This window comes from Humulus lupulus, chromosome 8 (assembly GCF_963169125.1).
Source record: "Humulus lupulus chromosome 8, drHumLupu1.1, whole genome shotgun sequence".
In the NCBI taxonomy this organism is placed as follows: domain Eukaryota; kingdom Viridiplantae; phylum Streptophyta; class Magnoliopsida; order Rosales; family Cannabaceae; genus Humulus; species Humulus lupulus.
Genome location: NC_084800.1, coordinates 95,092,660 through 95,164,748, shown reverse-complemented (window position 1 = coordinate 95,164,748; position 72,089 = coordinate 95,092,660). Strand labels below are relative to the sequence as shown.

Genomic DNA, 72,089 nt, shown 5'->3' with positions numbered 1-72,089 from the left:
AAAAATAGGGTTGTTTACACATGGTTTCAACTAAACCCATAAAAGTAGGGATTTATAACCATATTCTGGAACGTCCCAAATTACCGCTTAGAGCCTTGATTAAGGGGTCAGGATGGAATTTTTTTAAAATTATAGTTATATGTGATGTGTATGCATGTAATTATGTGGGTCACATGATAATATGACTAGATATGCATGTTTAGGTGTATTAATATGCATGTGGGCCCGATTCTTATTAGAATGGCAACTTTCATAATATGGCATGTTATGGGTATATTTGGCATATATGTGATATATGTGTGAGACCACATTATTATGTGGAAATATTTGGGTTACTCGGCACGAGACGATCCTAGGAAGCAAGTTAGCGGGAAAGTCACAACGGGACCTAATACCCGACTCGAGGTGAGTCAAGGGGTATTTTGGGTATCTAGTACATTACCGGGTTATCGGGTAACGAGAAATAATATTCGATGATAGATTTGAAGTTAGTGAGATTAGGAGGGAGTTTTGGGAGTTTTGACCATTTTGCCCTCACTGACATTTTTGGGTACCCCGAGCCTTCAGGATTCGCTTAGAGTTACTTGAACTCTAAGTAACCTCCCATAACCGAACAACACAAGGAAAAACAGAGGAACACACTCTCTTTCTCGTTCACTCTCCCTCTCTCTTGGTTCTTTGGGAATTTTCGTGAATTAAGGAGAATCAAGGCAAGTTTAGGCTCGGGATTGCTTGGGGAAAAGCTTAGCATCGCTTAAGATAGCCAAGGTAACGATTTCTAGCTTTAATTCCCTGAATTTTCTCTGGTTTTAGTTGAGTTTCAAAGTTTAGAAACTCAATTCTGGATTTTTAGATTTGAGGAGGTTTATGGTCAAGTTGTTGCATGGGTTTTGATGATACTAGACTGCTGAATCATTTGGGAACTTTATTTTTGGGATTGGGCTATGTTTGAATAGATTTTTGGTGAGTTTTGGTTTGAAGAAACGAAGGAAAATTATGGGCTTTCATGGTGAGCCACGGCCCTGTTCATAGGCCGTCGTGGCTCCCATGAACAAGAAGGAGGAGGAGGTGTCGAACCTCCATTTGAGCCGCGGCGCAAGTAGAGGCGCGTCGCAGTGTGTGTCGAAGCAAAGGAGAGCCCTTGGCTCTCTGACCTGGGGCGGGCCGCGACTCCTTTGTTTTTAGTCACGGTGTTTAAGGGGTTTTGAGCCCCGGGAGGGTTTTTGAGTGCAGGAACTCAACCCTAAGGACCCAGGATCGATCCTACTACCTAGTATAGTAGAATTCGACGTCCCAGACACTAGGACTCAGTCTGGAAGCCTTTATTTGTTCGTTATTAATGGGATCCTATATTATGGTCGTGACTAGGTTATCGCTAGGGGCTCGGAACTAGGATCGTGCTCAATGGTCGTCTTTAATATACACTACACTCAAACCTGAGGTAAGAAAACTGCACCCGGTCTGTATTTAGGGCGTGGCCCGCTTATAGTACAGAGTTAATGTTATGTTTGTTGGGATTATATGGCTTTACTCTTTACAAATCAACAATGAATTATGATAATAATGTAATACTCGAAACCCTAGATGTTGATCAAGATTCAAATTCAAAGTATGAAGGAAATTCTTGATAATCAAATAAATATGTTCGTGATATGAATGTTAATCTTGAATATGATGAACTAAATGATTAAATGATGATAAGATGAATTTAGATACATTAAATCATTAATACTAACAATGAATAACATAATAGAATTACAAAATACAAGATTAGGGTTACAGAGATACAACCTTTTTGTATTGAGCAACTTGAATCTTCAACTTGGGGAACTTCTAAGGCTTATACACAACATGAATAATCTCTATTCCAAGCCTTCCCAATTGCTTGAAGCTTAAACTAAGTAGAATGAAATTTGGGATTGAACAAGCCTTGAAACTCATGCAAGTCAAGCAAGCTTGATGAGTTTCTTGGATAAAACTTTGGTCTTAGAGAGCTAGAGAGAGAATGAGTTTTAGAGAGAGAGTTGGAAAGTATGATCAAGGCTTTTCAACTCTAATAACCCATATATATAGTGTAGGCATCATCATTAGTCTAACCAATAGGATTAGAGCATTTAAAACACATCATTTGGAGCATTTTACGTAACCTGTACGACCCTAAAAGACCGCCCAGGCAATGCATCGTCACTTAGGGGGCGACGTATCGCCACCCTCTCTGACTTTGGACCACTCCAATAGTCCTAAAATTGCTCCAAATGCTACCAAACTTTTTGGGAATGTTTGGATACCTCATTGTATCACTTTAGACCCATAAAAGTCACTTTTAGCTGCCTTCTACACAATCTCATGTTTTCACTTCTCTTTAAGTGAAAACCTTTAAATGTTTTGCACCTTAACGTGTAAACATCTTAACCATTATATTTAACCAATCTCAACATTCCCCCACTTGGTTAAATATAATCATCTCTTCTTACCTTAATAGTTTTGGTGCATTTTATAAAGTATCTTTCGATTTGAACTTTATCTTAGTGAAAGTATTGCAAATATCGAAGTCACTGGTGTCTTAAAGATTGAACCAAGTACTCCTTAATGATAAAACTGGTAACACCACACACACCTCCATTTTACTATTCATTTTCCCACTTTTCTCGCTTAGCACTCATATGGCCATGTGCTCATCCAGTTCATGAACTTTCGGGGAGAAACTCCAACTCCCATGAGAGGCGGCACCACCTCTAAGTTCTTACAGCATCTTTGCTACCTTTAGAGATGCTTGTTGCACACAATTGAACTTCATTAAAAGCCTTAGGCTTAACCCTCACTCGGTAGCAACCAACACTAACCATCCTTGGATGGAACTCATGGTTTTGTTAGTGTTGAAACAATTCACCCAATAACTTGTTCTTACCCATTGAACTCTTGCCCTTGATGTTCACAAGTTTGGAGTTGGGTTGTCATCATTGGTGAATATATTATTCTAGGAGTTTTAGTCCCATCCCTTTTGAAGTAGAACTTACTAACCTCTTTGCAAGAAGTTTTGTAAATGGATCCGCTAAGTTCTCACTTGTCTTGACATATGAGATCGATATGATTCCTCCACGAATCAATTGTCTCACATACTCATGTCTTAGACTTATATGTATAGACTTCCCATTATATATGCAATTATATGCTCTAGCCAATGTGGCTTGACTATCACGAAGTATCGAGATTGTCGATACCTCATCCTTGGAAATTAGGATCTCCAACATGAGATCCCTAAGCCACTCAGCCTCTTTGATGGTTGCCGCTAGAGCTATAAATTCGATCCCCATGGTTGAGTGTGAAATGCATGTTTGTTTCTTAGAACCCCAAGAAACCGCTCCTCCTCCGAGCATAAACATCCAACCACTTGTGGAGAGATTATCTCCTACACTTGATATCCAACTCGCATCGGAATATCCTTCAAGTATTTTCGGAAACTTTGAATATTGGAGGCCTAGCTGCTTGGTCCTTTTAAGGTACCCTAGAACTCTCTCAATCACTTTCCAATGTTTCATACTTGGATCGCTAGTAAACCTACTTGGTTTACTAACCGCATATGCAATATCCGCCCTTATACAATGAGTGGCATACATTAGACTCCCTAATGCACTTGCATACTCAAGTTGAGCCACTGCTCTACCATTATTCTTTTCAAGCTTTATGCTTGAATCAAATGGTGTATTTGCCTCTTTGATTTTGAGATGACTAAACTTGTCAAGCACTTTCTCAACATAGCGTTCTTGACTTAAGGCATAACCCCCACTATTTCTTCTTACTTTTATACCCAAGATGGTATCAACCTCTCCAAGGTCTTTCATCTTGAAAGTGGAAGATAGAAACCTCTTCGTTTCCATTATGCCTTTCATATCATTACTCAAAATCAACATATCATCAACATATAGACACACCAAGATGACATAGTCATCACAAGTCTTAGAGTATAAGCACTTGTCCGCATTATTATGTCTAAACCCATCCGAAATTATGGCTTTATCAAATTTCTCATTCCATTTTTTCGGTGTTTGCTTTAAACCATATAATGATTTAACAAGTCTGCACACTTTATGTTCATTTCCCCTTAGAACAAAACCCTCATGTTGTTCCATATAAATCTCCTCATCAAGATCTCCATTTAGAAATGTCGTTTTGACATCCATTTGATGAACATAAAGGTTATATATTGATGATAAGGCAAATAAAACTATTTTTGTGGTTGTCCAAGCAACCGGTGCATACGTGTCAAAGTAATCAATTCATTCCTTTTGTTTAACCCTTTTAGCTACTCATCTAGCTTTGAAGGATTGTATGTGCAATCGGTGTGATATTTCCTCTGAAATACCCACTTGCACCTAATTGGTTTTGAACCTTGTGAAAGGCCTACCAATTCCTATGTGTGGTTTTACATAATTGAATCTATCTCACCATTTATTGCCTACTTCGAAAAACATAGTCTCTCAAAGACATTGCTTCTTGGTAGGTTTTGGGATCATCCTCAACTTGAAGAATCATAAGAAATTTCCATGTGACTTCTTCAAGTCTACCGTAGAGTATCTCTACTTGAGAACATTTCTCAATTGATTCCAACTCTTTAAGCCTTTGGCTTCTCCGATGCAATATAGGTTACTCATCAACCTTTGGATCTTTCTCTTTAAGAGATTCTCCAACACTTGTGGGTTCTTGAGAGTTGATATCACAATATAACATATTCTCAAATAACTCTCATTCTCTTTATTCAATTATCACATTAGACTCCAAGTCTAATAACCTATAGGCCTTGCTATTTGAGGCATAGCCAACAAATGCACATTTTACGGCCCTTGGACCCAACTTGATCCTTTTAGGCTCTGTGCTCTTGCAATAAGCAAGGCACCCCCATACTTTAAGATAGCCTAGGTTAGGTTTATTTCCTCTCCATAACTCATATGGAGACACATTGTTCTTTTTCATAGGAATTCAATTCAATATATGACACGCTGCAAGCAAGGCTTCACCCCACAAATTATAACACAAATTAGTATGTAAAAGCATAGAGTTAATCATCTCAAGATAAGTCATATTCTTTCTTTCAGCTATTCCATTTTATTGTGGAGTGTATGGTGCAGTGCATTCATGTATAATGACATGTTGTTCACAAAACACATTGAAACCATTTGAAAAGTATTCACCACCTCTATCACTTCTAAGAGTCTTTATTTTCCTTTCCAATTGATTTTCTACTTCAGCTTTATAGATTTTAAATGCATTAAATATCTCATCCTTATTCTTAAGTAAATACACATAAATATACCTAGAGCAATCATTTATAAAAGTTATGAAGTATCTATTTCCTCCTCTAATCAACATGCCATTCAATTCACATAACTCACTATGTATTAAATCTAGCAAGTTTGAGCATCTATCAACACTTAGAAATGTTTCTTTACCATTTTAGATTTAACACATAACTCACATTTATCATGCTCATTCACATCACAATTAATTAATCCACATTTAACAACTATTTTAATTGTGTTATAACCTATATGAGCAAGTCTATTATGCCACACAGTAATAGAATTAGAATTAATTACATTGCAAGATTTAGATGTCATATCATTATTGTCACTATCAAGAGCACAAAGTTTGATCATTCCATCACATGCATAACCCTTTCCCACAAAAGTGCCCAACTTAGTCAAAGTAAGTTTATCGAATTCAAACTCCATTTTGATGCCGGATTTACTCAATAGACTTCCACTCATAATATTTCTAGTCATATCGGGAACATAGAAAACATTAATTAGGGTCACTTTCTTTCTATTAGTGAAGAATACATCAATGCAACCTCTTCCAAGTACCTTGGATCTCTTTTCATTTCCCATTTGGACTTCAAGTCTCACCTTTGCACTTTCAAAGGTTTTGAAACGAGTTTTATCATAGGTTGCATGAATGGTGACATAAGTATCATACCACCATCCTTGCACATTTCCTTGGGTTGCAATGATCTCAACATCAAATGCATTGGCCTTGGTATCTTTACTTAGGTTTGCAATGATCTCAACATCAAGTGCATTGACCTTAGTATCTTCACTTTCTTTTGCAATGATCTCGTCATCAATTGCATTGATATGTTCACATTCTCTTAAGGTTGCATTAGTCTCATCACTACATGCATGAACCATGTCAATTCTCTTTAGGGTTATCATACATTCCTCATTGAATGCATTAAATTCAATTAAGGTCACAAATATTCATCATCAATTGTATTGACCTCAATCTCATTATGGTTAATTTTACAATTTCCATATCTCACATGATGATCAATAAATTTACAAACAAAACAAGTACAACAATAACCCTTGAATTGTTTATTGTCATTCACCATTGTACCCTTAATATAAACAATAATCTCAAACTCACAAAAATATGGCAGCAAACACATTTAATTCAAATTCTTGAAATATACACATTTAGAAATAAGGTACTTGATGATACCAATCTCCTTAAGCATTTAATCCCATTGAGTTGTCTCATCCTTTATTTATGAAGACTTTGAATCCATATCAACATTCATGTAGAGCATTTCCATAGAACTTTCTTTGATCTTTCATGGTTATGTGTCTATTAGACTATTGTGTCCCACATGGAATAAGTGTAAGAATATTGAACCATTAATAAGAACATGTGTAACTCCACTAATCACCAATTGGTTTTTAGATGGAGTCTAATGGTTCTTGTCATGGTATCAAGAGCCAATTCCCTAGCGAACATTCGATCCACACCGATCCAAAAGAGTGAGTCAAGCCGCACGAGATTCGTATAGTGCGAAAAGACACTTGAGATCCAAAAAAATAAGCGAGCTGAAAAAAATGGGCCACTTGTGATCAGGTGATTCAAGATTGGTGAACAAAAAATCGCCACCATCTTGACGGGAGATATTAGACTATTGTGTCTCACATGGAATAAGTGTAAGAATATTGAACCATTAATAAGAACATGTGTAACTCCACTAATCACCAATTGGTTTTTAGATGGAGTCTCATGGTTCTTGTCAGTGTCCAACACAACCAAATCTTGAAACAAGGATTTGAAGGTTGTAGAAGATGAACAAATTTCCTTCATTGTTGATTATGCAAAACACAAAATGAAAATAATTAGAAATAGAGATTTTGATTGTTGGTAATATATGGCTTTACTCTTTGCAAATCAACAATGAATTATGATAATAATGTAATATTCCAAACGCTAGATGTTGATCAAGATTCAAATTCAAAGTATGAAAGAAATTCTTGATAATCAAATAAACATGTTCATGATATGAATGTTAATCTTGAATATGATGAACTAAATGATTTGATGATAAGATGAATTTGATATATTACATCATCAATACTAACAATGAATAACATAATAGAATTACAAAATACAAAATTAGGGTTAGAGAGATACAACATTTTTGTATTGAGCAACTTGAATCTTCAACTTGGGGAACTTCTATGGCTTATACACAATATGAACATTGTTGTCCAAAATCTCTATTCCAAGCCTTCCCAAATGCTTGAAGCTTCAACTAAGTAGAATGAGATATGGGATTGAACAAGCCTTGAAACTCATGCAAGTCAAGCAAGCTTGATGAGTTTCTTGGAGAAAACTTGGTCTTAAAGAGCTAGAAAGAGAATGAGTTTTAGAGAGAGAGAGAGTTGGAAAGTGTGATCAAAGCTGTTTAATTCCAATAACCCATATATATAGTCTAGGCATCATCATTAGTCTAACCAATAGGATTAGAGAATTTAAAACACATCATTTGGAGCATTTTACATAAACTATACGACCCTAAAAGATCGCCCAGGCGATGCCTCGCCACTTAAGAGGCGACGTATCGCCACCCTCTCTGACTTTGGACCAATCCAATGCTCCTAAAATTTCTCCAAATGCTACCAAAATTTTTGGGAATGTTTGCATACCTCATTGTATCACTTTAGACCCATAAAAGTAACTTTTAGATGCCTTCTACACAATCTCATGTTTTCACTTCTCTTTAAGTGAAAATAGATAAGTGTTTTTCACCTTAACGTGTAAACATCTTAACTATTATATTTAACCAATCTCAACAATGTTGAGAATGTTTTATTACACATATTGAATGTGTTGTGTTTACCTATGTTATGCGTTGAGTTGTGTATCTGATTGGGGAAGCTCAACTTATAAGCTGAAGGCCTATCTATGTTACCTGATGAAGGGCTTGGCATAATAGTCAAGAGTACAGTCAATTTTAAAGGACTCGACTTATCAATCAGATGTTGAGACTCGACTTATCAGTCGAAGGTTAAGACTCAACTTATCAGTCAAAGGTTGGGACTCGACTCATCAGTCAAAGTTTGAGACTCGACTTATCAGTTGAATGTTAAGACTCGACTTACCATTCGAAGGGTAAGATTCGACTTATCAGTCCAATGTTAAGACTCGACTTATCAATCGAATGTTAAGACTTGACTTATCAGTCTAAGGGTAAGACTCAGCTTATTAGTTGACGGTTAAAGGCATGACTTATCAGTCGAAGATTGAAAGACTCAACTTATAGTTAAAGGTTAAATGACTAGGTTTATGAGTCGAGAGTTTAAAGGCTCGTCTTAGAAGTTGAGGGCGGTAATAGCGTACTGAACGCTGACCGATAGGGTTAAGCCAACCCGGAAGCGAGATACACGCTTGAACACCCCTAAGGAAGTCTAGAATGTGAAGCATTAGACCTGCTTGGCCAGCTCAAAGGCTGGTTATGTGAGACATGGGCACTAAAGCCCTAGTTTGACTATATAGTCACTTATATGAGTTGACTGCATGCATGAGTAGGGTTATTACTGCTGGCATGCTAGTTATGATTCTATGATCTGATACTGCTTATAAGCACGATTATGTTTTCTTGCTGAGCCTTGGCTCACAGGTGCTAAATGGTGCAAGTAAAAGAAAGGAAAAGCTAGGCCAGCCATGAGTTGGAGAGCTTCAGGGGTAGAGTGCACATATGTGGTTTGCTCGTTTGCCACGACCAATGCTATCAGTTGGAACTAGATTTGGACCCTGAATTTGCTGCCTAGGTCAGATTTTGTATTCGTTTTTGGGTTTGTAATCGTTTTTAACTACGATGGGAACCCGTGTTAGGAAGTCAAACGCTTTTAATAAAATGGTTGACTTTTGACTGAAGTTTTTAGTACCTAAACCTGTGGTTAGTTTTAATTACACGATTTAAACTCAGATGACCCGTTTAGCGAGCTAAGCACTATTTAAACTACACAGTGTAACGGTCCTTGATTAGGAGGACATTACATATACGCATTGTTGATCCAACACACTTTCGAGCTTACATTATTTTTCGAGCTCAACATAATACTAACATCGCCTCCTCATTGGTCAATTCGTCGATATTGTCCTTCAGAAGGAACCTCTGCTTTCGATCCCATATGGCATGCTCGAGTGCTAGTGATGTGACACTTGTATATATTTTCAATATCAATACAAGTAATTATACTGAATACTTTCAATGTTTTCGATATCTTCACTTGGAAGCCTACATTTTGAGACTACTATTTTATTCTCAAAATTTAGGTGTAACAACTACCTAATAACTTAAGAACATATACATATAAATATTTATTTATATAATTTGGCTTCTTCAAAAAAAATCATTTATTTAAATAAAATATATATTTTTTCAATCTTTTATACAATATTAGTGAATATGCAAAAAAAAAAAAATCAAATAAATAAATAGAGAGTATTATTGTATTATTAAAAGTAATTGTGACTAAAAATTTATTTAAATATGCATTTTGTATTATTTGGTAAAATGTATGAGTGTTACAAAATACGTAGATATAATTTGATGTATAAACAATATATGAAGAATATAAGTGAATATTTAAGCAAAATAGTGGTAAATAAAATAGTATATATCCTTCTATATTGATGCTTTTGTTACCCATGAGTCTAGTCTTGATTGATGTTTTACTTGCTTTTATGGTGACCCAGATCCGAGCCATCGCATAAATTCTTGGGAGCTTCTACATCGACTCAGTTATATTGCTAATGAACCTTGGGTTTGTGGGGGCGACTTCAACGAGATCATGAGCTTGGCTGATAAGGAAGGTGGTGGAGAGAAACTCGCTTACTTAATGAGAGATTTCAGATAAGCGGTAGATGATTGTGCTTTACAAGAAGTGTAGTTTGAAGGCGACAGGTTCACTTAGTGTAATGGAAGGCAAAATAATCTCATTTTTTAAATGTTAGATATAGTTTTCTGTAATCCTAGCTGGAAGAATATATTTTCAGTTTCTTTGGTGAAGCATTTAAAAATGTGGAATTCTGATCATCGACCTTTATTATTTATGTTCAATGAGGTTCCTCATCAACAAGGGTGTGGGCGCAAATGGCACTAGAAGCAAGTGACTGAATTAAAAAAAAATAGAATAGAGTTATTATCCTGTTCTAACACTAGACAAGATTGGATGCTTATCAAGAAGATAGAGAAGAGCCTTAATGTTTTACTAGACAAAAATAAGGTTTTTTGGAAGAAAACAAGTTGTGCTACTTGGTTGCAACATGAAGATAAGAACATTTGATATTTTCATCAAAAAAGCTTCGAAACGAAGGAGGAATAATGCAATTCAAGGTTTATTTGATGACAAACTGATTTGGAGGGATTCGATTGAAGCAGTGGAATAGATTACAGGTTCTTATTTTCGCAACTTATTCCAATCGAAAGTCTAGCATATGGCTATGAAAAAATTAATTCAGTGTTGTGTTCCTCATCGTTTAAGTAACAGAGATAATGAGTTACTGCTTGCATCTTTTTTGGCTAAGGAGGTTCCAAATAGATCCTTGGAAAGCTCCAGGTGCTGATGGTCTCCCAGGATTTTTTTATAGACTGACTTGGGATATAGTGGGAGATTCGGTCACTAAAGTATCTCTGGATGTTTTGAATAATGATGTTGACTACAGACCTATTAATGAAACTCCTCTCTGTTCTTAAAAAATAGAAGCCTCTTCAAGTTGTGGACTACCACTCTATTAGTTTATGTAATGTTGTTTACAAGGTGATTTCTAAATGTCTAGCGAATCAAATGAAAAGTAGTCTATCGATTGCCTTCTCTGAGAATCAAAGTGCTTTCATAGGAGGTCGGTTATATAAGATAATGCCATCATTGAGTTTGAAAGTTTACATTGTATGAAGAAAGGGAGATTTGGGAATGGAAGGAAAATGGCTCTCAAGCTAGATATGTCCAAAGCTTACGATAGAGTAGAATGGAAGTTTATATAAGCAATGATGAGTTTCTTGGGTTATGAGGATCGATCAATAAGGAAGGTTTGGAATTGTATAAGCACGATTTCTTACTCGGTGCTGATTAATGGTGAGCTAAGAGGTCATATTACAAGATTATGCAACACTGTTTGGGCAGTGTATTAATCTTGAAAAATTTGAGCTTTGCATGGGGAAGAAGATTTTGAAGGATGAAGGAGGTCTTATTGCTACTGCCCTTGGAGTTCAATTAGTGGAATGACATGCCCAATACTTAGGCTTACCAAATTTTGTGGGGAAAAAGGAAAAAGACATATTTTCCTGTATTAAGAATAAGACTTGGCAAAGGCTCCAATGGTAGAAATCTAGCCTTTTTTCAAAAGCGGGTAGAGAAATGCTTATTAAGGTTGTTTTGCAAGCCATTCCTTACTATATTATGAGTTGTTTTAAGTTTCCCAAGAGTCTTATTAAAGAGCTTCACACTATGGTTGCTCGCTTTTGGTGGGGATCCAATCAAGGTAAGAAGAAATTGCATTGGGGTACTTGGGAAAAGCTCTGTTAACCTAAGAAGGATGGAAGAATTGGCTTCAAAAGATTAGAGGAATTTAATAGGGCTATGTTAGCCAAATAAGAATGGAAATTCATTATAATAATTCTTCTTTGTTGGCTCATGTTATGAAGGAAAGTTATTATATTTTCTTACTGCTAAAACAAGTTGTTTTAGTTCCTATATTTGGCATGGCATTCTTTGGAGAAGGGAGCTTATCTTAAGGGGCAGCAGCTAGCAAATTTGGTCTGGAAAAAAAGTGAGGATTAATGAGGATAAGTGGCTACCTAAACCTTATACCTTCTCTATTTTCACTAAAGCTCTTGTCCAAGAAGAAACTCGAGTTTGTGAGCTAAAAAAGGCTAATGGCAGCTGGAATGAAGAATTGGTTGAAATTTTTTTCCATGAAGATGATGTTGATTGGATCCTTGGCATAGCTCCAACCTTATCTACAAAATATGATGATATAGTTTGGGATTATTCTAAGAATGGTAGTTATGATGTTAAGAGTGGACCAAGTGGCTTATAGGATTCGAGATGATCCTTCCTGCTTTAATGTTACTATTATGGAATATTGGTGGAAGTTTGTGTGGTTGAAGAAGGTTCCTCCTAAAATTAGAAAATTTTGGTGGAAAGTTAGCAAAGGTTGGCTGCCGGTACTTGAGTAGAAGAGGTATGTAACTTTATCCCACTTTTTGTTGGTGTAATTCCTCCATTGAAACTATTACTCATGCATTATGGACTTGTGGCAAAGTCAAATCAATCTGGAAGATAGCCAAGTTGAGGGATTATTTTCCAATTGGAGAGAATGACCCTATTTTGTTTAGTTCTCACATAAAAGCAGTGTGCCCCAAAGAGGACTTTCTGAAATTTATTGTATTCTCTTAGGTGGTTTGTTATAGAAGAAATAAAAAGAGTCTTAATCTTTATGTCTCTAAGGATGGCGATGTTTTTGATTGGGCTATGGACTTGCTTTTTAGTGCTAAAATTCTTAAAGTGGCTAAGGCGAGTCGAATTCCTACAGCTACTGCTAAATGGTTAGCTCCTCCGCCTAGTAAGTGTCTTCTTAATTGTGCGGTTGTTGTTCCTTCTTCTTCCAAAGGTTGTGGCATAAGGGGGATCATTAGAAATCATTTAGGTGGCTGCTAAGATAGAGTATAAGTGTAGCGTCCCATATTTGCTAATAAGGCTTAGGGCCTTGATTAGCATGCTAGGATGGCAATGATTGATTTAATTACGTTAATATATGAAATTTGATGATTATGTGATTAGAAATGCATGTTTAGGTAAATTAAATATGCATGTGAGCTCCACTTGGCTATTAGGGGCATATCTGTAATTTTAGCCCGTTAAGGGCATAAATGTAATATTTGTGTATATTGTGTTTAATACCACGAGTGAGTGGTGATATATTTGTGAGGCACGATCCGAGATGGTCCTAGGGAGCAATTTAGTTAAATAGTCACAACAGGATCAAATACCCGGCTCGGGAGGAGCCTAGGGGTATTTTGGGAATGTTATATGTGTTCGGGAATTACTGGGTAATGGGTAGTAATTTAGCAATGATTTGGTCATGTCAGTATTAAACGGGGGTTTATAGGAACACTCGAGGACTTAGCGGGATGTGGTAAATGACGAATTGCCCCTAGTGGCACTTAAGGGTTTAGATAAGCTTAAGGGCAGTTTGGACTTTTTGGCTAAGGTTAGATATACACTTAGGCAGCTGATGGTTCGAGAAACCACTGGAACTAAGGAGTAGCACAAACAACAACTCTCAACCTTTTTCTCTCTCTCGGCTCACTCCTTCTCTCATTGAAGCTTAGAGGTTTTTGAAGAAAATTATCCAAAGATTAAGGATTCAAGGGTAGAATTTGGGAGGCTAGAAGCTTGAAGATTTGGGAAATCAACTTAGGGTTTGAGATATCACTAACGTAAGAATTGATGCGGATTGTTTCTGTTAGAATTCTTGCTATAACTTTAAGTATGCATGGAAGGTAGATTTCAGATTGGTTTTATGTTTTGATGAGTATATGATTTGTTTATGAGATTGTTATGAAGTCTAAGTTGTGTGGAAGGGAAGTATTGGCCTGATTCTAAACTTAATTTATGTTTGGGGTATGAAATTGGGGTTTAGGCTCGAGGAAAAATGCAGGAAGAATGTTGATTTTCTAGGTTTAGGGGCTTGGGCCACGACCTTGTTCTTCAGGCGCCGCAGCTCGTGTGTGTCGAAGAGGCTGGAAAGCCTCTATTTGCCTAAGTGCACCGCGACACAAGGTGTAGCACGCTGCAGCCCGCGTCCCTCAGCAAAGAGGCATTTTTTCTCTGACTTGAGCACGTCGCGGCCCTTAAGGGGCTGTGTCGTGACTCAAATGCAAAGTAATGGCTGTTTGAAGGTTTTTAGCTCGGGAACTCAAATGTTAAGGCTCGGGAAGGATTTTACTACACGAATTGGTAGAATCCAAGGTCCCGGAGGCTAGATTTATATTCTGAAGTTATTCATTGGTTTAGAACTTGATGGATGGTTATTATGAATACGTTGTGACTAGGTTTTCAACGAGGCTTGGGCTAGAGGATTGTGCTCGGGATTACGGTGCTCAGATAGCTTAGGACACAGGTAAGGAAACTGTTGTACCCGTAGAGCAGAGCGTGGCCCTATTGTTTGTATTCCAGGGTGTAGCCCTAATGATTGTATTGCAGGGCATGACCCTAATGTTAATATTCAGTATGTGTTTAAAATTCTGTTGATATTGTGCTATGTGATGCATATTTGTGAGTAAACGGCAAAGGCTGGGAGCAGTGAAGGCAGAGAACGGCAGGAAGCCGAATATGGCAAAGGGTCAGGATCGGCATTGAGCACGCTAAGTTTAGGCCGTTAGTGCAAGACCCTCCTAGGGTGTTGGAGCCACCCTCTCGGTGAAGACCGCGATCCCAGGGCTTGGTAAAGCACCTGGGACGGCGTTGGCTGCTATGTGTTTAGCATGTTGGTTGTTTTGTTATATACCGTGGATTGTTATGCATATGTTATATGTTTTGTGTTGAGTTTTCTTGCTAGGCTTCGACTCACGGGTACTCTATGGTGCAAGTAAGGGTAAAAGAAAGGTTGACCAATCATGATTACGAAGAGCGTGGAGTGATGGGTACATGTTCGGTCTACCTCGCTGCCACAGCCAGGGTTATTTTGGGAAAATGCATTGTAATTATTTGTTTTGCCACCTAGGTCGACCCTAATTGTTTTTTTTGTATTGTAAAGTATTTTCTAAACAGTATTTTGGGATCCCAAATGTTTAACTCTTTACGATTTCAAGGAATAACCATATTTTTCTATTAAATGTCTTAATATGACTTTTATTTCTGTTTAGCTACACTTTTGACCTAAAACCTCGATTAGCGAGCTAATGGTACTGTTAACCGAGGTTTTCGGTTTCTATATTAATAAATATTATTTAAGGGTAATAATAATAGAAGTAGAAGATTAACACGGGGTTATTACGTGGTTGGGGCGTTAATGAGCCTTAGTCCACGAGTCTGTAGTATTAGAGCTTGGAAAATCTTTTACAATGGAGTTTCTCTCTGTATTTTGACAGAGTAACTATATCTTAGTTAAAGAGAGATCCTTCTTTCCAGTGTTCTATAGCCTGTATTTATAGGCTTATGGGAACACTGGGTCTGGGCCGGGTATGATCCGGGCCCATCAGAGATACGGATATTCTTGGCCTTTCTAGTGGAAGCCCAATATAAAAGATACAACTTACATGAATTCCAGACCAGCTAAGGCCCAATAAGTTGACTCAAGAGCTATATCTCGCCCGACAAAATGGTGCTTTTGGTCTGGACACTTCGAGTTACGAGGCAGATTCAGGAGACAAGACCAGTTAGAGTACTTGGCAACGCAGACCTGAAACAACAGTGTGCAATCCCGAGGTGGCCTTTTCTGCAGGTGAAAAGTGGGGACAACGCCCACGCGGAGTGGGGCGGCTTCAGGGTCCTGGACGCTTGGCCCCTCCAACCGGGGACGACATGATCCGGGTTCGTTTACCTTTGTCCCTCTTCATTTACCACAGGCTCGGACCGTACCAGGGGCCGGGACCAGGACGCACATGTCGTGGGGGGTTTGAACGGTCTGCACGTCTCCCGGATGACAGGACCCGGATGACCATGCCATACCCCCCTAATGGGCCCAGAAATGCGCCCCGGGCCCGTACCCCCCCTCTTGGACACTCCCGTACCAAGAGGCCTTGGGCCGGGCCCGCAAGATGAACAGCCCCTGACCATGGGCCCGGACGAATGTCCCGGGTCCATGCAGGAAACGGGGATAACATTTACCCCCCAAGCCTTCACCTAGGCCTGCCAGGAGGAGGTTTGCATCGTCCCCAGGACGCTCGCACGGTTGCCTTCCCAGTTCCTGCTTGGGATCGCGGGTCCATGATAGGGGGCTGTGGTATTGGTCGTATGCCTGGTCCGGACCGCTTACCAATGTCCGGGGACGTTTACCTTTGTCCCGCTTCGTGGCAAGGGTACACGTGTTACCAGGCGATTGCTGCACAGGTCTTGAAAGGTCGCCTAGCCCTCCCAAAGGTCGCTAGGCCTAGGCTAGTGTGTCAGCACACGTCACAAAGCGTCCCATCCGCACGGGGGTCCATCATTAATATCCTTGGGATGAGGTGGACCGTAGGATGGGGCAACCTTTGGCATCTGCCCCACCTGGGCCGTTAGATCCGAGATGGCGAGGATCCAGTCTAAGGGGGCTCATAAATATCCCTGCGCGACTCCCGACCGACCGATGGGGAGACACCTGTCCATTGGATCTGAGGCTAGGATTTGGGGCCATTATAAATACCCCGCGAAAGCCAATTTGGCATTTTTACACTCTCGAACCTGTTTAAGAACCGATAAGCTCTGCTCGAGCCTTGCATGTCCGACATCGCCGACAGCATACACCACCTTCTGCTGACTTTGTACCGCCGCCTGTTCCCCAGAACCCCAACTTCTGCCCTTCTACCTGAAGACGCGTCTTGGGCCTATCCTATCGACGAGCTGCTAAACCGGCTACACCATTTCAAGAACGAAGTTCTGTCGTCCTTACATTCGGACAACCATCACCTTCTAAGGCCAACAACTTACAGTAAGTCCCCTTGACCCTCTTGACGACTATATGAACTTATGATGTTCTTTTAATTCGTGTGTTTAGGCTTTGTACTTAGGAGTTGTTAGGAAGGCCGCCTGGTTCGGGTTGCTCTGTATCCAGATGCTTCCCAGACAGAGGGCGGGTCTTAGTAGTTTCTTCTTTCCCGATCAGGGTCCCGGGGCTCTGCGGTGTCCCGGACCTGATCCAAAGGGGCTCCAAGCAGTCCTTAGGAGACCCCCCGTACCTTGACCGACTTTCTTGGGTTTAGGTACTGACTGCTTGGCTTTCTTTCTTTGTTCCCAGAGCTTCAGCTATGGCAACGGGCATTACGCTCCATTCTGAAGAAGAGGTCAATAGGGCCCCTGTCGTCGTTCCTGGATCCCAGACGCCCAAGGGCAACAGGTGGGAAATGGATGTGATGCCCAACCTGTTTCAGAATTACCGGATGATGCTGCTCCTGGAGCAGCGTCTGGGCATCGAATCAACTCCTGGACTCTTTCACAACCGCATGGCCAGGATCGAGGAGCGGGCACATACGTCCGTGGAAGGATTCGGAGCCTGGAGCACTGGTCACATCAGCACGGGAGCTACGCTCCCGCTTCACGACTATTTCGTGTGGTTCTTAACGTACGTGGGAATCGCACCGTTCCAGCTTCTGCCTCAAGCGTACCGGCTACTCACTGGGTGGCGGGTGTTTTGCATCGCGAAGGAGGTCGCGGAGCCTACCCCTGTAGAGATCCTGTACTTCTACAAGCTGGAGTCGCAGGTCAACATCAAGGACAAGGCCTTGGACAACTTTTATAGGCTGAAGCCGCGGAGTGGCTATCTCGCTCCTACCAGCTCCTGGAGGCATCCCCCGGACGTCAGGCATTACTGGTTCCTGACGTCCGGGTTCCTTGTGGACAAGAACCCCACACTGCTGCTGGACTTCCAGCGAGTGGGTAAGTATTTTCCCGGTCCTCTCTTTTATTCCTTATCCTTTTTCGTTGTCTCTTATCATATCTTTCGGGTGGCAGGGCCTTTCGCTCAAACTCCCCTTACCGAGTTCATTATGGAAAGGAGGGGGTTTTACTCCGGGTTGAGTGTGGAGGATCTGGATGTGGGTGGCTACGTCACGGACGACAATCTCCGAATGGTCGGGATGCTCGCGGCCACCCAAACCATTGTTATCCCGAACCTTCGGGGCATCCCCTGCGAGAAGAACGTCGACGTCCGGGAGCAGTTGGCCCTGGACCACATTGCCAGTGTGGAGAGAGTGGCGTGAGCCGACGCGGCCCAGCGCAAGAAGGACCAGGCCCCGACAGAGGCGACCACCTCAAGGGCGTTAGAGGAGCTCTTCGAAGATGCCCTACCAAACATTGGGACTCCCGGGGCTAGCGTATCGGGGCGAGGTAACTCCCCTTTAATCTTAACTTACGCTCCCTGAGTCGGGGACTTAGCTAGGGATAGGCTAGTACCCTCGGGCCCCACGTTTGGGGCCGATGGGGAGATGAGACCTTCAATTCCTATCCCCGTAGGCTCGGAGGTCCTCATGTTCTTATCCGGGTTCATCCAGTACGAGGGTTTCTTGAACCCGGACGACATAGGGGATCGGGTCCATTCATTTGCTTTAGAGGAATTGAGTCGCGCCCAGGGCATAGATGAGGGTTCGTCCCGGGTCATTTTTAGCTTTGACATGCATGTTTTTGTTTCTGTTTGGTTTATCATCCTAACTCCCTTTTCTGTACTTGTGCAGGGGATTCTGATATGTCAACCCCTTCCAGCGAAATGAGGCGGCTCATCAAGGACAGGGCGGCCAAGAAGGTGGCCAGGAAGAACAGCGAGGTGACGGGCCCGAAGCCCAACCTCACCAAGGAACTGTCCGGGACGGAGCTTCGTCCCGGTGAGGGAGTCCTGGCCGCGGTCCCCCTCCAAGCCGTGGAGCCTGCTACAATCTCTGCCTCCACCCAGCACCCCATAATTGACTTGGGGGCGGGCGCAGCGGTCAGCCGAAGCTCGGGGAAGAGGGGCCCGGACGCTGGCGTCATAGAGGGCAACACTGGGAAAAGGCCCCGGATGAGGCGAACTGGCTCGGCTGAAGAGTCACATGGTGAGAGTCGGCTGGCCACGAAGGAAATCCCTACATTGCCCCTTCTCCCCATATGCCCGACTCTTCTCGAGGAGGGGGAGTCCGCCTTGCGGGATGAGCAGTCCCGGCTAATTAACCGGACCTGGGAAAACGGTCGCAGTTGGAGGGACGAAACTTACAAAGCCCTGATGACCCGTCGTCAGGTTGAATTCGCGGAGCATCCTGCCGAGTTCAGCGCTCCTCAGCCAATCGTGGATCGGGCAGCCGCTGAAGCGGGCTTCCGCCCTAAACTCGGACAGGACACGGCCCCCCTGGCGGCTGACCTGCTAGACCAGGTGGGGAACACCATGTCCAACCTCCAGCTCAAGAGGTATGCCACGATAGCCAACCCGGACGTACTGTTCATCTCCCAGGCTCTCCGCCCCCAGGCCACCGTGGTAACTTTTACTTGTCATCTTATACTCCTTCCCTTACTTGTTAATGAGGATTTTATTTTCTAACTTTTCTTTGCTCCAGGTTGACATGTTGTCCCATCGGAGTGCCGATCTAGTGGCCGAGCTGGCCATGAAGATGGAGATGGCCAAGTTGGAGCTAGAGGCGGCCGTGAATCAAAGGGAGACCGCCAAGGAGGCCCTTGGCCGGGAGATGGCCCGTGCCAAGACGGAGCGCGAGGAGCTCGACCGCGCCAAGGGCGGATTGGAAGAGGAGTTATCCCGGAAATCAAAGGAGGCCGATGAGCGGGCAACACTCTTGGAGGTGGCCGTGGCCCAGTCCGTCCTGGATAAGGAGGAGATCTAGGCCTTAAAGGTCCGGGCTGCGAACTGGGCGACTCCCTCCTTGGGGAGAAGGTGGCGCACGAAATATCCCGCCGCGAAAAGGAGGAGGTCGAGGGCTTGCTGGATGTCACTTTTGATGAGGCCATTTACATGGCCTGGTGCAAGGACAAGAACATGAACCTCCTTGTCTTCCCTGATCCAGAGTCGAAGCGGACTGAGTTCGAGGCCAAGGAGAAGGAGGACGCGGACCTCCGGGCGGACGAGTTGTAGGCCCGAATCCCGGCCTTGTCCCCTTTTCTTTTTATTTTTTATTAGTACTTTTGGCTTGTAATTAAGTTCAAAACACTGCTACCTTCTTTGGTTTTTATATAGGCTTCCTTTCGTTATTTCGAGTAGAAATTTCATTTTGTTGCCGCGATTAATTGATTGTGAGGGTTTAGTTTCGGTTCCAACGGCCTAGACTAGACCCAACGACTTAACTCACTGAGTTTTTAATCCTGGCATCAACTCCAGGGCCATCGGGGCTTAGTTTAACTTGGAGCTTTGTTCTCCTTTTATCAGCTTTAGGCCATGGCTTTGCCCTGGGGCAAACTGGATGCTTCTATCTCCCGGACATCAATTGTCCGGAATGGACGTGCCTTGGGCTCGATCCTTTCTATTTTATGCCCCCAGACATCGTCGTCCGGGATGAGACTGGCCTCCGGCTCGGTCCTCTTTATTTTATACCTCCGGACATCGTTCGTCCGGGGTGGGACCGGCCTTGGGCTCGGTCCTCTTTATTTTATACCCCCGGGCATCATTCGTTCGGGGTGGGACCAGCCTTGGGCTCAGTCCTCTTTGTTTTATACTCCCAGACGTCGTTCGTCTGGGGTGGGACCGGCCTTGGGCTTGGTCCTCTTTATTTTATACCCTCGGACATCGTTCGTCCGGGATGGGACCGGCCTCCGGCTCGGTCCTCTTTATTTTATACCCCCGAACATCGTTCGTCTAGGGTGGGACCGGCCTTGGGCTCGGTGCTCTTTATTTTATACCCCCGGACATCGTTCATCCGGGATAGGACCGTGGGGTTTGCATAGCTCGGACCTTGGTGGTCCGAGCCGGGACTAGCCTAAGCTTGCGCCCCGCCAGGTGTTTGCTTATACCCGGGATACCCCCCCGCAAGTGAGCGGATACGGGTCTAGGGTCACTTGAGAAAGATTAGCATAATTTTACAACATTTCTTTATGATGTTTTGCACACGCCATTTTCATTGTTTGAAAAAGGTTCGCCCTAAGGCGTACATTGTTTACAACGAAAATATTAAACTAGGAAACGCTCTCTGACTACTGATAGTATTTATGAAGATGCTCCGCATTCCAAGCTCGCGAGACTTCCGAGCCATCGAGCCGCTTTAACCAGTATGTCCCGGGGCACACCTCGTGTTGGATCTCATACGGCCCCTCCCAATTTGGGCCCAGAACCCCCACTCCTGGATCTTGAGTAGCAGGGAATACTCTTCGCAAGACCAAGTCGCCGGTTCCAAACTTACGGCTCTTGACTTTGGAGTTGAAGTGCCGCGCGATCTTGCCTCGGTACATCTTCAGCTGCACCTGCGACTCTTCCCAGATCTCTTCGATGAGATCTAGTGACTCTTGGAGTAAGGCGTGGTTCTGGACGGGGTCATATGTGTCTCGTCAGTGGGACCGGACGGTCGTTTCGATCGGGATGACGGCTTCGCATCCGTAGACCATAGAGTAGGGGGTGTGTCCGGTTGACATCCTCTCGGTCGTCCAGTAAGCCCATAGCACGCGGGGCAGTTCCTCGGGCCATTTGCTATTACAGGCCTGGAGCTTTTTCTTCAGCATCCCCTTCAGGATTTTGTTCACGGCTTCTGCCTGCCCGTTTGCCTGGGGCCTGGCAACCGCGGAAAAGCTCTTCACTATACCGTACCTTTCGCAAAAATCCGTGAAGTGGGCGCTGTCGAACTGCTTCCCGTTGTCGAACACGATTTTGTAGGGGAGGCCATACCGACACACTATGTTATTGATGATGAAATCTAAGGCCTTTTTGGAAGTGATTGTGTTCATGGGCTCCGCCTCAACCCACTTCATGTAATAGTCCACGACCACGATGGCATACTTTACCCCTCCTTTCCTGGTCGGGAGAGATCCGACGAGATCGATCCCCCACACTGCGAAGGGCCAGGGGCTATTCATCAAGGTTATCTCTGTCGGGGGGGCCCGTGGGACCTTCGCGTACCTCTGGCACTATTCACACGTGCGGACGTAGTCAATACAGTATTTCTTCATGGTTGACCAGAAGTATCCTCGTTTGAGTCACGTAGGCCACCATTCTCTCTCCTTTAGTCTGATATTCCTCCGAGATTTGTCTGACAACTAGCTAGGAATCCCTATAGATTTTCAGGTTCGCTACCTCTACCTCCCGAGCCAAATGCAGCCCTGGTAGGACAGCTTCATGCTCTGCTTCGTTATTTAACGCCTTGAATTGGAAACGGAGGGCATTTTGTAACTGGTGCCCCTGCGGTGATACCAAGATGATCCTGGCCCCGGCCCTGTTCTCATTCGAGGCTCCGTCCACGAAGACTTTCCATAAGGGCGCCACAGGGGCCTCGTGAATATTGTCTTCCGAAGGCACCCCGGAACATTCAACGATGAAATCAGCCAGGGCCTGTCCCTTGATGGACACCCTAGGGACGTAGGATATATCGAACTGGCTCAGCTCCATGGCCCACTTCAGGAGTCTTCCTGATGACTCGGGCTTCTGTAACACCTGCCGCAGGGGATGGTTGGTTAGGACCTTTATGGCGTGGGCCTGAAAGTAAGGTCGACGCTTTCGGGATGCCATCAGCAGGAAGAAAGTCAGCTTTTCGATCAATGGGTACCGAGACTCAGTGTCCAGCAATCGCTTGCTTACATAATATACCGGGAGCTGTGCCCTTTCTTCCTCTCGTACCAACGCGGCGCTGATCGCGTGCTCAGTCACGACCAAGTATAGATACAGGGGCTCCCCTTCTACCGGTTTTGCCAGGATTTGGGCTTGGGCCAAGTGTTCTTTCAGCTTATGAAAGGCCTCTTCGCATTCAGGTGACCATTCGAAACGCTGGCTTCCCCGAAGGACGTTGAAGAATGGGACGCACTTATCCGTGGCTTTGGAAACGAAGCGGCTCAAGGCGGCTACTCGCCCCGTCAGGCTTTGTACATCCTTGTGCTTCCGGGGAGAGGCCATGTCAACCAGTGCCTTGATCTTATCTGGATTGGCTTCTATTCCCCGGAAACTCACTATGAAGCCCAGGAATTTCCCGGAGGCCACGCCAAAAGCATTTTTTGGGATTCAGCTTCATCCCGTACTTCTGGATGACTGCGAAAGCCTCCGCCAGGTCATCCGAATGGTTCTGGGATGTCTTGGACTTGACCAGCATATCATCGATGTATACCTCCATGTTTCGCCCTAACTGGGCCCGAAACATTCGATTGACGAGCCTTTGGTAAGTTGCTCCGGCATTCTTCAGTCCGAAAGGCATGACTATGTAGCAGTAGATTCCCTTGTCAGTTTGGAAACTGGTGTGCTCTTGATCTTCCACGTGCATAGAGATTTGATTGTAGCTGGAGTAAGCATCCATGAAGCTCAAGATCTCGTACCCGAACGTAGCATCCACCATTTGGTCGATCCGGGGGAGTGGGAAACAGTCCTTCGGACAGGCTTTGTTGAGGTCCATGAAGTCGATGCATGTTCTCCACGTCCCGTTCGATTTCGGCACCAAGACGGGATTGGCCAGCCACACGGGGTACACAGCCTCACGTATGAAGTTGATGGAAGACAGCTTCTCAACCTCCAGCTTAAGGGCCTCGTCCCTCTCCGTCCCCAAAGGCCTGCATTTCTGGCGGACCAGGGTCGAGTTTGGGTCAATACTTAACGCGTGGCAAATGATATTGCGGTCGATCCCAGTCATGTCTAAGTGAGACCAGGCCAGGATATCCTGGTTTCGCTTAACTTGGGTGATGATGGCGGCCCGAACGTCTGCCGGCAGACTTTTTCTGACTTGGATGATCCGGGTCGGATTGGTTTTGCTGATGCACACCTCTTCTATCTCGTCCATTGGTTCCAGGACGCGGTCATTCCCTATCCGCGGGTCCAAGTCATCTTTTTTCTGGACCACCCTCACAGCAGGCAGGAGGGGAATGGGTTCGACGAAGCCTCAACGGGCTCTTCCCAGATCATGTATATGGGTCGGGCTGACACATGGTAGCACTTCCGGGCGCTCTTCTGGTCTCCCCGGACAGTCCCTACCCCTCCGATGTCGCATGGGAACTTCATGCAAAGATGGCGGATGAAGGTGATGGCTCCGAACTCGACCAATGCGGGCTGGCCAAAGATGACGTTGTAAGCGGTGGGGCAGTCCACCACTACAAAGGTGCAGAACTTGAACGAGTGCTGCAATTCACTACCAAGCGTAACCGGCAACTGGATCTTTCCCATGGGGAGAAGTGCATCTCCGTTGAAGACGTAAATCTGGGACGGGCACGATGCCAGATCCACTTCAATCAAGCCAATGGTGGTGAAAGCGGGCTTGAACAACAGGTTGACGGAGCTCCCGTCGTCCACCAACACGCGGGACACCAACTTGTTGGAGATTTGAGCATCTATGACCAGCGGGTCGTGGTGCGGAAAGTGGACATTGCGGGCGTCGTCCTCCGTGAAGGTGATGGGGAGGTTTATCAACTTAGGGCGCTAAGCCGGAGTGTGGACAAAGGCGCACACCTCCTGATCGTGGTCTAGCTCGCTTAGGTAGCGCTTTTGGTCATTCCTGGATGGCCCTCCTAGGTGAGGTCCGCCCGAGATGGTGGCCACAAGTCCGTCAACTCGAGGGGGTGCTGCCCCGGAGGGGTAAGGCAGGGGCCGGGAACCTGCGCGACGGGGGCCCCCTGAGGGGCCTGTGCCGGGGGTCCCTGTGCGTACCCTCCCTTGGGGGGGTATGCCCGAGTCGTTCCCGGGACCGCGGGTTGTCCGGGGCTTGCTGACAGGCCCGGGACTCCCACGGGCATCCTTACCCACTGGTGGAGGTGCCCCAGCTTGATGAGATTTTCAATCTCATCCTTGAGCTGCCGGCATTCATCGGTGGTGTGGCCCACATCCTTGTGATAGGCGCACCTTTTGCTGGTGTCTCTCGGATTCCTTCCTCCTTTGAACATGGGGCTAGGCTTCCGGTAGTGAACCGCCCTTTCTGTTGCCAGATAGATGTTCTCCCTGGTGTCCACCAGGTTGGTGTATTCTGAATATTGGGGCTCGTAGCCCCTCTTCCCCTTCTTGACCGGCTCGGGCCAGTTCTGGCCTTTGCCCGATCGCTTCCCCCGGGAGGGGTTCACGCTCGCCTCAGTCACTCCTGTCTGTGACTGCTGGGCCTCGACAGAGGCCATGCTGTGTCCTGCCGGCGCAACGCCATAACCGGAGAAGTGGGTTGATTGGGCCGGGGCGTACCCTGAAGTGGCTGGGCCGTACACCGTAGGGGTGTAGTTGACCCCGGCCGCGACGGCCGGTCCTGAGGCAATGGGGGGCGCGGTGTAGGACTGCGCCGGGAACCGTCCCCCATGTCCCGAGAATGTCTGGGGGACGGGATGCGGAGCCGGGGGCCACCCGAAGGCCTGGATCTGGGCTTCCTCGCAGTTGATGAATCCTTGGGCCTTCCTGATGAACTCTTCCAGGGTAGCAGCCTTGCTACGCTGCATGTCATCCCAAAGGGGGGACCTGGCCTTTATCTCGGACTGCAGTGCCACCAGGCACTATCCGTCGTCCACTTTCGTCTTCGAGGCTTCTTCAGTAAAGCGTTAGATGTAGGCCCTCATTGTCTCCGCGGGGAGTTGCTTAATATTTGCGAGAGCACTGATCTGCATATCCATCCTCATGGCAGCCACGAACTGCTTGCGAAACGCTGACTGCAGCCCGGACCAGGATTGGATAGATCCTAGCTTAAGTCTCTTCCACCATTCTTCGGTGGGACCGCCCAAAGTGATCGAGAAGCAGAGGCACTTGCCGTCATCACTGACGTGCGCCACTGTCATGAGCCAGTTGTATCGGGACAAATGGTATCTGGGGTCGGTGTTTCCAGTATAGGCGGTGAGGCTTGGCATCTTGAACCCCTTGGGGAGTATGGCGTCCAGAATGTGCCTTGCGCAGGGCTCTTTATCCTCTTCGTCGGAGTCGGTGTCCGCGCCTTCTTGCTTGCAGACCAAGCGATCCGTGACCTTTTTCAACGCGGCCATTTGCTCCATGAGCTGCCTGGCCATGCCATCTTCTAGGGGGATTCTCTCGTTCCTCCTGTCGTTGATGTTGTTCCTGAGGTCGCCACCTCGGGGGAGGATATTTCCCTTCCGGGCCCGCTCCTTCCGAGCGTTTAATCCATCGCGTAAGTCTATTCGGGAAGTGTCGTCCCCTGAACTGAGGGCATGACGTTCCTCGCGGCGAGGCCGTTCCCGAAGGTTCTTGTTAACCGAGGCACTTGGGTGCAAAGATTTTTCCCGCCCGTCTCGCCCTGAGGCGTGCCGGGGCTGTGCGTTCTGCAGCCGTGTCCCCTGCGGATCGATCGGGTGGCCTCATCCTGGGACGGGGCGTACCTTCTCTTTCCTAGGGAGCGGCCGGGAGCGGGTCTCAGCTTTTGTGACGGGGGGGGGGGGGGGGGTCTTTTCTCGGGTCTTTCCACCGGCCTTCTTTTTCTCCCTGTCCGGGTTTCCTGGAGCTGGCTCAGGAAAAGGCTCTGGGGGAGGGGCCGGGCTGGCTCCTTCGGGGACCCCGGCTCGCTCTTATGGAGCAGGCTGCTGCGCTTCTGGAAGTGGGCCAGTTGCATGATTGGCTGCCGGACCCTGCGCGGCTATGAGTGCCTGCAGGGCTTGGAGAGACTCTTGCATCCGTCGATGCGCCTCCGCGTACGCAGCGATCCTGGCTTCCTGATCTAGGACTTGTTGCCTTAGCCTGGTCACCTCCAATTCTGGCTGGTCGAGCTCTCCTTCGGGGGTCTCGGGATCCGCAGCTTCGTCGTGGTACTCCCCCTCATTTTCCTCTTCATAATATTCCCCCTCGTTTTCCTCTTCGTATTCCGTCCCACCCTCGTAGTCTTGTGACTCGTCATGGTGAGATGTTTAAGGAGGCGCGTTCTTGGGCAGATCCTGAGGGAGATGCTGTGAAGGCAGCGGGTCTCTGTTGCCCTGCTCTGGATTGCTAGGGTCGAAGGTTCTGTGTCGTGTGTTCACTATTGTAGTAAAGGCCTGACGTTAGCACTAGCTTCCTTCAGCTCTCAATGAAAGCACCAAACTGTTAACCGAGGTTTTTGGTTTCTATATTAATAAATATTATTTAAGGGTAATAATAATAGAAGTAGAAGATTAACACGAGGTTATTACGTGGTTGGGGCGTTAATGAGCCTTAGTCCACGAGTCTGTAGTACTAGAGCTTGGAAAACCATTTACAATGGAGTTTCTCTCTGTATTTTGACAGAGTAACTGTATCTTAGTTGAAGAGAGATCCTTCTTTCCAGTGTTCTATAGCCTGTATTTATAGGCTTATGGGAACACTGGGTCTGGGCCGGGTATGACCCGGGCCCATCAGAGATACGGATATTCTTGGCCTTTCTAGTGGAAGCCCAATATAAAAGATACAACCTACATGAATTCCAGACCAGCTAAGGCCCAATAAGTTGACTCAAGAGCTATATCTCGCCCGACAAAATGGTGCTTTTGGTCTGGACACTACGAGTTACGAGGCAGATTCAGGAGACAAGACCAATTAGAGTACTTGGCAGCGCAGACCTGAAACAACGGCGTGCAATCCCGAGGTGGCCTTTTCCGCAGGTGAAAAGTGGGGACAACGCCCACGCAGAGTGGGGCGGCTTCAGGGTCCTGGACGCTTGGCCCCTCCAACCGGGGACGATGTGATCCAGGTTCGTTTACCTTTGTCCCTCTTCATTTACCACAACCCCAGACCGTACCAGGGGTCGGGACCAGGACGCGCATGTTGTGGGGGGTTCGAACGGTCTGCACGTCTCCCGGATGACAGGACCTGGATGACCATGCCGGACCCCCCTAATGGGCCCAGAAATGCGCCCCGGGCCCGTAGCCCCTCTCTTGGACACTCCCGTACCAATAGGCCTTGGGCCGGGCCCGCAAGATGAACAACCCCTGACCATGGACCCCGACGAATGTCCCGGGTCCATGCAGGAAACGGGGATAACAGGTACATTTTTAACCCACATAGTAACGACTCTAAAGAAGTAGGGTGTTACAACTTTGTATCAGAGCGAGCTAAGGTTTATGGTTCCTGGAGATCAATCGAGCATGTACGCTTGCTGCCAGTGACAAGCTCGACTCAGGGTTGGTTGGCATTTAATGAATTATATGCTTGATTGCTTGTTAAAGTGCCATTTTTGCCTGAATATTTAAATAGAGCATAACGAATGAGTTTATATATGCATGATGCTAGGGCATGGCCCCCTTGATTGGTGTATGTTATCTGTGATATGTGGATTTGTTGGTTGTGATTGGTTGAAAAAATTGGGAGATGGTTTTGGATGTTGTTATCATGCCTGATGTGCGGCATCATTGATTGCAGGCATATTGCAGTAATGCCTCAGCGATCAATCAGACTCTACGACAATAGGGTCAAGGATGACAACCAGGGTCAGGACTTTTCACCTGCCCCACAAAATTGGCAACAATTATTTGTTGAGATGGAAGCTAGACTTCACCGAATAGAAGAAGAGCTTCGACAGTTGAGGCAACAGTGCATTGGGTTACAGGTTCCACAGGCTGTGGCACCAGTGCCATCCCAGCCTGCTGTGGAGAATAGATGGGAACCTTTGTATGAAAAGTTCAGGAAGCAGCATCCTCTCACCTTCGAGGGTGGTCCAGACCCACTGTGGGTAGAGTAGTGGATGAACATGATCTCCTCCATCCTAGATTTTATGAGGGTGGAAGGAAATGAGAGAGTAGCTTGCGCTAGCTACATGTTGAGAGATGATGCCCGCATCTGGTGGGATGTTGTGTCGGAAAGAAGGAATACTACAGTCATGACCTGGGAAGAGTTCAGGAACATATTCAATGAGAAGTATTACAGTGTTGTAGTCTGAGCTGGGAAGGTAGATGAGTTTACGAACCTGGCTTAGAATTGGATGACAGTTACTGAGTGTGCTTTGAAGTTTAACCGGTTAGCGAAGTTTGCGCCGGATTTGGTGCCGATTGAGATGGCACGAAAAGATCGGTTTGTGCAGGGATTGAATGTAATGATCGTCCATGATGCCAAGATAACTTTGGATCCAGGGACTACCACTTATGCACAGGTAGTGGACAAGGCCCTTACAACTGAAGGGGCCGAGGATCAAACTTGGGAGAAGGGTGCTGCTATGTGCGATGCTCGAAGGACGGTGCCTCCTTTTACTGGATCTAGCCAGGGTAGTGGCCCCAGTGAGCAGAAGAGAAAGGCCCCAGACTCTTTCGTTCCCCTTGGCTTGGATAGGAGGGGAGGGGGTGCTTTCAGTGGTCGTCAAGGCGGGGGAGACAACTATAGGAGTTTCCCAGTGTGTCCTCGGTGCAGACGAAGACATCAGGGAGAGTGCAGGATCAGGGCCTACTTTACTTATGGGAGCTTCAGTCATTTGAGGAAGGACTACCCATAAGCCAGGAAGGAAGAACCGAAATAAAACTACAATATCACTCCTACTAGAGTATTTACCTTGACCTAGACGGAGGCTGAGGGTAGCCCCTCAGTCGTGATTAGTCAGTTTTCTAGTGCTGGTTCTTCTTTTACTGCATTAATTGACTCAAGGTCTACTCATTCATTTGTTTCTGGTAGAATGATAGATCAGCTGTGTAGACCTAGTGATTTTTATGCTAGGGGATTTCAGACTTTGTTGCCGACTAGAGAACTGGTAGTTTCTAGGAGATGGATTAGAGCATTGCCAGTAGAGATAGACAATAGGGAGTTGTCTGTGGATCCGATTGATCTAGCAGTGGATGAATTTGATATGATCCTAGGGATGGATTGATTATCGAAGTATGGGGAAACGATTGACTGCAAGCACAGAATGGTGACTTTTGAACTGAAAATGGAGGTACCCTTTGTATTCATGGGGACAGTGAGTGGACCGTGAGTACCTATGATTTCAGCACTGAAGGCTAGAGACCTGATGTAGAAGGGTTGCAAAAGATTCCTAGCAAACATTGTGGATACCTCTAGAGTTGTGTCGGTTGGACCAGGTGAGACCAAACTAGTATGTGAATTTCCTGATTTTTTCCCCGCAGATTTGCCAAGGTTGCCGCCACCCCGAGAGATCGAGTTTTTCATAGAGTTGGCGCCAGGGGCGAAGCCAGTATCTAGAACACCTTATAGAATGGCTCCAACAGAGTTGAAGGAACTAAAAATTCAGTAACAAGAGATACTGGACTTAGGATTCATCAGACCGATTTTTTCGCCATGGGTTGCTCTAGTGTTGTTCGTCAAGAAGAATGATGGATCCTTAAGGATGTGTATTGACTATAGAGAGTTGAGCAAGTTGACCATTAAGAACAAGTACCCATTACCTAGGATTGATGACTTGTTTGATCAGCTACAAGGGAAGATAGTGTTATCTAAGATTAATCTCCGGTCAGGCTACCACCAGTTAAGGATTAAAGAGGAGGACATACCAAAGACCGCTTTCTGCATGAGGTCTGGACACTATGAATTCTTGGTTGTGTCCTTTGGATTAACCAACGCCCCAACAGCCTTCATGGACATGATGAATATAGTCTTCAAGGACTATTTGGACAAGTTTGTGATTGTATTCATTGACGACATACTAATGTACTCTCAGTCAGAGACAGAGCACGAGCAGCATCTACGCCTGGTATTACAGTGGTTGAAGGAGCATAGGTTATATGCTATGTTCAGCAAGTGTGAGTTTTGGCTACCCCAAGTAACATTTCTGGGTCATATTGTCAATAAGGAGGGGATTCTAGTTGACCCGAGTAAGATTGAGGCGGTGAGGGATCGGCCCAGGCCGAGTAATGTACCAGAGGTTAGGATCTTTTTGGGAATGGCAGGGTACTATCAGTGATTCGTTGAGGGATTCTCCAGGATAGCCACACCATTGACCAAATTGACGCATTAGAAGACTAGGTATGTATGGACAGACAGGCGTGAGAACAGTTTCAAGGAATTGAAGCGGTGACTGATCACCGCTCCAATATTTATTCTGCCGTCAGACAATGAGAAGTTTGTAGTCTACTGCGATGCTTCTAGACAGGGTTTGGGGTGTGTACTGATGCAAGCCGGAAAGGTAATAGCCTACGCGTCGAGGCAGTTGAAGAATACGAGCAAAGGTATCCTACACATGATTTGGAATTGGCGGTGGTGGTATTTGCACTTAAGGTTTGGAGACATTATATATATGGCAAGAAGTGTGAAATATACACCGACCATAAGAGTTTGAAGTACTTCTTTACTCAAAAGGATCTGAATATGCGCCAGAGACGTTGGCTGGAATTAGTAAAGGATTACGATTGTAATATTCTGTACCATCCTAGGAAAGCCATGTGGTGGCCGACGCGCTGAGTCAGAAGGGCCCAAGAAAATTGTTCAGTTCGAGGCAGATATCAGATAAGTTAGCTGAAGAGATGACTAGAGCGGGTATAGAGTTGGTAGTTGGTCAGTTAGCTAACATCACTCTTCAGTCTACGCTCCTTGAGAGGATCAAGGAGGCAAAAAGGGAGGATCCCCAGTTGAGAGAGCACAAAGAGGGCATCTTAGCTAGAGCGGCTGAACACTATTCTATTTCGGAGATGGGATTACTGAAGTACAATGACTGGATTTGCATTCCGATGGATTCTGGTATCCAGCGGGAGATTTTAGATGAGTCTCATTCCACTCCCTATTCTTTACATCTGGGTATGACGAAGATGTACCAAGATTTGAGAACTCTGTATTGGTGGCCAGGAATGAAGAGGGATGTGGTGGATTATGTGGCCAAGTGTTTGACTTGTCAGTAGGTAAAGGATGAACATCAGAGGCCAGTAGGGTTGTTGCAGCCTCTAGGGATTCCGAAGTGGAAATGGGATGATATCACCATGGACTTTGTGGTTGGATTATCAAAGACTGTGGGACAACATGATTTGGTGTGGGTGATTGTGGATAGGTATACCAAATCCGCCCACTTTTTGCCTGTTAGGACAACTTATACTGTGGAGCAGTATGCTGATTGTATGTGAAAGTGTTGTGGAGAAACAGTAAAGTGGAAGAGGTGACTTGGGAACTTGAGACAAATATGCGGAATTGGTATCCCGAGTTATTCAAGTAATTTCGATGATGAAATTTCTGTAAAGAGAGGATAGTTTTAGCGTCCCAAATTTGCTAATAAGGCTTAGGGCCTTAATTAGCGTGCCGGGAGGGCAATAATAGATTTAATTACGTTAATATATGAATCTGATGATTATGTGATTAGAAATGCATGTGTTATGTGAATTAAATATACATGTGGGCCCCATTTGGACATTAGGGGCATATCTATAATTTTAACCCATTGAGGGCATAAATGTAATATTTGTGTATATTGTGTTTGATACCATGAGTGAGTGGTGATATATTTATGATGAACGATCTGAGATAGTCCTAAGGGGCATTTTTTAGTTAAATAGTCACAACGGGGTCAAATACCCAGCTCGGGAGAAGCTTAGGGGTATTTTGGGAATGTTATATGTGTTCGGGAATTACCGGGTAACGGGTAGTAATTTAGCAATGATTTGGTCATGTCGGGATTAAACAGGGATTTGTAGGAACACTCGATGACTTAGCGGGATGTGGTAAATGACGAATTTCCCCTAGTGGCACTTAAGGGTTTAGATAAGCTTAAGGGCGGTTTGGACTTTTTGGCTAAGGTTAGATATACGCTTAGGCAGCTGATGGTTTGAAAAACCACTGGAACTAAAGAGTAGGACAAACAACAACTCTCAACCTTTTTCTCTCTCTCGGCTCACTCCTTCCCTCATTGAAGCTTAGAGGTTTTTGAAGAAAATTATCCAGAGATTAAGGATTCAAGGCTGGAATTTGGGAGGCTAGAAGCTTGAAGATTTGGGAAATCAGCTCAGGGTTTGAGATATCACTGACGTAAGAATTGACGCTAGTTGTTTCTGTTAGAATTCTTGCTATAACTTTAAGTATGCATGGAAGGTAGAATTCAGATTGGGTTTATGTTTTGATGAGTATATGATTTGTTCCTGAGATTGTTATGAAGTCTGAGTTGTGTGGAAGCGAAGTCTAGGCCTGATTCTGAGCTTAATTGATGTTTGGGGTATGAAATTGGGGTTTAGGTTCGATGAAAAACGCATGTTGATTTTCTGGGTGTGGGGGCTTGGGCTGCAACCTTGTTCTTCAGGCGCTGCAGCCCGTGTATGTCGAAGAGGTTGAAAAGCCTCTATTTGCCTAGGCGTGCCACGTCCCTCAGCAGAGAGGCATTTTGCCTCTGACTTGGTCGCGACCCTTAAGGGGCTGGGTCGCGGCTCAAATGCAAAGTAATGGTTGTTTGAAGGTTTTTAGCTCGGGAACTCAAATGTTAAGGCTCGATAAGGATTTTACTACCTAGATTGGTAGAATCCAAGGTCTCGAAGGCTAGAATTATATTTCGAAGTTATTCATTGGTTTAGAACTTGATATATGGTTATTATGAATACGTTGTGACTAGGTTTTCAATGTGACTCGGGTTAGAGGATTGTGCTCGGGATTGCGGTGCTCAAATAGCTCGGGACACATGTAAGGAAACGGTTGTAGCCGTAGAGCAAGGCGTGGCCCTATTATTTGTATTGCAGGGCATAGCCCTAATGAATGTATTGCAAAGTGTGGCCCTAATGTTTACATTCAGTATGTGTTAAATATATGTTGATATTGTGCTGTGTGATCCATATTTGTGAGTGAACGACAAAGACTGGGAACGGCGAAGGCCGAGAACGGCAGGAAGCCGAATACGGCAAGGGGTCGGAATTGGCGTTGAGCACGCTGAGTGTAGGTCGTTAGGGCGAGAACCTCCTAGGGTGCTAGAGCCACCCTCTCGGTGAAGACCGCGAACCCAGGGTCTGGTAAAGCACCTGGGACGGCGTTAGTCGCTATGTGTTTAGCATGTTGGCTGTTTTGTTATATACCGTGGATTGTTATGCATATGTTATATGTTTTGTGTTGAGTTTTCTTGCTGGCATTTGGCTTACGGGTGCTCTATGGTGTAGGTAATGGTAAAGGAAAGGTTGACCAACCATGAGTACAGAGAGCGTGGAGCGACGGGCACATGTTCGGTCTACGTGGCTGCCACGGCCAGGGTTATTTTGGGAAAATGCATTGTAATTATTCGTTTTGTCGCCTAGGTCGACCCTAATTGTATTTTTGTGCTGTAAACTATTTTCTAAATAGTATTTTGGGATCCCAAATGTTTAACTCTTTACGATTTCAATGAATAACCACATTTTTATATTAAATGTCTTAAAACGACTTTTATTTTAGTTTAGCTACACTTTTAACCTAAAACCTCGATTAGCGAGATAATGACACATTTTTAACCCACATAGTAATGACTCTAAGGAAGTAGGGCATTACAATAAGAAAGGCAATTTTTTGGCTGCTATGGCTGATTGTCTGGCGCTCAAGATGAGATTAGCTCTTATGTTTGATATTCAAGCTCATGATTTCTGGGTTACACTAGCTGTCTTGAAGTGATCAATGGCTCAAATAGCAAAGCTTCTATCAGAGTGGACTGGTAAGTGATTGTATTACCTACAATCTGAACTATTTTCAAATTATCTTAGGAAGCATTACATCTAAAAATAAAATTAATTATTAAATATAATAAATTAATTCTTAAATTACTTAGTTTCATATGTACAAGTATTAATTATTTTTAAAATAATAAATCTATATTAGATTATGAATAATAATTGGCATACTCTCTGTAACGCCCTGGTTAGCCAAGACAGTCACACTGTGTACTTTAAATAGTACTTAACTCGCTAAACGAGTCATTGGTCATAAACAAGAATCTAAGTGTTATTAATGGGCTAGGGTGAAAATCTCGGTCAAAAGTAATGGATATATTTTATTTAAAACATTAAACTGTACATGGGATCCCATAAAAGTGTTTACAAAGTTCTTTACAATCCAAAATGGTCATTACAGTTCAAAAGTTGCAATCAGCCTACCTAAGCGGCAAAAATAGGGTTAAACCCTAGTTCCCCTAAGAAACACATTGCCGTGGTGGTCAAGCGATCGCATATATACACATCGCCACCTAAGCTCTCCACTCAAGGTGGGTAAGCTTTTCTTTCCCTTTACTTACACCATATAGCACCCGTGAGCCAAAGCTCAGTAAGAAAACTTATTAGTGCATGTATATGAATAATAATAAATAAATGATCATGTAATCATTCTGGGGCTTCAGCCCTAATCAAATGATGACTAGCAAGTCAATCTTGGGGTCCTGCGCCCTGAATAGATGACTAATGAGTCATTCTGGGGTCCTGCACCCTAAGACATGTGACTATCAAGTCACCTGAACCTTTTTGGCCCTAGCTCTGAGTAACTAGTCATAGACTAGCCAAGCGCTTTAGTTTTCTTCGACTAATAGGCCGGTCAAGCATTTAATGCTCATGTTGATTAGATCTAATCATTCCAGCCTGCGGTCAGAACGCTAATGTCGTTCTTGACTCATAAGTCAATTCCATACGGTCAGCACTCAGTACTATTGTCGATCATGACTGATAAGTCAGAGCTTCCCGACTAGTACTAAACACCATTTTCGTTTCTAACTAATAAGTCAGCGCCATTCACAAGTGAGCAATGCTGTCAGGCATCTACAATGCAACCAATGTCCATATATAGAGCACTCAATATGTCTCATCAATAATCATGTATGTCACACACTAGGTGTAGTTTTCTTACCTCAATCTTAAGCGTAAAATAAATAAAGAACGACCATTGAGAACAATTTTGTCCTTAGGCCCTTAGCGGTCACCTAATCATAATCAAATATGAAATCCCATTAATAAAATGAGTAATAAAGGGTTCATGGACTAAAACCCAGCTTCCAGGACCTTGAATCCTACTAAAATGGTTAGTAGATTCGATCCCAAGCCTTGAGATTCGAAAACCCGCGCTTAAAACTAGTTAAAACCCAACCTGGCCCAAGAAAATTAGGCGGGCCGCGACCTGCCCCCCAAGGGCCGCGGCGCGCCCCCAAGACAGAGAGCCCCTTGTTTGGGTACGAGGGGCAGGCTGCGACTTGACCTTGAGGGTCGCGACGCGCCTGCCAGACAAAGCCCAGGGGAGGCTATGGGGTTCATTCAAGTCGCAACTTGCATGAACTCGGTCGCGACTTGACCTTGCGAATCCAGCTCCCTTGCATTTTCTTCAATCCAAACCTCAACCAAAACTCATCAAACCAATCCCAATATCACAATCAATCATCACCACAACATTATCACTAGTTTAACAACAAAACCCAAACTTGGAAACACCCAAAGCATCACCAAACATCTAAATCACAGTCAAACTCTAAAGCTAAAAGAATAACCTTAAAAACAAAGTAAAAACCTTGAGATTCAAGCTGAAAACCTTACCTCAATTACGAATTAAATCCTTTCCAGTTGCTGTAACACAACCCTAAACTCTAAGCCTTAATCCTTAAGCTTGAATTCCCTAGCTTAACCTCAAAAATTCCAACCCGAGAGAGAGAGAGAGTAGAGAACTTTGTTTTGCCTGCCTATGAAATCTACAGCATTCCTTGGCTGAACTTATCCCATGGTCAAAATGACCAAATTGCCCCTAGGGCCATTATAATTTCTCAAAGCCACCCAAGGGTATAATTGTCATTTCCCACCTATCCCGTTAATCATAATTAACGTCCTTCAATTCCCGTTACTTCCAATATCCTCAAATAATTATTAAACCATATCATATTACTCGCTCATTCCCGGTAATGTACTAAGCATCAAATTACCCATAGGCTCACCTCGACCCGGTAATTAACCCCTTATGACCAAACCGCTAACTTGATTTCTAGGATCGTCTCATGTCGAATAGCTCAAACATATCCACATAACAATGTGGTCTCACTCATATATCATATACATGCACATAAATATACAATTATGTCATTAACAGGCCAAAATTATGAAAATATTTTTCTAATAAGAAGTGGGCCCACATGCATGCAATTATCATTATATAATAATAATATAATTTACATAATCATGCATATAATCATATAATCCCATGTTAAATCACTTATGACCCTCCTGACCCCTTAATCCAGGCACTAAACCATATCAGAGAATTTGAGACATTACACTTTCAATGTACACACTCTAATTAAACACTGCACTATGTATTTAATTTTAATTACAAAATTAAAAATAATATGATTTTCACTTAAAAATATATAATTAAAATCAAATACAGGTCATAATGTAGAATTAGTATTCCCAATTGCCTACTATAGGGTTAGTCCTACACAAAATTAAGCATTGTTTTTTTGTCATCGAAAATGCACAAAATTAAGCATTGTTTTTTTATCATCGAAAATGCTTGAAAAAATCACTTTATTTATTTTTACATATCATCGAAAATTCGAAATGCATAAAAAATTATAATAATAAAAATTAAGGAAGAATTAGTCAGCAGCAATATCTTAACTGATTGAGAAGGGTGAAGAAGATAGCGGAAAACAAGTCTACTATTTTGAAAACTAAAGTGGAGACTCGCTACTTATTCGAATTCCCCACTCTTTTGGACTATGTTGAGAGATTTTGTGAAAAACTACAAAAGAGTAGGGAGCTCATATCCAATATTCCAGATATTTCCACACATGGCAACCCACCATTACCATCAAGCCACGAGCCTGCCACGCTCCCATATCCAGTATTCAATCTCTACCATCCAGCTGTCACTTCATCCAACGGTCCACCACCTTCCTCTACCACCTTTTATAGACTTTTCCTCCCTCCTCTCTATCCTCACCTCTGTACACCACACGCCCTCCATTTCCAACCCTGAATTTTCCCCTGTTTGCCTCTCTCGCTCGACACCCTTCATTTCCGACCATGCTTCTCAAGGCTTCTCCGGCTTCTTCTCTTTTGGGTTCTCATGGGGAAGCTCTGGTTCCCCTATTTTCCTCTGCCTCTCCTTCTTCTTCGCCGCGTTCGTATTCGTTTTCTCCTCTCAATTGCCCCAACTCTCTGCACTCGACTCTCCGTTACTCTTCAGCCAAAAATGGAGGTGGGTTCTCCGTCTCGGCCTCAAAGGGTGCCAACAGTCGCCCTCTTACCGGCGTGGTGTTCGAGCCCTTTGAAGAGGTCAAGAAGGAGCTCGATCTTGTCCCCGCTGGGGATCAAGTCTCTCTTGCTCGACAGAAATATGCCGATGATTCTGAGGCCGCCATTAACGAGCAGATCAAGTAGGTTCCCTCTTTCTTTTCATTTTTCATCCTTTTGTTGTATGTTCATTTCAATTTGTGTATTAGTTTCTCTAATGGTTTTTCTTTGTGGGGTTGTACGGTTCAGCGTGGAGTACAACGTTTCTTACGCTTACCATGCCTTGTATGCCTACTTCGATAGGGATAACGTTGCGCTCAAGGGTTTTGCCAAGTAATGTACTTGAATTCTCACGGTTTTTTTTTCAAGTGTTTTTAGTGACCCTTTGATTAATTTTGTCTAAACATTTTGTCTACAGATTCTTTAAGGAATCTAGTGAAGAAGAAAGGGAACATGCTGAGAAATTGATGGAATACCAGGTTTTTAAGACTTTTAACCTTTTTCATCTAAACATTTTTTGTTGTCAGCTTACCTTTTTTTTTTTTTTTTGCCTTTTATTTTTACCAAAAAGTTTAGGTTATGATATTCTTTGTTTTTACTCAGAACAAGCGTGGTGGAAAAGTGAAGTTGCAGTCTATATTGATGCCTCATTCTGAGTTTGATCATCCGGAAAAAGGAGATGCTTTATTTGGTTAATTTTTTTTCCCTCCTAATGTGTATCTGTTATATTTGTTTGCGGTGAAAATGCATGATGTGTGAAGAGTGTGAACCCATTTATTGCTGTTTCTAGTACTAATATTGAATTCAATAAGCCTTGTTATATGGCATCATTACCACAACTAGTACAGATGTTAATCCAGCCCCACATTTGTTTTCCAGCATTTTTAATGATAGCTTTATATTGGGAAATACTATAGCATAAAACCATGTCATAATTTTGTACGATTCCTATGGTTATTTAGCATCATTATTTAGTATTCTTTGACTTTTCTTTAGATGTAACGACCGTGAGTCTATGACACAATGAGTTGTGTGCATTAAATGGTGCTAAAGTTAGATTTATAGTACATCCTTGGATCCTAGCTTATTTAAATCTTAGTTTCTGCATGGATAGGAATTAAATATCTTCTAACTATTGTCTTTCCTTGTCTATTTCTTCTAATATCAGCAATGGAGCTTGCATTATCTCTGGAGAAGCTGACAAATGAGAAGCTCCTCCACTTGCATAGTGTAAGGGATTTGCCTTTACTATAACTTTTTCAGTTTTAGTTTGTGAGCAATACTTGAATTCTCTTAGGCTATGCTCTTCTTAATCTTTGATCATTTGACTTTAACAGGTTGCTGACCGAAACAAGGATGTGCAGTTGGCAGACTTCGTTGAAAGTGAATTTTTAACTGAGCAGGTATACATTATTGCAACATCGAGAACGCCTTTTATGTTTGAAGCTTGTTAAGGTACAAAGTGAACATATGGGTACTAAATGATTTTGGCTCTTCTAACTTTCAAAGTTCACTTTTGTAGGTGGAAGCCATTAAGAAAATATCAGAATATGTTGCCCAACTGAGGAGAGTTGGCAAAGGACATGGTACTATTCGTTATCTGCTCTCTTCTTCTGAACTATAACAATCTACTTACTGTTCTTGGATATGATCCTTATACCTTTGTATCTGAATTGTGTTTATGACTTTGAACTTTCCAGGAGTTTGGCACTTCGATCAGATGTTGCTTCACGGAGAGGGAGCTCTTGATGGAGCTGCTGCTTGATAATCTTCTATTTTTCTTTCTTCTTCTACCTTGTGTTTTAATAGTTCTTTGTTCTAATATTGTGTAAGAAGACTTTTAGTACCTTGTGTTAGATTTTACAAGTGAGAAATGCATATGGAATAAATGTTAGTCTGAGTCAAAATCTACTTTATATCTTAATGGACACAGATTAATTGTGTTTTGCTTTGTATTAGAAATAGTACACAAAGTAAAACCTCTATATCTATATAAGAATAATCTCTATGATCCAATTTGGACTTCTTACAAATATATAAGAATAATTATACATATATATATATAGTCAAATATATATATATATATTATGGGAACTTCTTCCATCCGTCACCTTTATTTGAAGGACTTAGTCCTTCATTAATTTTCAGCTCTTAGATTCATTTTATTATGTGTTTAGATGGTTAGATTTATATATTTGGATGAGAATGTCTTAAAATACTGATATACTCTTTGGTTGGTAGCTCCTAACAACCGGGTTTTTGTTTTTAATATTTTTTGTGACACTATTTTTGTTTTATAATTTCTAAACTAGTTTCTAAGTTTTATTTCTTGTTCAAATAACCACACTTAAAATTAGGAAAATGGATTAGAAATTAAATACAAAATTTACCAATAATTAAAATACAACAAATTTAAACAAAATATGTGTAAAAACACACAAATTCTATACAAATAAAATAATGCTAATTAATTCAAATTTACTTCAAAACATAATAAATTAATTAAAAATTCAAGAAATAATTTATTTTTTGACATTAAAATATGATAAAATAATTCTATTTTGTAGAGTTAGTAGTGTAATATAAAAATTACATAAATAATCTTCTAAATACTACTCTTTTAAGCCTTTGACATAAATAATTTTCAATGACAATAAGATGATAATAAGACCTAAACAATTAATTTTTTCCTTTTTTTACTAATTAAATTTAAAATTTATTAAATTATATGCATGTATTATAATAATTACTACAAATATATATTAATCAAACATAATTTGTGTTTCGCTAAATTAAAATTATATCTTAAACATTATAAATCAATTGTATACGAAGACTTTGATTAAAAAAATTATAAAAAAAAATTTGACTTATTTATTTGTACAAACAATTGTGTCAAAAATATTAGCAAAAATATTTAATGTTAAATATTTAGTTATCTAGTTAATCTGATGGTAAAATATATTGACAAAAATGATTAATACTAAACATTCTACTACCTATTTATTTATTTTTAATCTAATTGTCAAATACATAATATATTGACAAAATTAAGTAATGCTAAATATTATGCTATTTATAATTTTTTTTGTTAAATAAACATCTAATTAATTTTATTGTCCAATATATTTGCAAAATTAATTAATGCTAAACATTCTACAATCTATAAAAAAAATTAATTGTTTGTTTGTTTTTTTAAATCCAATTAATCTTAGAGTCAAATATATTACCAAAAATAATTAATGCTAAACATTCTATACGATTTAATTTCTTTTAACACTACTTAAAAAAATTAGAATACATAATTCATATGACTCATTCTACCACATAATATATTCTCAAACCATGTATATAATATATATTCTCATACCTAATTAATGACAATTCAATCATCCTAACATTAAAAAAATAAAACAAAAATCAAATTTGTCCAAAAGAAACTTAATTCATTTCTTATACATAAACACAATAAAAATATGTATCAGTTTTTGTTACGTGCTACCCTAATAGTGTTCCGTAACAAATCATTAATAATTACTTAGTAGCAACCAAAATCTTACGTGCCCAATATCGTAAATAAGTGCCAACTTCAATATAAATTTACTATAAAATCCTAAATTGTACATATTATTGGACATACAATTACAATTATATCCTCACTTTTTAAAGTCACACTACAAAAAAAAATTCATCAAGTTTAGACAACCGGTTAAAGCAAGTAAACACCAAAAAAATAAAAATTTCAACAATATCCAACAAGTGACGCTTGGCCAAAAAAATGGCTCTCACATGAAGACCAAGTCCTGCGAGGGACTAAAGAATTTCTTATATATTATATATATTATGTCATTTATTTGGAATTTATTTTACATTTAAATTACTTAATGTAATTTAAATTTATTTTTAAATATATAATAGTTATTATAGGGTTTTTATTGTTATTGTTGTTAAAGTTGATATTTTTGTGTGTTTGAAATTTTGTTTTACTAATATTGAGTTATAAACTCTCATTTAAATTACCTACATATAATATGTTCTGTGTTGATTAAGAGAGAATTTACTAAGTTATTAGGCATTTGGTTGTGCATTGGATTGGTCTCAAGGGTGGTCCCCCTGGAGCACAACGATTATTGGGAATTTTCTAGTGAGCCGTCTGTAACTGAGCTGAGTAGCTGACCCATGAAACAAATGGCCATTGACACTACTATCACTCTCAGTCTCAACGTAAGTTTTCTATTTGGTTTCACAAAAAAGTAACTAAAATTCATATGTAAGTACAATTTAATAAAAACAACCCACTTAATTAAGTTACAAAAAGTATCTTATTATTTTCTATTTAAATATTACCAGATAGTATTGAAATTCTCTATTTTATAATTACTAACTTATTAATTAATTAATTAAATACGAAATAATTAAGTTGGTACTGAAACAAATATTCTGTAGCTACAGACCAGGTGTAAAAAATAAAAACACAGTTTTTATACGTGGATAGGATTCATAAGTAAGATCTCAAAAATACAAAGTTTTTGGCTTATGCATAAATAGTCTATCTTATTATATGCCTCAAGCTTGATGTATTCCATCTTGAGAAATGAACCTTCAAGAATACGAACTCCATTCGATCTACTTGAAGTGTGCTTGCTTCCTCCCGAAACAAGACTTAAACCACCTTCTCCCGAAGGTTTGCACTTTGTTCTCCTCCTTTGTAGAACTGTTTGAAGAGTCAAAACAATTACAAGGATACTGAAAAACAGATGTAGAGTCGAACTCACTCAACTCTACAAAATAAAGATTCTTTTACAAATAAGAATGAAATATAAAAAGAGGTAACTAAAACCTAGCAGCCAATATGAGTATTTATAGTCATTATATTCATATTGGGCAGCGCTAATACACGGTCTAAACCGACCTAAGCCCACAATATAACTTTCCTAAAAGAATTCTTCAATTTGACAGGATTTCCAGATTCTGTAGCTACAGAATCGTGAGCTATATATGGTAACAATCCATCATTTGATGTAGGAATCAAAGATTCCCTTTTATAACATGATCATGCAATAAAACTCAATTATACGATCAGATACAATGAGGTAATCAACTGGCAAAAGACAATTAAAAAAGATTTGATTTTAAAATAATAAAATCACACTATTTTTGGCAAACTTTCCTAATATAGAAAAGTTTGTCATCAATTATACATTTATTATTTAAAACAAATAAAACATATATCAATAATATATATTTATATACAGCCGAATATAATAAGAAAATACAAGCTAATTTAACAAGTATAATAAACAAGCTATTTTAAAAATAAAATAACTTCCATTTTTTTCTAAAATAACTTTTGAAGTTACCAAATGTATCTTAAATATTATAGAATTAAACACCTATAATAAAAGGGTTTATACATTTTTGAACAATGTGTTTTGTCTCATTACTTGTTTGGACCCTGTGTTTTGACAAATTACTTTTTGGACCCTATATCTTGTAAAATAGTTAAAATAGAACCCTAAACTCAATTTTGGTCAATGTTTTCTCAACTAAAATCATAAATAATTTACCAAACTAATAATTCAGAACAAAAATAAAATCATCTGCTTAAAAACTATGTTGTTATATTCAATTTTTTCTTCATCAAAATTGAGTTTAGGGTTCTATTTTAACTATTTTACAAAATATAGAGTCCAAAAAGTAATTTTTCAAAACACATGGTCCAAACAGATAATAGAACAAAACACAGGGTCTAAAAAAGTATAAACCCATAATAATAAGCTAATTTAATTTAAAATTAAGAGTGTTTTTGAAAAATCACAATATAATTGGAATTTCAAATTACTAAATTTGACATATTTATATAACCAAATAATTACATAGCACTCTTTAATTCTCATATATCCATGAGAATAATTACTAACTATTATTAGTTTTAAACAATAATTATTACATAATATTATTTTATTGTATAATTACTAATTATTATTAGTTTTAAATAATAATTAATACATAATATTATTTTATTGTATAATTACTAATTATTATTAGTTTTAAATAATAATTAATACATAATATTATTTTATTGTGTAATTACTCCTTACTTCCAAACATGCCTATTATTATAAAATAAATAATTATTATTATGTAGCTTAATTACTACTTTAGTAATTATATAACATGATAATTACACCATGACTTCCAAACATTCCATAACTGAATTTTTTTAAAGCACCATACTTTTCCCCCCTTTTTTAGTGGGATGAGCTAGCATATGCCCACTTTTAGGGGGATTCAGTTCAGCCATACAATTTGTGAAATGTGTTATGAAAATTTTGAATTGTTTAAAAAGTTTAGTTTTTTTTTTCAAAAAGTGATTAATTATTTATTAATTGGTTATAGAAAACTTTTATGTAATTGTTATCCCCAAAATTTGGAAATGACAAGTGGCATAGAATAGTTGGGTGATCTGGCTTAGCAGTAGCCCAATACATCAGTGAAGAGTTTGGACTGCTTGAAAGATGTCATGACCAAGCCAAGTGCACCCGATGAGAGTATTTAGGCTAGGGTGTGCCCGGTTGGACTTTGGTCCAAGGAGCACTCCAAGAGGTCTGGTTGGACCTTGATCCGAGGAGAGCCAAGGAGAGTGTGTTCGGACCTTGGTCCGAGGAGAGCCCCAAGTGGTGTGGTCGGACCTTGGTCCGAGGAGCAGTCCAAGGGGGAGATTGGACTTTGGTCCGAGGAGCAGTCCAAGGAGTGTGCTCGGATGCATGTCCGAGGAGAGGCTAGGGACATGGTCCTTATGCGTATGACCAACAAGTGCATGGTTGTCTAAAGAGAGATATGGCATGCTAGAGGAGAGTGCCATGTTAGAGGAGAGGAGTGCATGTCCAACCACCATGCACATGTCCTACCAGCACTTACGTATGTCCAGCATGCATGTGTCCGACCAGCACTTGCATGTCCTACCAGCATTTGCATGTCCTACCAGCAAGTGCATGTCCTACCAGCAAGTGTATGATCGACCAGCATGTGTATGTTCGACCAGAGTGGAGGTAATGTGGATCAACCAGATAGAGGAGGACTAAGTCAAGATTCCCAGAAACGGCTTCAACAAGAACCGGTCTTGCCACACACGGGAATATCTCATTTTTCCCCATAAATTGGGGGTTTTGTTACATTTTGAATGTCTTTTGTAATTTAAATGTAATAAATATAATAAAATATCTCGATTCTAGGGGATATCAGATGTATGATCCTAAGCCTATAAATATATGGCTTATGGGATCAGAAAGGGGCTCTCTCTTCTTTTTTGGAGACTTTGGAGAAATTTTGGGTCTGAGTTTTCTAGAGAGAGAAAGTGCTGGTATCATAAAGAATTCTTGTATTTTTGCAATTTGTACTGAAGTAACTCAGTTGGCTCAGTCCATCTGATCTTGAGTACAGATCTATAATCACAACTCTAAGTGGATTAGGCTATTACCAACATATTGGGGCTGAACCACTATAAAAATCTTGTGTGTTATTTACTTTCTTTGATAAAACTGTCTGTGTCGTTTAAATTCTCTTGAAGGTTTATCGTTTTTTGACGTTCTCACGTCGTTGGCTAAAAACACAGTCAACAGTAATTATTTTTATAATTATTTTTTATGAAAAAATCCCTTTTTTTATATATAATTTCTTTTATGAAAGGGAAATTTGGGTATTTATGCATAATGTAGGTGCATATATCAAAAAAATATTATTGTTTAACATCATTCCAAAATAATGCTACTATTTGTTTGGTTTCCAAAATCCTTATCATTTTTTTAGCTTCCATCTCTCTACTCCTCTCTATTGGGTCACCTTTATTCTTTGGAGTTATGGCTGCCACCACCAAACCATCATCACCACCAAATTTCTTTGAAAAAACATCTACAACTTTGGCATCCTCCTCTATTTTTTTCTTCTCTCTTAAAGTGTCAATGGAGACTAAAATAAAATGACACATGATAGTTTTTGATGATATAAAACTTAAACATACTAAAAGTTCAATTAAGACACTAACTTATGTATTTCGAATAGATCTGTGCATGATTTTTTTATTTTTTTTTTTGTAATATTTTAGATCTGAAACGTAAAAATTTGCAGAAAAATCGATATACCTCAATGCCCAACTCGATGGACCCTTAAAAATCATGATTTTCAAGAAAAAAAAATCATCTGCCTCAATAGGCCTCGATGCAAACTAATAAAAAGTGCATAAATTTTCACTCGGGTGTCCGTTTGAGGTGATTTTTTTTTTTAATTTGTGTGTTTTATTGAGATCTACATGTCTGGGATGTGTACAAACACATTTGGAAAGTTGAAAGTTTGAAAACATACCCAACTTTGAAAATATAAGGGTATTGTTTTGAACTTTGGTGTGTTTTCAAGCTTTCAACTTCCCAAATGTGTGTGTGCACATCTTATATGTGTAGATCTCAAGAAAATACCCAAATTAAAAAAAAAATCACCTCAAATGGGCACCCTAGTGAAAAATTATGCAATTTCTATGAATTGCATTGAGGCTTATCGAGATGGTATCAAGACATATGGTTTTTTTCATGAAAATCATGATTTTTAAGATATATCTCGATATACCTCGTACCTCGATGGGCCCTTAAAAATCATGATTTCCATGAAAAAAACCAATTGCCTCGATAGACATCGATAGGCCTCGATAGGTCTCGATGTAAATTAATGCAATTAATAGAAAGTGCATAACTTTTCACTCGGGTGTTTGTTTGAGGTGATTTTTTTTTAATTTGGGTATTTTCTTGAGATCTGCATGTCTAATATGTGTACACACACATTTGGGAAGTTGAAAGCTTGAAAACACACCAAAGTTCAAAATAATACCCTTATATTTTCAAAGTTGGGTATGTTTTCAAACTTTAAACTTGGCAAATGTATGTTCACATATCCCAAACGTGTAGATCTCAAGAAAATACCCAAAATCCAAAAAAAAAAATATCACCTCAAATGGACACCCGAGTGAAAAGTTATGCACTTTTTTATTAATTGCACTGATTTGCATCGAGACCTATCGAGGCAGATGATTTTTTTCCTTGAAAATCATGATTTTTAAGGGCTCATTGAGCTGGGCATCGAGGTACATCGAGGTCTATCGAGGTATATCTTAAAAATCATGATTTTCATGAAAAAAAAACCATATGCCTCGATACCACCTCGATAAGCCTCGACATACCTCGATGCAATTCATAGAAAGTGCATAATTTTTCACTAGGGTGTCCGTTTGAGGTGATTTTTTTTTTAATTCGGGTACTTTCTTGAGATCTACACATTTTAAGATGTGTACACACACATTTGGGAAGTTGAAATTGAAAACACACAAAAGTTCAAAATAATACCCTTATATTTTCAAAGTTGGGTATGTTTTCAAACTTTCAACTTCCCAAATGTGTGTGTACACATCCCAAACGTGTAGATCTCAAGAAAATATCCAAATTAAAAAAAATCACCTCAAAGGGACACCCGAGTGAAAAGTTATGCAATTTTTATTAGTTACAATTATTTGCATTGAGGCCTATCGATGCAAATGCTTTTTTTCTTGAAAAACATGATTTTTAAGGGCCCATCGAGGTCTATTGAGGTATATCGAGTTTTCTGCAAATTTTTACATTTCAGATCTAAAAAATTGTGAAAATTTTTTTTAAAAAAAAAACTAAAAAATCATGCACAGGTCTATTCGAAATGCATAAATTAGTGTCTTAATTGAACTATTAGTATGTTTAAGTTTTATATCATCAAAAATTATCATGGGTCATTTTATTATGGGTCATTTTATTTTAGTCTCTATTGACATTTTAAGAGAGAAGAAGAAAAAAAATAGAGAAGGATGTCAAAGTTGTAGACGTTTTTTTAAAAAAATTTGGTGGTGATGATGGTTTGATGGTGGCTACCATAACTCCAAAGAATAAATGTGACCAGAGAGAGAGATGGAGTAGAGAGAGAGAAGAGGGATGGAGGCTAAAAAAATGATAAGAGTATTTTTGGAAACCAAACAAATAGTAGCATTATTTTGGAATAATGTTAAAGAATGATATTTTTTTATATATGCACCTACATTATGCATAAATATCCAAATTTCCCTTATAAAAACCCCATCCATCATTCTCTTTAATAAACTCTCCTCGAGGCTCCAACTCTAAGGACCCTCAAAAGGTTATTAGTCTTGTACTCTTGTTTATATAAGGGAACATTTGTACTCCATACCTACCTCGGACTAGTACAAATGATGATTTAGTGCTTCACACTGCAAAATATGTTTGATTCTTGGTGTTGTGGTTTTTTTTTTCCAGTCTTTTACATGTAGATCTTGTTTGGATAGTGGGATTATATAAGAATAAATGAGTTATCATTTACAACAATATATTAGAGAAAATAAATTGTATGCAAAGTAACAATTTATTTTCTTACCATTAAAATAGAGGAAAATAGGGTTCAAATAGGATAAAAATATCCCGATTTTTTTTAATGGAATGAAGTTATCCCAACTTAGAAGAATATAAGATTGTTGGATTAATTTATTTAATATCTTCTCTAATTTGATAATAAAATTATATTGTATAATTTCTAAAAAAAAAATCATATTGTAAAAATTATTCAATCTTATCTAATCAAATCTCACTATTCAAACGTGACCTTAAATATTATAATTTTTCTTATTTTGACTGAAGATATTGAAATAGATCAAGATTGCAACTCAAATGAGAGATTTATTTTATCCAAAAAAATTCATCGTCTAACACAAAGGCATACTAAACCAATTCATGCGTTGCAATATGTAAATTGCAACCAAAATATGAGAAAGATATGCCCCAAAAATTAGACAATTGAACTTAAATATCCTAGAAAAAAAAACTCATATAATTTAAGCTCAATTTTGTTCCACCAAAAGAACACCTACAAAATAAATAAATAAATCTTAGATAATGATAAAAAGAAATGAATATTAATGATATGAAAATTTTATACTGGAAGAAATATCTTTCGAAATAAATCTTAATTTGTGTTACTTTGATCAAATAAGTAAATGGCTACGGTGTAACTAACATTAATTAATAAAATTTCTCTACGTTTTGGGTTTGGACGATTAATAATAAGGAATATTGGCAGCATAAATACTTAAGTTCTTGCTTATGTTGTACTTAAATTCCTAACTTATTTTTTTGACAGCATAAATACCTAGCATTCATTTTTTGTTGCAACAGTTACTTTTTTTCGTTAACAGGAAAATACCAAACTTTTTAATTAGGTATATTAGCGGCATTAATACATAAGTTTATGTAATTGTTGCACTTAAATATTGTAACATCCCGTGTTTTGAACACCCGTTAGTAGCTGGTTAGAGCGGGTGAAAAATTATGTGAAATATTATTTTGATAAAATATATTATATGAATTTGCGATGATTGGTGAATTTTATAGCCACTGTAATGATCCGGTAAAGGATCTAGCTTTATTCAAAGAAAGATTTTCCTTGGACCAAGGAATAAACCCTAATGGGAGAAAATTTTCGGATTAAATAAAATAGGAAATACTATGGTATAAAAATATTAATTTTGTCTGGCAATTGGGACTTCATAGTTGAGCCAATAAGTTTAAGAAAAATTGATTGAGGTTTGAATTCCAATCAACCAGGCTTAAGAATGAGAATTTCTTGCTCAGGCCTCTAAGGGCATTTTGGTCAATTTAATCAAATTACCAAAATTATGTGATATGTGACAAATTTTATTTTTTGGTCACATTTAATTTAATTAATCAAGCTTGGAAATATTTAAAAACTAAAGGGTAAAATTTAGGGAATTTTAGATAAGTAAAATTACCAAAGGGCTCTTAAGTGTCTAAGGAGAGAAGTAAAGATAAGCAAGGACATAAAGGTCTTTTCCTAGGGAGGAGAGAGAGAGGGATGAGCGACAAGGGATATGCCTAGGGTTCTCAAGAGCCTAGGTCGCCTACCCTAGGAAGAGTAAGAGTCTTACCCACCTATTGGCTAAACCCCCAATCATTTCTCTCTTACACATCCAATCATTATTTTTTTTAAAATTTTCTTTTTCCTCAAGAAAATAGCTCTCTCCCTAAAACCAAAGCCCTAAATTCTCTCTACTCTCCTTTGCTGCTATTTTATCTCCAAGAGCAAGAACACTCTTTCCCCATTGAAGAAGGGGAGAAGCTCAAGAGCACACTAAGAAAGAGTAAGTTTCAAACCCTACTCTATTTTTCTCCTCTCTTCCTCTTCAAACATGAAACCCTAAGGGTTTATGTTACATGCATGTGACCTAATATTCATGCATGGCTTTGATCTTGTGTTTTAGGGTTCAAGAGAGGCTTGTACGGGTAGTACTTCAAGGAGATAGCACTTTGGTGATCTAGTGGAAGCAAGGTAAGGAATATTGGTAGTTTGCATGTTTTCTTCCCCATCTAAGTTTTCTATCCTAATACTTTTCTTAAAAATCTGCATGTGGAACTTGGGGCTCAGTTTTGAGAGTTTAGATCACTAAGGGAAGGTCTTGAAGAGCTAAGGAACACATCTCCAAGCTAGGGCTTCTAAAGGTAGAATCTATAGTTGAATTCTTTATATTTTCTTGTGATTCTTGTAGATCTGGTTGTATAGGGTGTTTCAATAGTTTTTGAGCTTATTTTATGCTTAAGGTTCAGATTTATGTGTGGTATGATGATTTTCATGCATGCGTGTGGCTAGGGTTATGCTTGAAATGCTTATTGATGTTAGGTTGTGTAAAAATGCATGAGGCCAAAATTTTGTGGTCTGGCTTCCAACGGGTTAGATCGCACTCTACTACCTCTGTCTGTGAAAAATATTTGTGTAGTTGCATATTTCCTTGTGATTAATTGATAATAGGCTTTTGAAAATCCTAAAAAGGTATTTTTAAACCCAAGTTATGAACGTTTTGGCATTTTGATGTAAATCTGGAAAATCTCTGGGCAGCATGCACTGCCCAGATTGTTTTGACTTTTGAATGAGTTTTACTATTCAAAAAGCTATGAAATTTGGTAGGGTGTTAGCTTAAATATTTATAAGGGTCACTGTAAAATTTTAGAGGAAAATTTGTTAAGTTATAAAAGATATGATTTTTTAAAAATTTTCCTAGAATCTAGAAACAAAACTTTTGGGCTGCAAGCACTGCCTAGATTGCTTTAAATATTTTGATGAGTTTTATTATTTCAAAAATTATTAAATTTTTAAGGAAGATAATTTAGACATTTATAAAGATCCCTGTAAAATTTTAGAAATAATTGGGCTACGGTGTAAGAGAAGTAAATTTTCAAAGTTACCTTAAAATCTGAGAAAAACTTCTGGGCAGCAGGCACTGCCCAGATTGCTTTGCAAATTTGAATAAGTTTTGCCATCCAAAAAATTATGAAATTTTTAGGGGAATTATTTAAGATGTGTATAAGGAATTATGTAAATTTTTAGATAAAAATGTGTGACGGTTTAAGAGAAATAATTTTTCTAAGTTTTGCCAAAAAAACTGAAAGGTAGTAATTTCGAACCTTAACGAAAAATGATTTTTAGGAGGTTTGTTCTCTTAACCTAAAACAATTTTTGATGCGAGGCTTTTGCCTAGTTCCCATCCTTATGACATAGAACACGTGAACGATAGTTTAAGGGTTTTTTCCCAAAACTCAACTTAGGGCAAATGAGACTTTACCCTTTAAGTTAAATAGTGGAAGTAAAGTTTTGGAAATTAAAAGAAATTATCATTTGTAAAGATAACTAAGGATTTGGAGACTTAACCAATCCCAAATCAGTTTGAGTTAAATTAAAAGTTCATTTTTACCATTTTTAAGTTAAAGGTCCAATTGCCCTTCTTTTAAAAAATAACGTAAAAAGAGATCCTAGGTTATGGATAAAAAAATGGTAAGAATGGGAGTTGGGTTTTTAGAATCTTTAACAGGATAACATTGTCGTATATTATTTGTAAATGATCAAAATGCAGTATCACGGTAGTTAGGCGAAATGAGCGAGATAGGCCTCGCTAGGCAAGGCCCTTGTGTATAGGTAGATGGGTAAGGCAGGCGTGCAAGGTGCCTCCCGAGTAGCCAAGGCACGATGATCTTGCGAGGAACCTACGGGGTGCGAGACGCTGCTGCATGGCCGAGGCGGTGTCCGCGAGGCCCTGGCGCAAGACGCAGGGGCGTGGCCGAGGTGGTGTTCGCGAGGCCTTGGCACGAGATGCAGGAGCATGTGGGTGAGATGGTGTCCACGAGACCCTTGCGTGAGACGTAGGGTCGTGTGGGCAAGACGGTGTCTGCGAGGCCCTGGCGCGAGGACGTAGGGGCGTGAGGGATATTTCCATTCCAAGCCCATACTCCGAGGGCCACGAGGCGGGGGTCTTGTTCAAGCGGAATTTTGGTATCCACACTTGCCCCCAGTCTATGGGAGGGCCTTTAGTTGCTCTGGTAGACTTCTTGTAATGGTGCCTTCGAGGCCCTTATGGTGTTAGTGTGTTTGTTTGCCTTGGTGGTGTGAAATAGCACACTTTGGGATGGTGATCCTCATGATTCCTTGAGGATAAAGGTGAACCTATCATTTGGCTTCGTGGATCCCAATGCAGGTATTTGACTTCATTCTTAACCATAGATCAAATATTGAATTCAATGGTTAGGATGAGTTTGTGTTTTCTATAAATAGGTCTTCTTCTCAAGGATAATTTATACACTTACTCCTCTTATCTTAGTGGTGCTTTTGTCTTCAAAGCTTCCAAGAGGTGAGTGGTTCTATCCCTCACAAGGGCACTTTGTCTTTCTTTTCTCTCTCTTTGTTTTTTTTATATATAAATGTCTATATATGTGCTAGGAGACTAAAACATCTATCTCCTTTCTTTTTGTAGGCGTGTATTTCGACCCCTGGTATTTCTGCAGCTGCGACGGTGCGTGACTTTACCCACTCAAGGTACGCCTTCACCCTTTTTTGTGCTTAATGGGTCTAAATTAGCGTTACTTAGGAAGAGGTGTCTTGGCCGGAGCTCCTCGTTAGCTAATTTATGTATATGCACCCGTTTGCACATATACCCTCATTTGCACCCCGTAGTTGGTTATTTCGAGCACTTGTGTCTGAAGGTTTTGAGCTTATTCCTTTGTGTTTTGTAGTACACTTTCCACATACACTTGCACCTATATCACCAACGAGACGCGGCTTTATGGCATGTGAGGGGTCGTCTAGCATTCCTTCGAGGGTCGAGTTTGTAGACTTGTCCTCAGACTCGGGGTCCCCCGAAAACAACCCTTACCAAAACTACGACACCTTGAGGAGGGACCGTATATGTCACCATGAACGCATGGCTGAGATTAGGCATAAAATCTGGGTGGTGGAGAGTGAGATAGATTCGGCTTTGAGAGGTGATGGAGTCCCTTTCTCCTTTGATCTTAATGATCACATTGCAAGCCTTAGAGTGAACCTCCTTGACCTACGAATGGAGCTAGAGTTAATGGAGGGAAACCTCCCTCCAGAACCCTCAGCCCCGTGTTCTCCCTATAGTAGCCCCGAGGTCACCCCTGGTTCCCCTCAACCCTTGTCCTTAATCCACCCATGTTTGATGCTTCCACACCTAATGTCCCGGTGGAAAACTCACACAAGAAGAAGAAAATGGAGGGTAAAGTGCTATGTTTTAACCTCACCTTTTTCCCTTGGTTTTACAGACATGTCAAAGAGAACAAGACGATAGATCGCTCCCGAGAAGCTGGACTCCGGTCCTTTATTGGCGTCCACCATCATTTCCCATGTGTCAGAAAACAGGTAGCTAGAGTTGTCCGAGAAATACCACATTAGCAAATAGAACAAGTTGTATGTACCCTCCAACAAGTGCCGGGCTGATAACCCCCCCCCCCCCCTAGGGCTATGTCGCTATGATCGAACATATTTTGAAGGCGAGTGGGACCATTCCCTTACACCCATTCTTCGTCATGGTCCTAAATCACTTCGACCTTGCTCCGCTTCAGCTAGCACCCAACAGCTAGTTGACCTTAAGCTGCCTGTATATGGCGTTCATGAAGTTTAACGGTTGTGCTCCCATGGCCTAGGAGGTGCATTTTATGTATAATCTCATGCCCACTCCTAAATCTAAGGGCTTCTATTTTTTACAGAAAGCCAACTCTCAGGTCTCCTTGATAGAGGGTTCCGTTTCTAACCCGGGTTCATGGAAGCATGACTTTTTCTTTATGAATGGTCCCATTTCTATCCGCAAACATTTCCGCTCATCTCCAAGTAAGTACTTCATGTATCTCCTTTTACGTTGAGTATGCTATTGCGTAACTTATACTCATATTGATAACTGAGTTGAATGTTCAGAGAGCTTCAGTATCCCTGACGTTCCTAAGTCGGAGGAGGCGCCGGTAGATGTCTTCCTTGACGCGGATCCTGCAATGAAAATGGCTGCCCACCTCTATACTGTGGCCAACCTTAATCACTATGGTATATCTAGTGTTTCGAAGCCTGACCTGCTATGGCACATTTCTGAGCGAAAGAAAAAGACAACTCTGGCAGAACCTCACTCGGGCGAGGGGGATGTCGAATGGGTGCCTAAGGAGGTTTCTCCCGAATCTAAACGTTCAGCTCGGTTATCTCCATCCTCCAGGGGTGCCCCTCTTTTGCTCCTACGGACTGCGACAAGACTTCTCATTCCCGAGGTCTACAAACCATGCAAGGGCGCTTCATTCTGCCTTTCTCTGATAAATTTGATAATCTTCCTTACACTCTCACTAGTCATGGCCATTCGAGGTACCTTTGTCTGATGTTCCTGCACCTCCACCTCGCTCAATGAGTGGGTCATCTGTCCCTGCTCACTCGGGCGCTCTTGATTTGGAGGGGACATCCTAGGTGGGTCTCACGTTAGCCCCTTTTGTACAAAGGTATGCCTGAGTTGCCGAGGGTAGCCCTGAGACAGAGTGGAGAGGTGTAATGCCCTGGTTACCACAGAACAGTTACGGTGAACGGTGAACCAGAAATTTGACTCGCTACCCGAGTCCTTTGGTTAAAAATGTGCATCTAAGTGCTATTAACAGGCTAAGGTGGAAAACAATATAAAAGGAAAGGATACACTTTATTAAATACATAACTGTTCATGGGCCCATAAAAACATTTACAAGTTATTTACAACTCAAAATGGTCATTACTGTTTCAAATTTACAAACCCGCCGACCTAAGCGGAAAAAATAGGGTAAACCCCCCAATTCCTCTGAGAACTCCTTGGTCGTGGTGGTCAAGCGACCGCATAAGTACACATCACCACCTAAGCTCTCCACTCAAGGCTGGGTGATCTTTTCTTTCCCTTTACCTGCACCACATAGCACCCATGAGCCAAGGCCCAGCAAGAAAACACAGTAATGCATATAGATATTAACAACTGATTATAATTATAATCACATAGAGCTTATAGCTCTTAAAAAAATGAGTGATTCAACACTTGAGGTTCTGGTAAACCATACTGAGTGACTGACAAGCGAGTCACTAATTTAAGAAAATGAGTGACTGCTGGGTAAGTCACTAGCTTAAACAAATGAGAGACTGATGGATAAGTCTCTAACTTAACAAATGAGTGACTGATGGGTAAGTCACTCAAGCGCTTTTAGTTTTCATCGAACTTGAGGTCGATCCGGCATTAATGCTCTTCTGAGTCGTTTAATGCAGATATCAATTAGATCTAATCTTTATTGGCTTGCGTTGAACCCGCTAAGACCGTCCTGACTTATGAGTCAACACTGTGTGGCCAGTGCCCGGTACCACTGCCGAACCTGACTAATAAGTCACAGCTTCATAGTTGATACCGACACCTTTGCCAATTCTAACTAATTAGTCAGTTCCATGCACAAGTGAGCAAGATTTGCTAAGCATTCAATAATCAATCCATGACCACATTTACATAATCAACACCTCATGAACAACCATGCATGTCACATATGGGGTGCAGTTTTCTTACCTCTGGTTCGAGCGAGAATAAATATAAGAACGACCCTTGAGAACGACCTGTCTTTTTGTCCCTTAGCGGTTACCTGGTCATAACCAATTATGGGATTCCATCAACAAAATGAATAACAAAGGTTCCCAAACCAAAACCTAGCCTCTGAGACATCGAATCCTACTAAACCGGGTAGTAGGATCGATCCCAAGGCTTAAGGCTAGAATCCCCGAGCCAAAAACTCATTTCTGGCCAAAATGCCACTAAGGGCCGCGACCCTCCCTGGCCATGCTGCGGCCCAACCCACACTTCAGCCCAAACTCTGGTTTTTCCTCCCTTGCGATTTCCTTGAAACCAACCCTCCAAACATCCAATACAACCTCTAAACTTGATCTACATCACACCCTCATCAAAACCCAAGTTAAACACCAACCAAAACTTCCATTAATTCCAACTTCCCACATCAAAACCATAAACTGAAAACTAAAACTAAAACAGAGCAAACCAGGGAAATAATGGCTAGAAACTTACCTCAAACTTAGATTGTGATGCTCTTCAATGGTAGAACACTTTCCCAAACTCCCAAGACTTACTTCCCAAGCTTGAATCCCCAACAATGGCTCAAAAATTACAAAGAAAATGAAGGAGAAAGAGGTACGGGAAAGCTTCAAGAACTTACTCTGTTTTTCCTCTTTTTCACAGCCTAAGATAGTTTATACCAATCCTAGGGGTGAAAAGAACATTATACCCCTAGGTCAATTAAGGGTTTCTAAAGGCTCCCAAGAGCAAAATTGGTATTTCTCATCTATCTCGTTAATCATAATTAATGCTCTCCAATTCTCGCTATTCTCGATAATCTCAAACACCAATAATTCACATCCTGTTACCCTTTAATTCCCGGCAACGTTCTAATCATTATAATCACTCCGAGACTCATCCCGAGCCCCGAACTTAAACCTGTTATGACTAGACCGCTAATCAATATTCCAAGATCTTCTCATGCCAAGTAGCTCGAACAAACCCACATTATAATGTGGTCTCAACAATATATCACCGACATGCATACAAATATACAATTATGCCATCAACGGGCCAAATTACCAAAACACCCCTGTCATCAAATGTGGACCCACATGCATGCATTTAACATCATATTATAATATAATTCACATAAACATGCATATATTCATTTAATGGCATAATTAAACCGTTATGGCCCTCCCAGCCTACTAATCCAGCCATTAAATCGTACTAAGGATTTCAGGGCATTACAAGAGGTCTCAAGAATTTTACCATGGTGGAGCTTGGGGAGACTTTTGTGCACTCCACAATTTGGGTGAGTTCATGCGTCTTATATTGGTCTTTTTTGTGTATTGGGTTCCTTATTTCCTCACTTTTTGCTTCCTTGCAAGCTTCTCTGGTGGCTCAACGCTTTGTAGACTCGGCACATGGCCTATCTTCCTCCAACGCTGAAAGGGATCGTCTAGCGATCAGAGTTCAGGAGCTTGAGGGACAGCTTGCGGATGTCAACCTCAAGCCGGAGAAAGCCTTGGCAAAAGCCTCTTCGTCGTCTAGAAAGAAGAAGAGAGCAGAAGCTAAGGCTAAGGCATTGCGGGAGAGGGTCACTCTCCTGGAGGCTGATTTGGCAGAGGTTGAGTATAAGTCTGTAAAGCGCACTCTTTATGGAATGTGGAGGCAGAATCCTAGTTTCGTATTCTCCTCCTTTGGTGACCATGTCGTTGCCAAGGTGGTCGAGTGGAATGCTTGCGGTGGGAGGCCTTGAGATTTCTTTTCTACAGTTTTTATCTTTCACTTTGATTTGGTTGTATGCTTACTCAAACCTTATTATACCGGAGAGGTTTCTCCTGTTTTTTTTTCTTTCAGGAACTTTTTTAAGTCATGTTGTGGTTGATGCCGACTTTATCCTGCAACATTATCACGACTTTCTTCTTTTATATATATATATGCGATCATTTGTTTTCATTTCTTTATGCTTGAGGTCCTTTTGAGCCCACTCCTGTATGCAAGAGCCAAATGGGTTCGATATGTCTCTCTTTTTTCTAATAACTCGTTGATACTTTATTTGGATCGGTAGTGATGGTCTCTTTGGTGCACCTTGATTGTATTTGTAAGGATATGTTGACCCTTTGGGTTCTAGCCATCCTTTTATATATTTTTGCGCGCGATTATTATTTCTTGCGAGAAGCGTCCTTCTCGTCATTATGCATAGTATTATTTTTACAAGGGTCTCTTTTAGGACCCTTTTTGGTTAGACGACTTGGTGGGCGCTCTAGGCTTATTGATGGATGCTCTTCCTGAGGCCTTTCCTCTTGTTGAGGTATCAGCCTTTACTAGGAGGCTCTTCCTGTAGGACCATTTGACCCTCTTGATGTTCACAAGGGTAGCTAATCCTCACGAACTCAAAAGATGTCTTGCAAGGTTTTCTTCCTTATTTCCTCTTTTTTTTATTTTTTTATAAGGGTCTCTTTTAGGACCCTTTTTGGCTGTATACTCTGCCCCCAAAGTGGTTGGCGAGATTTATCTCGTCGGGCACTTTGATCATTTTGCTCATGCACTTTGATAATTCCAATCAGTGATAGGTACACGAGAGTTAGATATGTGCTCACGTAAATGAGGAGTGTGACATGCCAATAAGAAACATATTCATTAAAAATGAGTAGAGTACATAGGTATCTATAGCAACATTGTTCTTACTACATATCAGGGAATCTAGGTTATCCCTCTAATTCATAACTGCTTTTAAGGGGAAGACTCATAACTATGTTGGGTGGCTAACTATGGTAACCCTTTCAATTTATCATACTAAAAGTGGAGCTTTACCCGATGTTCTCTCTCATGCGCATTTGCACAACCATCGATTCTGATCTCCTCAATAACTTTGGGGCTAAACTCACGTGGGTTTGTTCTCCCGTGCACTACCATTGCCATAGGCTCTAGCGGTCTCATGACTGTGCGGAGGAACGTGTTATAACATTCCCTTGCTTCTTTCTATTCAATCCCCTTTCACGCTCGCTACCCCCCCCCCCCCCCCCAGGAGTTGGGAATTTTATGGCCCAGTGGTGTACCGAGGTTATCACCTTCAATTCTCTCAGGGAGGGTCTCCTTAATACCGCGTTGAAGGTCGAGGAACAGCTTGCTGTGACAAAGTTCGTCATTACAGTGGTCTGTCTAGGCGGCTCTCCCATGGTAAGGGCTAACTCGATTGTGCCCAGTGGTTGTATCGAGTCACCTGTAAACCCATACAAGGAGGTGTTGCAGGGCTTTAGGTTCCTAATGCCCAGTCCCATCTTCTCTAAGGTCGGGTGATATAGGATGTCTACGAAGCTCCCATTGTCTACCAGAACCTGATGCACCTTAATGTTAGCCAACTGTACACTTAATACCAAGGGGTCATTGTGCGGAAAATGCACACCCCGCACGTCTTCTTCGGTGAAGGTTAATGAGTCATTTTCCCCTTTAAAGTTTTTCAGGGGTCGTTTTTCTAAGCTTACAATGCACAGGGGTGGGCTTCGTTTGGCTTCCTTTGCATATCTATCTCGCCCATTTGTCGATTCTCCTCTGAATCCTGGTCCTCCGAAGATCATCCTCACCTCTTCTTGCACTTCTGGGCTACATCTCGTGCTCGTGGAGAGGGTGGTCTATCATCTGGTCTTTCATTTTCTCTTCGAACGTATCTACCCAAGTGCCTCCTGCGTATGAGTTCTTCAATTTCCACCTTCAAATGAGATTCCACCGTGGTGTGGCCAATGTCTTTATGATACTGACATTTTTTTTCTTGGGATCTGTCTTTGACTGATCTTTCTTCATTGGTAGGGGTCTGCTGAAGGGGACCTGATTCTTGCTCGCTACGGAGATATGCTCCCTAGTATGTGTTAGGTCATTGTAGAAGGTGTGGGATGTTTTCCTAGGATTACCTCCATGTTTGTGCTTCCTCCGGTGGTCATCTCTTGGCCCTTCGTACACTATTTTCTTTTTTGCGTCATTCAATCCTTCAGGGGCTAAGGGCTTGACAAGTGATGCCTTCAGGTTCTCATGGCCGTCTTCGACACGAATGTACTTTTGTGCCCATTCGTAGAAATCGTCTAAGTCAGTGACCTCCCTCTTTAGCATGTTATCCCACAGCTTACTACTCGGGCGCACCCCAGCTGTAATGGCCATTTTTAACTCCCCACGGGTTAGGCTTCCTACTTTGGATGCCTCCATATTGAACCTATGGATATGGCTCTTCAGGCTCTCTTCTTCTCCTTGTTTCACATTAGCGAGGCTGGTGCCTAGCAAGGTGTAATCACGCACAGCGTGATGTTGCTGGAGAAACTCGTTGGAAAATTGTTTCCATGACCTAATGGTCCCCAGCCTTAGCCTCTTGATTCACTTTTATGCAGGCCCTTTCAGCGTGTCAGCGAAACAGTGACACCTTGCTCTGCTATTCATCCCTCTCAACTTCATTAAATCATTGAAGGCATCCAAGTGTTACTTGGGGTCCGAGGTGCCCTCATATGGGGTCATATGAGGTTCTTTAAAGTTAGCTTGGAGTCATTCAAACTGGATTTCTCGCGTGAAGGGTGGCTCGTATTCGAACTCTTCATCGGTAATGTGCCCCCCAGACGTCGTGACGATCTTTCTCCGAAGGCTCCTCATCTCGGTGTCTAGCTCATGTTGCCTCCTATTCAATGAGTCCTTTAGCTCTGTAGGGCTGGCCTTTCTCTTCTCTTTGCCCTTCGGAGGGGCCATAGGAGGTGTCGTCCTTACTTATGACCTCCTCCCATTGAGCTTTTCTCTTAGGTCGAGGGGCGCCTCCTTAGAGGTGACTTCGGCTTTGTTCTTACGACCACCGTCGTCCTTCCACCTTTGCTCCTGGGGGTATTTCTTTGGCCTAGGTCCCTCATGGTACTTTTTCTGGGGAGCATTGCTGGTGGAAAGTCGGGTTCTCCCATCGTCTATGGGGACAGTGGTTTCCCCTCTTTCACGCTCTTTCTGCTTATGCTTTGAAGTGGGTATGCTTGACTTTCCTTACAGAAGGTCATTTAAAACCTCTTACATGATCTCTAGTGTGGTTTCCAGCCTTCGATTCTTTTTGTGTAACTCGCAAATCTCATCCTCATAGAAGCGATTCCTCGATCTAGAACTCACCAAGTGCTCTCGAGGAATCTTGCCTGGCCTGTGCGTAGAGGGACCCGGGTCTCAGTGGCCAGAGCGTGGTGCCACCGGGGGCCGAGGATGTGGGTGCACTGGTGGCTCTAAATGATCTCCGCCGGGTTGGACAGTTGGGGATGATGTTTCCTTCTCCTTTCTTTGGGCGTGATGTTCCTCTGACATATCCCCATGCTTAGGCGGCGAAGGGTCTTTTTTGGAGGCCCTCAGCTGTTCTCCGTCCAGGCGAACCTCAACATCTTGTAGTTGACGTAGGTGTTTCGAACGCCTTGGCATTTTTCCTTGCTAGAAGTGATGAAAGAACGGTGGCTTGATACTTGTTCATCCCACAGACGGCACCAAAATGTTAATAGTGAGAACACGTCAACGAATTAAGGTCAGAAATTCAAAGACTTAACCAAGAACTTATAATCTTAGGAAAATATAAACGTGCGTGATCAGACATCCCACACCTGATTTAGGCCATGCGGCCCATTATCCATCTTTACCTACTGATTAGACCACACTTCAGTGTAAGGTTTAGATATTAATCATCAGTGTCACAGAGAAGACGTGAAGGATAAAGAGATCACGGGATGACCCCAATGCCTACTCAGAGATCATTCTCCTATAAATACCAAGACCCTGGGTAGTGCAAAGGGTTGGATTCTTCTTGTAAGGAAAATACTCTGTAAAAATAGCAAGAAAAGAGAAACAGGAATAATATTGACTCGTGGACTAGGGGATTTTAACCTCCGAACCACGTAAAAAGGAGTGATCACTTTTCTTCTCTTAATAATTCATTGCCAACATCCTTGAGTATTATCATTTTCTTATTACGGTTTACCATTAAGTACTAATCCATCCTAGTTATTCATACAATTCACTGTTGGCGAAAAACTGCGTCAACAGTTTAGTGCTTTCATTGAGAGGATTTAGATTAGTGCTATCGCAAAAACTTGATCTTGGTGGTCACTTGTTTGAGGCATGGTAACGAGGCGGATCAACATGGTGGGCAGGAGGCTCACCATACCACCGTATCTGATGAACAAGACCCAGAGATCCAGCAACGATCAGGGAAATAGTTGATGGGCCATGACGACACTGGGAGTTCAGCGCCCCTACCTCCAAATCTGAACCCAGGTTACCTGACGGCAGTGGAAATGGAGAACATGCAGTTGAGGAGTCATCTATCCAAGGAAAATAAGCAAATCGAGGAAGTCTTGGCCCGGATACCCCCTCTTGCAACCGACATTAACGTCAGAAAGAGGCAAAGCAGGACTCACAAGTCCCGGTGGGATAGTCGACCCAGGCCCAGTCGATCGGTTAGAACCTCAACCCCGAATTCTGTGCCCGTGTCACGCCATCACCAGGAAACTATGTTTGTTGATTTTCCCAGGGCCCATCAGCGAGTATCGAACGTACCTAGGAGAGCTCGTGGCAACTCGCAGAGGAGGTCCGAGGAGAGCTCGCGCCGACAACCTGCTCCGGCCAGCCCTCCCGTGCCGCAGTTAGAGAGCCCGGCGCAGAGAGCTGGAGGCGGTGGGATAGAGCGACCGCGAGCTAGTTTGGTCCAGCCAGACGGGACTAAAATTGCTTCACCAGTTAGGCATCCACCTTCGTCGATAAGATATCCATCTCCTCCTCGTCCTGCTCGAGATATTCCTGCATACGGGAACAGTAGGAGGAATCCTCCTCCCGCTGTTCCTGCTCATCACCCGTGAGCGCACGGAAATGTCCTAGATCCTCTCCCTCGACAGTAGGCTCTGAGCTTTTCCAATGGGAGCTATTGGACCGAAAGCCACCAAAGTGGCAGATCTGGTGGAGACCTACGAAATCATCTAAGTTCGGCACAAAGCCCTCAGGTCACCTCATGGACCGACCTTCGAGATCGCCTCAACTCGCAGAGGAGAGAGCCAGCCAGAAATGAAAGTTGTGCTTGTCGAGAGGATGGTCCTTCCGAAATACGTGACAACGGGAATGTCCCACCAAACCAAGCTCAAGCTTGGAGGGACAATAACCCGCCTAACACGTACAATGGGACGAGAGCTGTTGAATAGGTCCTGAACAACCCAGGGATCAAAGACCAAACCCTCAAAAGGTTAGCTCAGATGGAGGAGCTAATGAAGAGGCTCCTGTCAGAGAAGGGAAAAGATGAATACGACTCGGGGGACGAGCTCGCGCTTTTTGCCCCTAACATCGCAGCAACGGCATACCCGCCGGGTTTCAGGATGCCCCATCTATCCAAATTCGCCGTTGGATCATTTGGGGATGTTCAATACCCTGATGATGGCCCGTGATATCGGCCCCGATCTAAGATGTCTGATATTCCCTTCGAATCTGATCGGGCCAGCTAGGCAGTGGTTCAAGCAGTGTAAGAAACAATCGATCAGCTCATGGAAGAATTTCTCTGCCGATTTCAAGAGGGAATTCCAAGCCTCTCAAGCAGTTCGCGTCAAAGTGGATACCCTGGAAAACGTGAAGCAACAGCCCGGGGAACCCTTAAAAGCTTATCTGAGCAGGTTCGCAAACGTTGCGGCCCGAGCTAGGGACGCAGACGAAAGTTCCAGACTCATGGCTATGAGAACTGGAATCCTTGTTGGGGGCGAGCTATGGAAAGAAATCCAGAGGAAAGGTTTCATCACTGTGGATGAATTCTTGAACAAGGCCCAGGAATGGATAAACTTGGAAGAAGTGTGAGCATCGGTTGCGGGGACCAGCCAAATCCCTGACCAGCCCGTTGGAGCGGAAACGGACATCGTGAATACGACTCAAATCGTTGCCCAGAATAACCAAGGGGTGGAAGCAAGAGAAAGGGAAACGGTGAGGGTGGCCAGCACGGTCCAAAGAAGAACAAGCCCATGGAAAAGTTCAAATCGGTCTACGCGGTTTATACCGACCTCACAAACTCTAGGGAGCACATTTTCCTAGAAAATTTTGCCCGCCTTTCCTGGAAAAAGCTAGAGCCCTTGAAAAATCAGAAGGCTAAGCAAGACCCTTCCAAATTCTGTTGATTCCACAACGACATCGGTCACAACACCGATGGTTGCAGGAATCTGAAGGATGAGATCGGGACACTCATCCGGGCCAAACCCTTGGCTCAGTATGCCCGGAATTGGGTCACTCCTAATCAGCCCGCCAGGCAAAAAGTTCAATCAGCTCCGGAAGTCCCAGCAAATCCGACCGAAGCCCAGGCGGGTCAAGACCTCCCTCCTCCAATAATAGGAGGAGAGATAACCACCATTTTTGGAGGCCCCCATTTGGCAGGCTCGAGCAGAGGTGCTCAGAAAAGATACATCAATGAATTGAAGTCTCATAATGGAATCGAATTTGTCCCAGAACAGCCCGTACCCAAACAACAACGATTGGAGAGACAACCAATTAGTTTCACCGAAGAAGATGCTAGACATGTCCAGTTCCCCCATAACGATCCTCTAGTTATAACCGCCCAGCTCACCAATCGGAGAGTCAGGAGGATACTAGTTGATAATGGGAGTTCGGTGAACTTGTTGTTTCGGTCCACGCTAGAAAAAATGGGTTGTTGGTGACCGAACTGAAGGCCACTTCCATCATGCTGTATGGGTTCTCTCGTGAAGGGTCGGCAGCGATAGGTACGATTGAGTTAGTAATAACCTTGGGAGAGGGACCCCAAACTGTATCCAAGCTCCTTGAGTTTGTGGTCATCGACTGTCCCACTGCATACAACGCAATTTTGGGGTCAGCCTACGTTGATGGCATTTGAAGCCATAACTTATATCTGCCACCTCACAGTCAAATTCCCCTCCTCTACAGGGATATGTATGGTACGAGGTGATCAGTTCGCTACCAAGGAATGCTATAGCATTTCCATGAAGGGAAAATCACAACCCGGGCAGAAGACGATGGCCATTCAGGGCGGAAGCGAGGAACCCCAGGAAGCGAGAGCTAGCCCTGGGATAAAGGAATCTCGGCCAACCGACGACGTAGGTACCACCCTGAGTGACGATATCGATTCTTGGTTCGAGCTCTAGGCTATCGAAGAGCTCGAAGAGATAAATATCAATCCTAAAGACCCTTCGAGGGTGGTTAGGCTCGGGAAAACCCTTGGTGATGAGAGAAAGGCGGAGCTGGTGAAATTCCTGCAAGGAAATCTAGACGTTTTCGCCTGGTCTCATGAAGACATGGTGGGGATCAGCCCGAGCATCATCATGCATACCCTCAACTTGGAAAAGAGTATGCCTGCGAAGTTGCAGAAACAGAGGCGTCTAGGCACGACCCGAGCTGCGGCCCTGGAAGAGGAAGTGGCTCGACTTTTAAAATGCGATTTTATCCGCGAGGAAAAATACCCGATCTGGGTTGCCAATCCTGTTCTGGTCTCAAAACCTAACAGAAAATGGTGGACCTGTATCGACTTTTCTGATCTGAATAAAGCATGTCCCAAGGATCGCTTCCCCTTACCAAGGATTGACCAGTTGGTGGACGCCACAGCAGGACACGAGCTCATGTCCTTCATGGATGCGTACTCTGGTTACAACCAGATCCCTATGAATCCCACAGACCAGGAGCATACCAGCTTCATGACCCCAACCAATGTTTATTGTTAAAAGTCATGCCCTTCAGGCTGAAGAACGCCGGAGCTACATATCAGAGATTGGTCAACAGAATGTTCGTTAATCAGATCGGGAAAAACATGGAAGTGTATTTTGACGACATGTTGGTCAAGTAAAAAACTGTCGATGACCATGTTCCTGAACTGAGGGAATGTTTTGAGATCCTAAGGAAGTATGGTATGAGGTTGAATCCCCAAAATGTACCTTCGGGGTGGCGTCAGGAAAATTTCTGTGTTTTATAGTCAACACCAGAGGAATAGAGGCGAACCCAAACAAAATCAGATTGCTACTCGAAATGCCATCGCCCCGGTTGCGTAAAGACGTCCAGAGTCTAACAGGAAGGGTGGCAGACCTTAATCGGTTCATTTCCAAATCTACCGAAAAGTGTTTGCCATTCTATAACCTGCTCCGGGGGAATAAAAAGTTTGAGTGGACCAAAAAGTGTGAGCGGGCCTTCCTCGACCTAAAAGCACATTTAGCCGAGCCGCCCGTGTTGTCCAAGCCAAAGGCAGGAGAGCCTCTTTTTATTTACTTAGCTGTTACAGAAGATGCGGCTAGCGCCGTGCTGGTCCGGGAAGAGGACCGGGCTTAAAGGCCAGTCTATTACATTAGCAAAAGGCTCCTCGGAGCTGAATCTCGATATCCGTTGATGGAAAAAAATGGCCTTCTGCCTTTTCACGGCCTCCAGAAAGCTTAGGCCGTATTTCCAGTCCCATTCAATCCACGTCATAACCGATCAACCTTTAAGGCAGGAACTACAGAAACCTGAGGCATCGGGACGTCTTTTGAAATGGGCCATCGAGCTCAGCCAATTCAAAATTCTGTACATACCACGGACTGCAATCAAAAGCCAAGCCCTGGCTGATTTCATGGCTGAACGCACTGGATTCCAAGAGGAACATGGAGAAGAACCGGTGCAGGCATTGTGGAGAATCTTTGTGGATGGTTCGTCTAACGAAAACGGGTCCGGAGCTGGAATCATTTTGATGTCCTCGGAGGGACATCATTTCCACTTCGCGTCACCATTCGAATTTGAGGCGTCCAACAACAAGGCCGAGTACGAAGCTCTATTGGCTGGGCTTAGGGTGGCCAAGGAGCTGAAGGCCAGGGCCATCCAATGCTACAGCGATTCCCAGCTTGTGGTAAACCAAGTATTAGGGGAATATCAAGCACGGGGAACCAATATGGCAGCCTACCTGGCCAAGGTAAAGAAGGAGTTGTTCGAATTTGAATACAGCCAAATCGGGCAGATCCCACGTGGGCAGAATGCCAATGCTGATGCCCTAGCACAACTCGCCACCTCCAGGGAAGCCGAGACCTTGAGCCTGATACCGATGGAATTCTTGGAAAGACCAAGCGTGATAGAGGATACAAGGGAGATCAAGATGATCGATGCCAGGCCAACCTGGATGACGCCCATAGTCGAGTACCTTACAACAGGGAAATTACCCGATGAGCGAAATAACGCAAGGAAGATACTCTATCAAGCTCTGAGGTATATAGTCATAGAAGGAACGTTGTACCGGCGTGGCCTGTCTCTGCCTCTTCTGCGATGAGTTCTGCTAGAGGAGGCTAAAACTATTTTGCAGGAGGTGCATGAAGGTTTTTGTGGAGATCACGCTGGGGGGCAAAATCTGGCCTTAAAGATATTGAGGCAAGGATATTATTGGCCCACCCTATCGGAGGACTCAATTTCTTACGTCCAAAAGTGTGACAAGTGCCAGTGGTTCGCCACGATCGCCCGAGCTCCACCCGTCGAGCTGAAGATGATCTCGCCCCCATGGCCGTTTGTGGTCTGGGGGATAGACTTAGTTGGAGCCTTACCCACAAGAAAATGAGTTCGCTATGCAATTGTGGCCATTGACTACTTCACGAAGTGGGCAGAAGCAAAGCCCCTGGCAACAATAACGTCAAAAAGAGTCCTCGATTGTGTGGTTAATAATATTGTCTGTCGGTTCGGGATGCTAAGGAAGATCGTGTCGGACAATGGAACCCAGTTCGATAGCGACCTCTTCACTGAATTTTGCAAAAGACATGGCATAATTAAGAGTTTTTCCTCAGTGGCCTACCCCCCAGGCTAATGGCCAGGTCGAGGCTGTGAACAAGATGCTCAAGGCAAGCCTTAAAAAGAGGCTGGACAAGGCCAAGGGAGTTTGGCCCGAGCAACTCCCGCAGATGCTGTGGGCGTACCAGACCTCGAACCGAACTTCGACAGGGCCCACCCCTTTTTCTCTGGCTTTCGGGAGTGAGGCTGTCCTTCCTGTCGAAACAAAGAAAACCTTGCATAGGGTCCAGGCCTTCAGCCAGGAGTAGAATGACAAACTTCGCAGCGCGTCCCTTGACCTGATTGATTAAAAGTGAGAAGATTCACAACTATGGCTCGTGCATTATCAGCAAAAGATTACTCGGTATTTTAATTCAAAGGTTAGGAGGTGTGCCTTTGGATTAGGAGACCTGGTACTCCGAAGGATGTTTCTGGCGGGCAGGGACCCCAAAGATGGTGCCTTAGGCCCGAGCAGGGAAGGGCCCTATCAGATCATCGAAATCGTGCAGGAGGGTACTTTCAAACTGGCCTGGCTTAATGGAGAAATGGTGCCACGGACATGGAATGTTGTGCATTTGAGAAAGTATTATCAGTGATCAGATCACTCCTGTATGTAAGGCTTGCATATAAAAGCCAATTTACTATAATAAAAAAAATGGTTTATGGTTTCATTTGTGTCTATGTACGATTTTGTTTGTATGATTAGTTCAAAGTAACCAAGCAAGTCCACTTTCTTATTACTTGGGGGGAAGATCACCCGACCAGGTTCCAAAACTTAGAAGTTGGTTAAATTGATTAACCAGTGTTTTTTCTAAAAAACACGAGGTATCGATAAAACTAACGCGAACAAAGTTTTTAAAATTAAGTATCTTGGACACGACCAGGTTCCAAAACTTAGAAGTTGGTTAAATTGATTAACCAGTGTTTTTCTAAAAAACACGAGGTGTCGATAAAACTAACGTGAACTGAGTTTTTAAAATTAAGTATCCTGGACACGGCCAGGTTCCAAAACTTAGAAGTTGGTTAAATTGATTAACCAGTATTTTTTCTAAAAAAACACAAAGTGTTGATAAAACTAACGTGAACTAAGCTTTTAAAATTAAGTATCCTGGACACGACCAGGTTCCAAAACTTAGAGGTTGGTTAAATTGATTAACCAGTGTTTTTTCTAAAAAAACACGAGGTGTTGATAAAACTAACGCGAGCTAAGTTTTTAAAATTAAGTATCCCGGACATGACCAGGTTCCAAAACTTAGAAGTTGGTTAAATTGATTAACCAGTGTTTTTTCTAAAAAAAAAAAACACAAGGTGTCGATAAAACTAATGCGAATTAAGTTTTTAAAATTAAGTATCCTAGACATGACCAGGTTCTAAAACTTAGAAGTTGGTTAAATTGATTAACCAGTGTTTTTTCTAAAAAAAACGAGGTGTAGATAAAACTAACGCGAACTAAGTTTTTAAAATTAAGTATCCTGGACACGATCAGGTTCCAAAACTTAGAAGTTGGTTAAATTTATTAACCAGTGCTTTTTCTAAAAAACACGAGGTGTCGATAAAACTAACACGAACTAAGTTTTTAAAATTAAGTATCCTGGACACGACCAAGTTCCAAAACTTATAAGTTGGTTAAATTGATTAACCAGTGTTTTTTCTAAAAAAAACACGAGGTGTCGATAATACTAACGCAAACTAAGTTTTTAAAATTAAGTATCCTGGACATGACCAGGTTTCAAGACTTAAAAGTTGGTTAAATTGATTAACCAGTGCTTTTTCTAAAAAACACGAGGTGTCGATAAAACTAACACGAACTAAGTTTCTACTGAACACATCATAAAATATGAGAAAAGGATTGAAGAACAAGTAAAACTTGAAATAACTAAAATTAATATATATAAATTGTCTCGAGGGGAATAACCTCGTGCTCAGTATTTACAAAAAAAAAGTAAATAAAAGTAAAAATACAAAAGATCCTAGGCTCCCCCAGGCCGTTCTGAGGACGTCACCTCCTCGGTCTCCTGCTCGCCCACAGCAGAAGTCTCCCCGGTCTCAGTCGGTGCCTACAGCTCCTTTTGCAGCCGAACTTTGAACTTCTCGAGGTAGTGCCCCCATGCATCAGAGGCCATGAAGGAGAAGTTGTCGTCCTGGTTGAAGTCCAAGCAGTGGTATAACATACTCTCCATGGAGGACGTCGATGCCTTCTTCTCCTCCAGAATGGCCGCCTCGACCTCCAGCAGTTTTGCCTTGGCCCCCTCGAGCTCGGCCTGAAGGGCTACCCAGGCCGCCTTTGCCACCTGCTCGCCTTTTCGGGCAGCGGTTAAGGCAGCCTTCGCCACCTATTCGCTCGCATGGGCTGCCGCCAAAGCAACCTTGGTGCTCTGTTTGCTCTGTTGAGAGGCTATAAGAGCAGCTTGGGCCGCAGTCAGCTCGGCCTTGAGTTCGGCGTTCTTGGCCCTGGCCCGAGATATGCTGCGGTGTTGAGCCAAGACCGCCTACAAAAAGCAAAGAAACAGTTAGGCACATACCAGAAAAATAAAAAACATATAATACAAGTAAGGTCAGGGAAAATGCTTACTGTGAGGTTCATCCCCAAGGCAGACTCCATGACATTCTTCGAGCTCCTCTCCTCGATCGCACTCAAGTCGTTGGGCTTGGCCTTGTAAAAATGCTCCACCGAGTAGTTCGCCGTCTCGTAGACGGTCCCCCAAAAAGTGTCTGGAATCAGCTCCAGATCCTGGGGGCTGACGGGGATGCGAACAGTGGCGATAAGGACCACTGGAGCTTGGGGACCAACCAGAGCTACCGGTTCCTGAGCAGGAGGTGGAGGAAGGCGAGGAAGAGGCGTAGTCGGGCCTTTTTTCCCAGGGGCTGCGGCGGGCGGAGCTCCTGAGCCTGAGCCTTTCCCCTTAGCCGGGGATTGGGGGGCAGTCGCAGCCGAGGGTGACATTTTCTTTGAAGTAGGCCGAAGCCTCTTGACAAGGGGACCCTCGTTGGATCTCCCTTCTTGGAACATCAAGTGGATGTTAGGTTCCCCTCTCTGTGCCATCTCCTCGCCTGAAAAAAGAATGGGAAAATTGTTAAGAATTCATATACATTCTTCAACAAAAAAATAATAATAATAAATACATACGAAGTAGCAAAAATCCTACGCTCTGAGCTAGAGGAAGAGTCTATTTCCATGACCTCCGGCCTTGGAGCTGCTACAGGGGAATGAGAGTCTAAATGAACAACTTCTTGGATTAGGGGAGGTTTTGAGTCAAGCTCTACCTCGGGACTAGATTCCTCCATGTATTGCCTAAGTCCAGGAGTGACTATACCCTCGAGAAGGGAGGGCCACGACCTAAGGTTGGTCCCATACTCCTCAAAAAAGGCCGACCTAAAAGACAAAGTGTTGTCCACTACTACAGTACCCCTAGGACGACCCATGTCATGATGCAGCACTAATTGATCTACGCATTGGAGCAAGGTTATGTCTTGGTCTGGGTCGTTTTGGTGGCGCTGCACGAGCTGGTTTGGGTTAAACCTAACTAGCCTAAAGTCTGCGACTGCCCTATCTAGGTCCCGAAAGGGGTATGGGTTACCTTGACCGGAGGGGCTGGCTGCTGCCCCTGACTGAGCTCGGTCCAAATCAGGGTCCCGAACAGCCTCCGAAGCTCTTCTCTTCCGCATGAGCGGCACCTCGGCCTCCTCATCCTGGTCGTCACCACCGTCAGCTGTGACATCACCCTCGAGAATAGGCGCCAACACGCGGGCTACTGGATGATTGGCTTGCATCCTCCTCTGGCCCAGAGTTTGGCCTGCAGAGATTAACTTACACGCCAACATCGTGTCATCAGACACGAGCTGGCGGTAGTCCTTTTCACTAGGCGGGAGCCCCGCCAGGGTATCATATTGACCCCCAAGGGTCACGGATCTGGCTGTCCTCGTGAAAATGGCTGCATGATGATGCTCTAGTCAATACACACACAAAAAGACAGAAAGAAAAAGGTAATAAAAATTACACGAGTTGAAGATAGAAAGAAAGCTTACGAGGACGGTTGAAGTAATGGTACTCGCAGTTGCAAAACCCATTCGACATAAAGAATTGATCTTTGAAGTCGTTGGGATGGCTGGGAAGTTCATTTACTGCGGATGAGTTTGAGAAGCGGGTCAGGTAGTAGATACCATCGCCTCATCCCCTTTGATCTGGGCTGGCGTTGAGGCAGAAGAAGTAGAGGATGTCTGTCGGGGTAGGGACCTCCCCC

General features: G+C 42.4%; 1 protein-coding gene across 1 annotated transcript; it reads left to right on the top strand.

Annotated features, from left to right (window-relative positions):
• Positions 1–37,800: 37,800 nt before the first annotated feature.
• LOC133798173 (ferritin-3, chloroplastic-like) lies at positions 37,801–40,054 on the top strand. Its single transcript, XM_062236383.1, has 8 exons — positions 37,801–38,251; positions 38,358–38,441; positions 38,527–38,587; positions 38,712–38,799; positions 39,277–39,338; positions 39,446–39,511; positions 39,631–39,694; positions 39,809–40,054. Exons 1-8 carry the CDS (start codon positions 37,899–37,901, stop codon positions 39,871–39,873), a joined length of 843 nt encoding a protein of 280 aa, XP_062092367.1. The 5' UTR covers positions 37,801–37,898; the 3' UTR covers positions 39,874–40,054.
• The last annotated feature ends 32,035 nt before the right edge of the window (positions 40,055–72,089 follow it).

Bases quoted from the DNA above. Each gene is read 5' to 3' on its own strand.
- LOC133798173 (XM_062236383.1), top strand. From the start codon at position 37,899: ATGCTTCTCAAGGCTTCTCCGGCTTCTTCTCTTTTGGGTTCTCATGGG. The intron at 38,800-39,276 runs GTTAATTTTTTT...TTCTAATATCAG, and splicing joins AAAAGGAGATGCTTTATTTG to CAATGGAGCTTGCATTATCT. The intron at 39,512-39,630 runs GTATACATTATT...TCACTTTTGTAG, and splicing joins GTGAATTTTTAACTGAGCAG to GTGGAAGCCATTAAGAAAAT.